Source organism: Petromyzon marinus, chromosome 60, assembly GCF_048934315.1.
Source record: "Petromyzon marinus isolate PM22_M1 ecotype Great Lakes invasive population chromosome 60, UKy_Petmar_22M1.pri1.0, whole genome shotgun sequence".
Lineage (NCBI taxonomy): Eukaryota > Metazoa > Chordata > Hyperoartia > Petromyzontiformes > Petromyzontidae > Petromyzon > Petromyzon marinus.
The window spans coordinates 2,889,289-2,961,377 of record NC_133726.1 but is presented as its reverse complement, the minus strand read 5'-3'; the positions used below and the strand labels follow the sequence as shown (position 1 = coordinate 2,961,377).

The following is a 72,089-nucleotide window of genomic DNA, read 5'->3' as shown; positions in this document are numbered from 1 at the left end:
GTAATTACGCACGGCGATGACGCCATGTAATCCGCTGCACGGGTCGATTGATTGCGAGCGATGTTCTCGTGATGAATGCGTCGTGTTTATAATGACGAATAAACTTCTTACGAGGCACACTCTGTTTATTGTAATTCTTCTCTTACACAGTCCTTAACACAGAGGGGTATGCGGTCCCCTCACCCGATACCCTAAGGGGGTACAGCCTCCGGACTTAGCGGGACCTACACACAGGTCTCTTGATACCTAAGGAGGTACAGCCTCCGGACTTAGCGTGACCTACACACAAGTCTCTTGCTAACCTAAGGAGGTACAGCCTCCTATCTTGGCGGGACTTACTCACACCTCTACCGCTATCCCAGAGTCCTCCGGCTGGGACCTAGGGGAGGCTATCTGACCCACCGCTGGCCCGGTGGATCTTGACCACTGGGTACGCCGAGCCTTAGCCCTCATAAGGGCTGGAAGGCCGGGTCCAGGGTCCTGGCGATCTTCAGCCCGGGCTTTGGTCTTCGTGTAGGGGAGAGAACTCCACGCGCTCTGCGCGCTCACCCTTCTTATACCCGTTCGTGGCCAGGTGTAACCAATCACACACTCACACGTGGAACTGTCTGATTGGTTCTTACCAAACTGTGGCTACGATCCACTTCACCTCGTCTGACCCCAACCGTTTCACACAGAGAGGTAACGCTGCACTGCCCCTTTGATACCTGGTGGCAATGCAGGTTACTGAACAGTGAGTAGTTAGCGCCTCTACACATGGATGAAGTGCCGGATTATCCTGAGTAGCAACAGGAGCTACATATCAGGGACTTACGCTCAGGGGAGGCAGGGAAGGCACGGAGATAGAAATATAAAATAAGAACTAACGACGTTTCGATCACAAATTTTTTTTTCAGATGACGCTCGCTTGTGTTGTGATCGAAACGCCGTAGTTTTTTTTTTAAATATTATTTACTTTTACTTTTTCTCTATCTACGTGACTTTACCGAAAGAACCAAAGAATATCAATTCCTGCAGTCGCGAAAGTTTGAAGTCACCAATAATAATATTATTCCTAAACGTGCCGTTAAACGTGTTGTACAAAAAAACAAACTCCCACTTTGAGTTCCCCGCCACAACGATAATGATGACGACTACGACGATGCTCGTAGCGGATGACAAATGTGCACGCGGATCGGCATGGGATGGTTGTTGTTGTTGTTTTCTCGGGGCATGATTTGTGTTTGTGGGGGGGGGGGCCCCATTGTAGCCCGGCATGGGGGGTTACGTTGTGTTATTGATGATGATCGCGTTCGGGCGAACTCGAGATAAATGAAGTGGGCGCGACTAGGGAGGGCGTGTGGTGTGTGTGTAGTGTGTGTCTGTGTGTGTGTGGTGTGGGTGTGTGTGTGTGGTAGGAATGTTCGAACACTCACTGCGGAGGAGAGGCTGCCACTCGGGAGCTGGACCAGTACCGCCTGGATCTCTGTGGCATTCAGGAGGTCCGGTGGACCGGTTCTAGCTCCTGCCACCATGAGGGGTGGACAGTCCTCTACTCGGGGCGGCAGACTGCCATACAACAGGGTGTGGCTCTTCTTTTGAACAAAAGAATGAAGGGGGCGTGGGAGCGTGGCGGTGAGGTGTGGGAAGCTGTAAGCCCCAGGCTACTTTGGGCTCGCCTTCCCATCAACCGGAGGCGAGGAGTGGTGGTCGTGGTGACTTATGCCCCCACCGAAGACGAACATCCGTAGAGGGATGCAGGCAAAGCCGATGAGTCAGATGCCTTCTATGACCTCCTGTCACAGGTGCTGGCGAAAGTGGAACCTCGGGATAGAGTCATCATGTTGGGTGACTTCAATGCCCGAGTTGGTCATTATGCTGGCACCTGGTCTGGAGTGATTGGAGGGCATGGGCCAGATCAGCTCAATAACAACGGTAGGAGGCTGCTAGATTTTTGTGCAGCCTATGGGCTTGTAATTACCAACACGCTGTTCCGGCATCAGCGCATCCACACAACATTATGGATGCATGCCAGGTCCAAGCAAGAATATCTGCTGGACTACATAGTGATGGAACAGCGGATGCGGGCCCATGTCCTTGACACCAGGACCTACCGTGGAGCTGATCTGCCCTCTGACCATCGACTAGTCATCTGTAAGATGTACCTGCCATTCTTCCACTCCGGTGGTGGGTGTACACCCAGGACCCCATTCCAACCTAAAGTGGCCTGGTCTCAGTTATCTGATGAAAGTTGCAAGCGAGAATTTCATCATCGCTTGTGGCTGGGATTGGCATCATCCCCCACTCCTCCTGATGTCGAGGGTAAATGGGCGAGTTTGAGGACTGTGACTCATGCAGCTGCAATGGCTGCTTTGGGTACGCGGTCCAGACCTCCCCAGAGACCCTGGCTGACAGAGGAGGTGTTCAGGATGGCTGAGAAAAAGCGACAGGCCCACTGTCATCGGCTACAGAATCCCACGTCAGAGAATGAGGAGGCTTACCGCAGCCTTCGCTCGGAGGTTCGGAGAGCCGTGAGGCACTGCAAGGATGGGTGGTGGTCGCGGGTTGCTGAGGAGATGGAGTTTGCCTCAGTGGCCCGCGATCACAGATCTCTATTTAACTCCATCAAAAAGTAACCTGCAGCACCACACCTATTACCATCATTAGGGGAAAAACGGTGATCCAATCTCCGACCCCCAGGAACAGGTTTGCAGATTTGCTGAGCATTTCTGTGAGGTCCTGGGGGAGGGAAAATCCCTCAGCCAGGAAAACATCGTGGCACAAAGTGAGGATGACCCTGCTGAGGCTGCAGTGCCTCAAATATTGGAAGAAGTCACCCCCTGTGAGTGGCTGGCTGAAGTACCATCTGTTTAGGAAGTACTGAAGGTGATCCGGAGTCTGAGACCAGAAAAGGCAGCGGGCAGAGATGGTCTCTAACAGCACTTGCCCCAACAGTCTGTTAACGCTATAGGGAGATCTTTGCCTTTATTTTTGGTGTGTGTGTGTCTCTGTGGTTTGTGTGTGGTGTCTGTTGGGTATGTAGTGTGTGTGTGTCTGGTGTATGTGTTGTGTGGTGTGTGTGGTGTGTGTGTGGTATGTGTGTGGTGTGGTATGTGTGTGGTGTGTGTTTGGTGTATATATGTGTGGTGTGTGTATGTGTGGTGTGTGTGTAGTATGTGGTGTGTGTGTGGTGTGGGGTATGTAGTGTATGTGTGTGTGGTGTGTGTGTGTGGTGTGTGTGTGTGTAGTGTGTGGTGTGTGTGTGGTGTGGGGTATGTAGTGTATGTGTGTTTGGTCTGTGTGTGATGTGTGTGTGGTGTGTGTGGTGTGTGTGGTGTGTGTGGTGTGTGTATGTGTGGTGTGTGTGTGGGTGGTGTGTGTGGTGTGTGTATGTGTGGTGTGTGTGTATGTGTGGTGTGTGTGTAGTGTGTAGTGTGTGGTGTGTGTGTGGGTGGGGTATGTAGTGTATGCGTGTGTGGTGTGTGTGTGTGTGATGTGTGTGTGGTGTTTTGGTAGGGCAAAAACAGCCCTTACCTCCTCGTGGTGACGGACGGCAAGGCTGTGGTGGGCAGTGCCGTTGGGGGTGGAATAGCCAACTTAGATTGGCCATTCCCCCCATGGCGTTTGAAGCCAACACAGCAGCCAAATTGGGGCTCTGGAAGGGTACGAGGGGGTGGTAACCCCTCCCCCTTCAATTAATTACCACTCAACCACGATTTAAAATTTTAATTAAGCTTGTGCCGGAGGCCCCGGGGGGACAGGCGTCTATGACGTCTCCTGGCCAAACCCCATTTGGCAGAGCCAGGAGACTGAATCCTTACCCTCAGGGCTCCTCACGAAAAAGAAAAACCACTACGGGTGGCCACATGGAATGTTCGAACGCTCAATGTGGAGAAGAGGCTGCCACTCCTCTGTCGGGAGCTGGACCGGTACCACCTGGATCGCTGTGGTATTCAGGAGGTCCGGTGGACCGGTTCTGGCTCCTGCCACCATGAGGGGTGGACAGTCCTCTACTCGGGGCAGGAAACTGCCAAACAACAGGGAGTGTCTCTTCTTCTGAACAAAATAATGAAGGGGGAGTGGGAGCGTGGCGGTGAGTTGTTGGGAGCTGTAAGCCCCAGGCTACTTTGGGCTCGCCTGCCCATCAACCAGAAGTGAGGAATGGTGGTCGTGGTTACTTCTGCTCCCACCAAAGACGAACATCCATGGAGGTATGCAGGCAAGGCCGATGAGTCAGATGCCTTATATGACCTACTGTCACAGGTGCTGGCTAAAGTGGCCCCTCGGGAAAGAGTCATGTTATTGGGTGACTTCAATGCCCGAGTTGGACATGATGCTGGCACCTGGTCTGGAGTGATTGGAAGGCATGGGCCAGATCAGCTCAATAGCAACGGTAGGAGGCTGGTAGATTTGTGTGCAGCCCATGGGCTTGTAATTACCAATATGCTGTTCCGGCATTGGCGCATCCACACAACATCATGGATGCATCAGATCCAAGCAAGAACATCTGCTGGACCACATAGTGACGTAACATTGGATGCGGGCCCATGTTCTTGACACCAGGACCAACCGTGGAGCTGATCTTCCCACTGACCATGGACTTGTGATCTAAAAGATGCGACTGCCATTCTTCCACTCCGGTGGTAGGTGTACACCCAGGACCCCATTCAAACCTCTAGTGGCATGGTCTCAGCTAGCTGATGAAAGTTGCAAGCGAGAATTTCATCATTGCTTGCGGCTGGAGTTGGAATCGTCCCCCACTCCTCCTGATGTCGAGGGAAAATGGGCGAAGTTTAGAACTGTGGCTCATGCAGCTGTAATGGCTGCTTTGGGTACATGGTCCAGACCTCCCCAGAGACCCTGGCTGACAGAGGATGTGTTTAGGCTGGCTGAGAAAAAAGCGACAGGCCCCCTCTCATCGTCGACAACATCCCACGTCAGAGAATGAGGCGGCTTACCTCAGCCTTTGCTCAGAGGTTTGGAGAGCCATGAGGTGCTGCAAGGTTGGGTGTTGGTCGTGGGTTGCTGAGGAGATGGAGTCGTCCTCAATGGCCCGCGATCACAAATCCCTATTTAACTCCATCAAAAAGTAACCTGCAGTGCCACACCTATTACCATCATTAGGGCGAAAGAACAGTGATCCAATCTCTGACCCCCAGGAACAGGTTTGCATATTTCCTGAGCATTTCTGTGAGGTCCTTGGGGATGGGAAATCCCTCAGCCTGGGAAACATCGTGGGACTAAGTAGGGATGACCCTGCTGAGGCTGTATTGGCTAAAATATTGGAAGAAGAAGTCACCCCCTGTGAGTGGCCGGCTGAGGTGCCATCTGTTGAGGAAGTACTGAATGTGATCCAGAGTCTGAGACGAGGAAAGGCACCCGGCAGAGATGATCTCCCAAGCAAAATGCTGTGGGAGGGTGGCGTTTGTGCACAGACTGCCCTACATGACACGATAGTAACAGTTTTGACCACTGGACGGGTTCCGCAGGATTAGAAGGATGCCCTGGTCGTCCCCCTCTTTAAGAAGGGTTTACGAAGGGGGACCGCACAGACTGTAACAACTAAAGGGGCATCTCACTCCTTAGTGTGCCGGGAAGGTCCTGGTAAGGATTATTCAACATCGCCTTGCCAGGCACGCTGAGGAGAGGCTTGCGGAGCCCCAATGCGGTTTCAGGAAAGTGCGGCTCTGCACAGATTCCATTTTTTCTGTCAGTCTGCTACAGCAGAGGTGTAGGAAATTCCAACAAGACCTACATATCTGCTTTATTGACCTGGTCAAGGACTATGATACCATCTGTAGGCCTGGGATCTGGGTTGTTCTTCAGGCATTCGAAGTCCCTGAGCAACTGCTCATGATCATTAAGGACCTTCATGATGGTGAGTGGGCCTGGGTAAAACTACGTGGCCGGGAGTCGGAGCCATTTCCTGATCACCTTGGGGTGCAACCGGGATGTCCTCTGGCTCCCACATTATTTAACATCTATTTCGACCACGTAGTTCTTGAAGCCTTCAAAAGCTATACTGGAGGAATTTCCATCTGGTACAGATACAATGGGAGGCTGATCGATGCCCGGGTGCAGTCAAGGGATGGCTGCCTATTGCTCAACCATGTTATATATGCCGATGATCTGGTAATTGCTGCTCACTCAGAGGAGGAGTTGGATGCGCTGCTGCTGAACCTGGAGCTTGCCACTAAGAGGTGGGGCCTTACCATCAGCCCCACCAAAACTAAGCACCTGCCTGGGTATTTTGTACCATCGGACACTCCACCCCCACAACTCCCAATTGGTGATAGGGCAGTTGTGGAGAGCTTGGAGAATTTCCCATACCTGGGCAGTGTGATCATGACCGGCTCCGGTTTGGACCCCCCTAATGGAACATCTTCGCCGGTTAGAAACATTTAGGCTGGTCTGCCGAAGATCCATGCTGGGTTTAACCAGGCTGGATTGTGTGAGCAGCTCACAAATCCTTGAAAAATCTGGACAAAGTCACATTGGTGAGCTCATCCAGCAGGCAAGGCTGCGTTGGCTGGGTCATGTAGCTCGCATGCCCAGCCACCGCATGCCGAAACAGCTTTTGTTCGGCCGGATCGAGGTGCCTAAATGGATGCGGCACGCCTCGAGAAGAGATGGAGTGATGTGGTACAGGAGGACGTGGAGCTGATTGTACTTGCCGATGACTGGTACCAGTGGTGTCAAGATCGGCCACTGTGGAGGAGGCTCGTGAAGGACGCTACTGGGCAGTTTGAGGCAGTCGACCTCCAACAACAACAGAGGGCGGAGAAGCGACACTCACAACAACGAGCGGAGCGCCGGGTGACTAAAGCACAGCAGGTTGGCACAGTAGGGGGCACAGGTGGTGCATCAGCCAGTCATCTCAGTCAGTCGACCCTTGGCATCTGAGTTTGCCCCGTGAACTCCTGCCAGCAGGAATTCAACACTTCACGTGGCCTCAACGTGCACATAGCCTGGCACAAGCGTCGTGGTGACGTCACCGTCACTTAGTGGCGAATGTTGTGTGGTGTGTATGTGGTGTGTGTGGTGTGTGTGCGGTGTGTGTGGTGTGTGTGTGCGGTGTGAGTGTGGTGTGTGGTGGGTGGTGTTTGTGTGGTTTGTGTGTGGCTTCTGGCCACCCACCCTCGCAAACAGCACTTGACACAAAGAATCTGTCAAAGACTCTGTGAATGCCACACGGGTGGCTGGTAGGGCGTTCGTGTGCCTGCTGCGACGTCTTCCCACCCTTAATTCAATTATCCTCGCTGCGGTTACCGAGCCGCGTGACTTTGCCAGACATGGCGATCCATTCATAGATACCCTATTGATTTCTGTAAAAAAAATTCGTTGTTGTTGAATAAACTTTTGTATTACTATGATGGTTTCACCCACATAGACACCGTGAGTTCAGCATTGGGATGTTGTTGTGTTTTTTCTTTTTTGGGGGCGGTGGCAATACACCACAGACTCCACACACACAGAGAACACACCACAGACTCCACATACAGAGAACACACCACACACTCCACACACACTGAGAACACACCACAGACTCCACACACACAGAGAACACACCACAGACTCCACACACACAGAGAACACACCACATACTCCACACACACAGAGAACACACCATAGACTCCACACACACAGAGAACACACCACATACTCCACACACAGAGAAGACACCACAGACTCCACACACAGAGAACACACCACAGACTCCACACACAGAGAACACACCACAGACTCCACACACAGAGAACACACCACAGACTCCACACACAGAGAGAACACACCACAGACTCCACACACACAGAGAACACACCACAGACTCCACACACACAGAGAACACACCACAGACTCCACACACAGAGAACACACCACAGACTCCACACACACAGAGAACACACCACAGACTCCACACACACAGAGAACACACCACAGACTCCACACACACAGAGAACACACCACAGACTCCACACACACAGAGAACACACCACAGACTCCACACACACAGAGAACACACCACAGACTCCACACACACAGAGAACACACCACAGACTCCACACACACAGAGAACACACCACAGACTCCACACACACAGAGAACACAGCACAGACTCCACACACACACACAGAGAACACACCACAGACTCCACACACACAAAGAACACACCACATACTCCACACACACAGAGAACACACCATAGACTCCACACACACAGAGAACACACCACATACTCCACACACAGAGAACACACCACAGACTCCACACACAGAGAACACACCACAGACTCCACACACACACAGAGAACACACCACAGACTCCACACACAGAGAACACACCACAGACTCCACACACAGAGAACACACCACAGACTCCACACACACAGAGAACACACCACATACTCCACACACACAGAGAACACACCACAGACTCCACACACAGAGAACACACCACAGACTTCACACACACAGAGAACACACCACAGACTCCACACACACAGAGAACACACCACAGACTCCACACACAGAGAGAGAGGCGACCGAGTCGGGACTCGAACCCAGCGACGTCTTGCTGCCAGGCACCGGTATTACCACAGCACCACCCAGGCCGCTCCATCCTCTCTCCATCCCCAGGGGTCGGCAACCCCGCGGCTCTCTAAAGGACTCCTTCGTGACATTATTTATGAATGACCATCGTGTCTCGTATTCGTCACAGTGCCTCGGCGGCTCTTGAAATATTGAGTGGTTTCTTATTTTTCACCCAAAACAAAACGGCTCTCCTCGTTATCCTGGATGCCGACGCCCTCCCTATCCCTCATCTCAAGCCTCCCGTCAATCACGCGGCTTCTGCGCGGCCACTCCGCCCCACGCCGAACCCCGCCCCTCTCCCCGCCCACTCTCAGAACAGACGCTGCTGCTCCTCCACCATGCAACCTCCTCCTCACCATCCTCCTCCCTCATGACCCCTCTGCTCCCGTTTCTCCGCTCATTTTCCATCCTTCTTCTTCCTATTCCCCATTCCGTCTCTTCCATTTCCCCTTCTCTCTCTCTCTCTCCGCTCTCCCCATCTCTTTCTCCCACGTGCATCACAACCCCGTGACTCGACTCCCCTTCTCGTCCTGGTGGTGACGGTGGCCTAGCCACGGGTCACAAAGTCGTCAGTCTACCCTGAGCACTCTCACACAAACGCTCACCCTCTGGTGAAATTCTCTCCGACAACTAAACTGTTAAATTTTGATTTAAAGCTTTCGTGACTGCAGTGATTCATATTCTTGGTTCTTAGATGGACTCGTCCATCCAAACTAATTGCCAAATCGCTATCCGTGGTGCTAACGTTTAAAAATAAATGAATACAAACCGCCACTTCTTTCAAATGTTCTTGCCGTTGGTTTTCACACCTGATGATGACTGCTTGTGTTGCAGTCGAAACGTCGTGAGAATTTTATTGTTATATATATTTTATAATTTTATTGTTTCCCTTCAACGTGACTTTACCGAAAGGACCAAGAATAACTAAACTGTTTACTAAACTCTATTTTTTTTTGTTTTACCAGGTAAGGGCCCCCGGATTTAGCTGCAGTATATAAGCGACCTGGCCATCGCAAATGGTAACCCAACGAAGTGGCTTATCACATGGACATTGATAGCGGCAGACAAATACCCTAAACGCGTGATGTTGATTCTTAAGGTGGAAGGGAAAAAACCCGGAGAAAAGGGGCACTACATTTTAAAATATAAATATTAAAACACAAATTTTGAACATGCAGAGTAAAGTAATTGTATTTTTTCATTTGCTATACGGCCAGATAATACGACAAATCGCTAACCTTAACACCCAGTCGTTCATACAAGTTGAAGGCGGTATAGTACTATAGTAATAGAGCAAGTGCAGAATCACTGAACCGGAATTTAAAGCTTGAAAGCATTTGGCGCGGGGCCCTTGAAAGTGCTACTACACATGTAGATACTACACATGTAGTAGATACGACACATGTAGTAGCTACTACACGTGTAGTAGCTACTACACATGTAGTAGCTACTACACATGTAGTAGCACACATGTGTAGTAGCTACTACACATGTAGTAGATACTACACGTGTAGTAGCTACTACACGTGTTGTAGCTACTACACGTGTAGCTACAACACGTGTAGCTACTACACGTGCTGTAGCTACTACACGTGTAGCTACTACACGTGTAGCTTCTTTTGCTACTGAGGATAATTCGGCACTGGGCCACGGGGTCGGTGAATTTTTCTCCGGTTCCTCCGTGGTTGCATGGTTCTTTCTCCCGGTCCTCCATGTTATTTTTTCCCTCCACATGTATGTATAATATATGTAGAATGAATGTAGAATGAATGTAGAATGTATGTAGAATGAATGTAGAATGAATGTAGAATGTACGTAGAATGTACGTAGAATATACGTAGAATGTACGTAGAATGTATGTAGAATGTATGTAGAATGTATGTAGAATGAATGTAGAATGAATGTAGAATGTATGTAGAATATATGTAGAATGTATGTAGAATGTATGTAGAATGCATGTAGAATGTATGTAGAATGTATGTAGAATGTATGTAGAATGAATGTAGAATGTATGTAGAATGTATGTAGAATGAATGTAGAATGAATGTAGAATGTATGTATGTAGAATGTATGTAGAATGTATGTAGAATGTATGTATGTAGAATGTATGTAGAATGTATGTAGAATATATGTAGAATGAATGTAGAATGTATGTAGAATGTACGTAGAATGTACGTAGAATGAATGTAGAATGTATGTAGAATATTTGTAGAATATTTGTAGAATGTATGTAGAATGTATGTAGAATGTATGTAGAATGTATGTAGAATGAATGTAGAATGTATGTAGAATGTATGTAGAATGAATGTAGAATGTATGTAGAATGTATGTAGAATGAATGTAGAATGTATGTAGAATGAATGTAGAATGTATGTAGAATGTATGTAGAATATTTGTAGAATGTATGTAGAATGTATGTAGAATGTATGTAGAATGTATGTAGAATATATGTAGAATGTATGTAGAATGAATGTAGAATGTATGTAGAATGTATGTAGAATGTATGTAGAATGTATGTAGAATATTTGTAGAATGTATGTAGAATGTATGTAGAATGTATGTAGAATGTATGTATGTAGAATGTATGTAGAATGTATGTAGAATGTATGTAGAATGAATGTAGAATGTATGTAGAATGTATGTAGAATGTATGTATGTAGAATGTATGTAGAATGTATGTATGTAGAATGTATGTAGAATGTATGTAGAATGTATGTAGAATGAATGTAGAATGTATGTAGAATGTATGTGGAATGTATGTAGAATGTATGTAGAATGTATGTAGAATGTATGTAGAATCACGCGTTTAGAGCATTCGCCTGCTGCTATGAATGCCCACGTGACGATGACGATGATGATGACGATGATGATGATAGGCCCACTTCGCCGGGCCATCATTTGTGATGGCTAGGTCGCTTCTGCAAAAAAAATAGTTATTTACTGCAGCTCAGTAGGACCCTTGCGCCTAGCAAAATAAATACATAGGTTAGTTTATTTCTGTTTGTTGTAGGTGTGCCCTGCCACCCATGCTAACCAGGCGTGCAACGACCTTCATCAACGTTGTGGGATAATTGGCAAGATCCGTCTGTTCGGTGGCCTCCTCTCTCTCCACTCACTTTTACTGAACTAGCCACGGATGCTTGTTTTTTTATCTTTTTGTTTGTTAACCCCGCATGCAATTATACGGACGTCTGTGGTTAAAGAGCGTTATACTGGTAGGAACCTCCAGGTTACACCACCAGCCCACAGGGGATTATTGTGTCCGTCCGTCCGTCGTGCATCCAAAAATGGGAGGGGTGGGGCTGGGTGGAGTGGAGAAGGTGGGGAGGGGCTGGGTGGAAGGGGTGGGGCTGGGTGGGGAGGGGCTGGTCACCCCGTGGTGCCCTTATAAAACTCAACGTTTAACCTACTCACGCCGGCTTGTGCCCGCCCTCACAGTCGGGCATATTGTGCTGAACACACCACGTGGTGGTGCCGCCGTTGACCCTGGCCATTGACCGAGCAACCCAACGTTCCTTACCAGCTCCTCACTCCGCAGGAGAATGTGTTAGAGCTCGTCGGATTCCTCCAGTGCAAATGAACATCCTAAGTTTGTTTAAGGTTTATGCACCGCGTATTGGGTTTTAAAGGGAAAGGCAGTATCACGGTAACGGTATTAATGATTATTATAATAATAATAATAAAAGATATGAAGGTAAGGATACTCGGCAAACTGCGTCTTTGCTTTCATGCCAGGTCGCATCGGTCTAGGATTATCCTCAACTAAAGGAGGTGGGGGGGGTAGGTGGTTACAGCAACTTCATTCAGCTTCTCAATTGATGTGACAGCCAGAGTCGCTTTACCTGTGGTCTACGGTAGACCGCCGGTACATTTGAAACGAGACAAAAAACAACAACAACAACAACAACGTTTAATTTGGTTATTGAATCGTTCTGTTTAAAGTTCACATTTGTTTACTTCGCAACATGGAGAGAGGTTTTTGGAAGTCGATGAACCCGCCGCCGCCACCACCACCAAGACATAGACAAAGATCCCCCGTATAGCCCTAACAGGCTCTTGGGGCAAGTGCTGTTAGCGAGCAGCACCTGCGGAGACCGGCACGGCACCACGAGAGGGGGGGGTGGGTGGCCGGCACCACGCCCGGCCTCCTTTGTCTCCCCAGTGCGCGATGGTTTACTACACACCGCACCAGATGCTCATTTAAGGCTGAGCCGCCCTAGGGGAGGCCCACGACCGGTTCACATAATCGTCACGGGTTGTTGGCCGCGAGCGGGAATCGAAACCAGGGTTTTTGCCGAGTTAGCCACAACGTCAACAACATCAACAACAACAACATCGACAACAACAACGACAACAACAACAACAACCGGCATCATCAGGTGACAGCCAGAGTTGGCGCTCACTGCAACTTTCCCCAGCGGTCTCTTGAGGGGTGCACGTGGAGGAGGCTGAGAGGGTGATGGGGTGAGGGGTTGCGGTGTGGCGTCGTTTATCTCTCAGCGTGCGTGCGCTCTGCGTACAATGCTGCCTTGGGCAAAACCACAGAGGACGCAAGGAAGAGGAGACAGAGAGAGAGGGAGGGAGGGAGGGCGAGAGCAGAAAACCGATTACGTGGGAAGATTCGCGTGTAATGAGGCATTCGTGCGTGCGTTTAGTTGGTGAAGGTTGGGTTGTTTCATGCAGAGATGGCAGCGATTTTCGACATGGTGAGTGGGAGCCCGAACCTGGCAGGCAAGGGGCCAGAGCGGACATCGTGCCCACAGTCACCCCCCCAGTCACCACAGTCACCCCCCCAGTCACCCCCCCAGTCACCACAGTCACCCCCCCAGTCACCACAGTCACCCCCCCCCTCACTCCCCCCTAGTCACCCCCCCCCTCACTCCCCCAGTCACCCCGCCTGACCCCCCCCAGGTCACCCCCCCTCACTCCCCCCCCCAGTCACCCCCCACAGTCACCCCCCCCTAACTCCCCCCCCCCAGTCACCCCCCCCCTCACACCCCCCCTCACTCCCCCTCACACCCCCCCCCCAGTCACCCCCCCCTCACACCCCCCCCCAGTCACCCCCCCCCCAGTCACCCCCCCTCACTCCCCCCCCCAGTCACCCCCCCTCACTCCCCCCCCAGTCACCCCCCCTCACACCCCCCCCAGTCACCCCCCCTCACACCCCCCCCCAGTCACCCCCCCTCACTCCCCCCCCCAGTCACCCCCCCTCACTCCCTTCCCAGTCACCCCCCCTCACACCCCCCCTCACTCCCCCTCACACCCCCCCCTCACAGCTACCGCTGTTATTTTGGACGCTAACGGGGGCTATGAGATGTTAACTACCTCGCTTGGTATACAGGAGGTCGTGGGTTTGCGTGGATTCTTCTTCAGGTCCTCCGGTTCTCCCCCCCCAACTTCACAATCAACATCACGCGTTGCGGGCATTTGGCTGCTGTAAACGTCCACACAAGCTGCTTCACTGGGCTATCCTTTTTTTTTTGCGGGCAGGTCGCTTCTGAGTAAGAGCCGTAACATCGCATTGGCCCTTGCCCGCTAGAATAAATAAACACAATAAATAAACGGCCACCGTCACGAAGCGTCCGCATCCCCCGCTGTGTTTGCCACGAGGCACATAGCCTGAAGTACAGCGGTAAAGTGGCTGCCGTGCGCTCTGGCCTGAGGGGCACCCCCATTGGCAGCTGTCTGCGCGTGGCGCAAGGCCATCGTCACGAAGGGAAGGCTCTCTTTCCGAACGCAAATTTTCGGGCGTCTGTACGTTTGCCTTCCACGAGCAGCTGCGGGGGTGGGCTGGCTGCGCCTTTACATGATTTGTTTTTCTCTTTTACACGGCGGTCCGTGGGCCGAGAAGTCTCAGCTTGAAGTGGAAGCTGCCGCGTGGCCAGAGTTGCGCACGACGTTCAATAACGCCTCGCAAATTGCCCAAGCCCGCCGGTGTGTCGCCGGGGTGGAAGATCGCCACCACGCACCGCCAAGCCAATTCACGGCTTCAGATTCCTTTAGCGCCACTCAGGAACGAAGTTCTCACGATTTTCTGATCGTCGCTTATTTGATTTTTTTTTTAGTTTTCATGATAAACTCTCTCTCTCTCCCTCCCTCTCTCTCTCGCGCGCGCGCGCGGGAGGCGCCTTGTCAGGTTCCTCTCACATCAGGGTGGGGAAGATGATGTCCCTGCCGCAGATTATAAATGTAAAAAATTATCAAGTAAGGGCCCCTCTGAGCTCTTTAAAGCGCGGCTATTAATGCAGCAGCGGCCTGGCCATCACAGATGAGGGCTCAACGAAGTGGGTCTTATCATCGTCACATTTATAGCGGTAGAAAAACCACTGTAATCGCCTGACGCCGATCCAAAATGTGAGAGGGCGAAAAAAATAAACCACCGGAGGCCAAGGAGAGAAATCTAGGCGACCAAGAAGACTCCAAATATACAGCAGCAGCAGCAGGCGTCAGGGTTGGGATCGAACCCACGACCCCCTGTATATCTTGCGAGGTAGTTAACATCTCCTAGCCACCGTGATGATGATGAGAGAGAGACATGCAAACTCCAAATATACAGCAGCAGGCGTCAGGGTTGGGATCGAACCCACGACCCCCTGTATACCAGGCGAGGTAGTTAACATCTCCTAACCACCGTGATGATGATGATGAGAGAGAGAGACACGCAAACTCCAAATATACAGCAGCAGGCGTCAGGGTCGGGATCGAACTCACGACTTCCTGTGTCCAAGGCGAGAAGTTACTCATTTGAGGCTGAGTCGACCTAGGGCAGGCCCAGGACCGATTCAGATAATCGCCACTGGTGTTTGCCATGAGCGGGAATCGAACTCTGATCGTCGGATTCGTAGCGCAGCGTAGCGCTAACCGCTGCACCACCGCTCCCCACACGCAAGACACAAGACACACTCACTCCACACTCTCACAGACGCACTCACACACATACACAGAGCATACAAACTCCACACACACACAAAACATACAAACTCCACATACAAATTACACACAAACACACAACATACAAACCCCACACACAGACACACAGAACATACAAACTCAATACAAACTCCACACACACACAGAATATACAAACTGCACACACACACAGAACATACAAACTCCACACACACAGAACATACAAACTCCACACACACACAGCACATACAAACTCCACACAGACACAACATACAAACTCCATACAAACACACACACAGAACATACAAACTCCACACACACACCATACAAACTGCACACACACGCAACATACAAACTCCACACACACACAACATACAAACTCCACACACACACACAACATACAAACTCCACACACACACAGACCATACAAACTCCACACACACACAGACCATACAAACTCCACACACACACAGAACATACAAACTCCACACACACACACAACATACAAACTCCACACACACACAGACCATACAAACTCCACACACACACAGACCATACAAACTCCACACACACACAGAACATACAAACTCCACACACACACACAACATACAAACTTCACACACACAACATACAAACTCCATACACACACAGAACATACAAACTCCACACACACAGACCATACAAACTCCACACACACACACAACATACAAACTCCACACACACACACAGACCATACAAACTCCACACACACACAACATACAAACTTCACACACACAACATACAAACTCCACACACACAACATACAAACTCCACACACACACAACATACAAACTCCACACACACAACATACAAACTCCACACACACACACATAACATGCAAACTGCACACACACACAACATACAAACTCCACACACACAACATACAAACTCCACACACACACACAGACCATACAAACTCCACACACACACAACATACAATCTCCACACACACACAACATACAAACTCCACACACACACAGACCATACAAACTCCACACACACACACCATACAAACTCCACACACACAGAACATACAAACTCCACACACACACAACATACAAACTCCACACACACACACAACATACAAACTCCACACACACACAGAACATACAAACTCCACACACACACAGACCATACAAACTCCACACACACACAACATGCAAACTACACACACACAAACCATACAAACTCCACACACAACATACAAACTCCACACACACACAACATACAAACTCCACACACACACAGACCATACAAACTCCACACACACACAACATACAAACACCACACACACACACACACAGACCATACAAACTCCACACACACACAACATACAAACACCACACACACACACAGACCATACAAACTCCACACACACACAACATGCAAACTACACACACACACAGACCATACAAACTCCACACACACACAGAACATACAAACTCCACACACACACAGACCATACTAACTCCACACACACACACCATACAAACTCCACACACACGCAACATACAAACTCCACACACACACAGACCATACAAACTCCACACACACAGACCATACAAACTCCACACACACACAACATACAAACTCCACACACACACAGACCATACAAACTCCACACACACAGACCATACAAACTCCACACACACACAACATACAAACTCCACACACACACAACATACAAACTCCACACACACACACAACATACAAACTCCACACACACAACATACAAACTCCACACAAAGACCATACAAACTCCACACACAACATACAAACTACACACACACAACATACAAACTCCACACACACACACAACATACAAACTCCACACACACAACATACAAACTCCACACACACACAGACCATACAACAACAACCGCCATTCGCCACTAAGTGGCGGTGACGTCACCACGACGCTTGTGCCAGGCTATGTGCACCCTGAGGCCACGTGAAGTGTCGAACGCCCGCTGGCAGGAGGTCACGGGGCAGACCCAGGTGCCACGGGTCGACTGACTGAGATGACTGGCTGATGCACCACCTGTGCCCCCTACTGTGCCAACCTGCTGTGCTTTAGCCACCGGGCGCTCCGCTCGTTGTTCTGAGCGTCGCTCCTCCGCCCTCCGTTGTTGTTGGAGGGCGACTGCCTCCAACTACCCAGTAGCGTCCTTCACGAGCCTCCTCCACAGAGGCCGATCTTGACACCGCTGGTACCAGTCATCGGCAAGTCCACTCAGCTCCACGTCCTCCTGTACCACATCACTCCATCTCTTCTCCAGCCCGTGCCGCGCCCGCTTAGCCCCCTCAATCCGGCCGAACAAAAGCTGTTTCGGCATGCGTTGGCTGGGCATGCGGGCTACATGACCCAGCCATCGCAGCCTTGCCCGCCACACACACACACACACAACATACAAACTCCACACACACACACACAGAGAGGCCGCCCCGGGTCGCGGAATCGAACCCAGGCGTTCCCACCGTGTGCCTACGAGCCTCAACCCACCACGGATGATCGATTTCGCGAGAGGGCTTTTCACAAATAAAGCAACTCAATCGTTCACGGGCAGAGACTCAACAACTGTCCCAGTCTTGCGGACTGTTCTCTGGGCTACTGGCCGAGACAATGCGCGCGCCCGCACGCACGCACGCACGCGCGCACGCACGCACTGCCAGATATAGATTTTGATGATTATTTTTTTTCTCTGCGAATGTGTCTATATAAAACTTTCATTTTAATCACAGTTTCGCTGAGCCCATTCTCCCAAAAGGGAGCAAAGAAAAAAGGAAATGGCCAAGCGGCCAGCGACAAACAGCACTCGTAGAAACGGCGGGTGGTACTTCGGAGTGGAAGCGACGCGGCGCGTCTTTTGATTTTAAACGAGGTTGTTGTTGTTGTTGATGATGATTATGAGATCGCAGAGAGAAGAGGCGATGGTGGTGAGGTGGTGGTGAGTGAGGAGGATGAGATTCCAGATTGGAGCGGTACGAGCGAAGAAGCAGAAAGAGAGAGAGAGAGGTGAGGTGACCTGCAGTGTGGTGAGTGAGTGGGTAGGCGGATGTGTGGGTGAGAGGGAGGGAGGGTGTGTGGGTGATTAGGTGGGTGAGAGGGTGAGTAGGTGGGTGAGAGGGTGAGTAGGTGGGTGAGAGGGAGGGTGTGTGAGTGAGTAGGTGAGTGAGAGGGTGAGTAGGTGGGTGAGTAGGTGGGTGAGAGGGAGGGTGTGTGGGTGAGTAGGTGGGTCAGAGGGTGGGTGGGTGGGTGAGTAGGTGGGTCAGAGGGTGGGTGGGTGGGTGAGTAGGTGGGTGAGAGGGTGGGTGGTTGAGTAGGTGGGTGAGTAGGTGGGTGGGTGGGTGGGTGAGTAGGTGGGTGAGAGGGTGAGTAGGTGGGTGAGAGGGTGAGTAGGTGGGTGAGAGGGAGGGTGTGTGAGTGAGTAGGTGAGTGAGAGGGTAAGTAGGTGGGTGAGTAGGTGGGTGAGAGGGAGGGTGTGTGGGTGAGTAGGTGGGTCAGAGGGTGAGTGGGTGGATGAGTAGGTGGGTGAGAGGGTGGGTGGGTGAGTAGGTGGGTGAGTAGGTGGGTGGGTGGGTGAGTAGGTGGGTGAGAGGGTGAGTAGGTGGGTGAGAGGGTGAGTAGGTGGGTGAGAGGGTGGGTGGGTGGGTGAGAGGGTGGGTGGGTGGGTGAGTAGGTGGGTGAGAGGGAGGGTGGGTGGGTGGGTGAGAGGGAGGGTGTGTGGATGAGTAGGTGGGTCAGAGGGTGGGTGGGTGAGTGGGTGAGTAGGTGGGTGAGAGCGTGGGTGGGTGAGTAGGTGGGTGAGTAGGTGGGTGGGTGGGTGAGTAGGTGGGTGAGAGGGTGAGTAGGTGGGTGAGAGGGTGAGTAGGTGGGTGAGAGGGTGGGTGGGTGAGAGGGTGGGTGGGTGGGTGAGTAGGTGGGTGAGAGGGAGGGTGGGTGAGAGGGAGGGTGGGTGAGAGGGAGGGTGGGTGAGAGGGAGGGTGGGTGAGAGGGAGGGTGGGTGGGTGGGTGAGGAGGTGGGTGAGTAGGTGGGGTGTGTGGGTGAGTAGGTGGGGTCTGTGGGTGAGTAGGTGGGTGAGAGGGAGGGTGTGTGGGTGAGTAGGTGGGTGAGAGGGAGGGTGTGTGGATGAGTAGGTGGGTGAGAGGGAGGGTGGGAGGGTGAGTAGGTGGGTGAGAGGGAGGGTGGGTGGGTGAGTAGGTGGGGAGTAGGTGGGTGAGAGGGTGGGTGGGGTGGATAAGTGAGTGGATGAGTGAGTGGGTGCGTAGGTGGTAGAATGTGTTAGAGGGTGGGTGAATGGTTGGGTGATTGGGTCGGTGAGTGAGTGAGTGGGTGGATGAATGAGTGGGTGGGTGAGTGGATGGATGAGTGAGTGAGTGAGAGGGTGGATGAGTGAGTGAGTGAGAGGGTGGGTGAGTGAGTGAGAGGGTGGGTGAGTGAGTGAGAGGGTGGGTGATTGAGTTAGTGGGTGGGTGAATGGGTGAGTGGGTGAGTGGGTGGGTGAGTGGGTGGGTGAGTGGGTGGGTGAGTGAGTGAGTGAATGATGAATGAGTGAGTGGGTGGGTGAGTGCGTGAGTGTGTGAGTGAGTGGGTGAGTGTGTGAGTGAGTGGGTGAGTGAGTGAGTGGGTAAGTGGGTGGGTAAGTGTGGTGGTGAGTGAGTGAGTGGGTAAGTGTGTGGGTGGGTGAATGGGTGAGTGGGTGAGTGGGTGGGTGAGTGGGTGAGTGGGTGGGTGAGTGGGTGGGTGAGTGAGTGAATGAGTGAGTGGGTGGGGTGAGTTGGTGTGTGTGTGAGTGAGTGGGTGAGTGTGTGAGTGAGTGGGTGAGTGAGTATTGAGTGGGTAAGTGGGTGGGTAAGTGTGTGGGTGAGTGAGTGAGTGGGTAAGTGTGTGAGTGAGTGAATGAGTGAGTGGGTGAGTGAGTGGGTGAGTTAGTGAGTGAGTGGGGTGGATGGGTGAGTGAGTGAGTGAGTGGGTGAGTGTGTGGGTGAGTGAGTGGGTGAGTGAGTGGGTGAGTGAGTGGGTGAGTGAGTGAGTCAGTGAGTAGGTGAGTGGTTGAGTGAGTGAGTGGGTGAGTGAGTGGTTGAGTGTGTGGGTGAGTGAGTGGGTGAGTGAGTGGGTGAGTGAGTCAGTGGGTGAGTGGTTGAGTGTGTGGGTGAGTGGGGTGAGTGAGCCAGTGGGTGAGTGGTTGAGTGTGTGGGTGAGTGAGTGAGTGGTTGAGTGTGTGGGTGAGTGTGTGAGTGTGTGGGTGAGGTGTGTGGATGAGTAAGTGTGTGAGTGAGTGGGTGAGTGTGTGAGTGTGTGAGTGGATGAGTGAGTGAGTGAGTGGTTGAGTGTGTGGGTGAGTGTGTGGGTGAGTGTGTGGGTGAGTGTGTGGATGAGTGGGTGAGTGAGTGGGTGAATGGTTGAGTGTGTGAGTGAGTGAGTGGTTGAGTGTGTGGGTGAGTGAGTGGCTTTGTCTGTCCTCTCGCTCTCCCTCCGCTCTGCACGGCTCTCCTTCCCCCGTAGCTGCAGTCTCAAACTCTCACCGTCATCTCTAGCGCGTCACTTCCCTCTCAAAGCAGCGAGACTCAACGCACAAGACCCCACTGGGATTCGATTTTCCACGACGCTAATGGCCCACCGCATTGACCGCCATCCGCTGCACAAGCTCAAGTCTGCATCAGACGATGCCTGATGTCACGAGTGGAAACAGGTAAAGACAAACGCCTCCACTAGTCGCGTGTGACCGTGGGTCATCCACAACGGAGACCCTACAGCGACTTGTAACGAACGACGCAATTCCCCCCCCCAGATCAACAAACACGAATGAGACATCACCAGGACGATGATGATTATGATGATGATGTTGATGATGATGTTGATGATGATGATTCACTGCTCAGCTGCTGCTGCTGCTGCTCCAGACGCTGCGGTTAGCTTGTGGCTTGACCGCCTCACTGCCCAATTGCAGCCGTTCCGTCTGCGTCGTCGACGTCCCTAGAATCCGAACGATACGCGGCAGACTTTAATCTCTCTATCTCTCTCTCTCTGCGCCCATTCCACTTCTCATCTTGAAGAGGAGATTTCGCAAAGGCGCTCGGCAGCAATTATGCAATCGTCCGAAGCATGATGATGATGATGATTTGAAATGATAAATTGGTGGGTGTCGTTGTGATGAACAGTTAAAACAAAAAACAAGAGGAGGGGTTAAGGTCGTCCCGGGTCGTAGCTGGATTTGATGGTGGGGGGAAGGGAGGGGGGGGCGATAGAAATCTGGTGGTGGGGGTTAAGAAGCAATGAGGCGTCAATGCAGAGTCGAGGTTTTTTTGGGTGAGATCGCGCATCTATCTGGAACCCCAACAGACCCCTCGATTATGGACGATCTTGGTCGCGAAAGCCTCCTGCGTGTTAAACCGGCGTCGTTGCATTGGGGAGATAAAGAGGGGGGGGGGGGCGTAGATGGGGGGGGGGGGCATGGGACGAGATCATCTCATAGGGGTCCGGCAAGCGGGGACGTCCACAGGAATGAGTTTCACGGGGGTGGGGGGTTGGGGTGGGGGGGGTGGGGTGGGTGGGATAGGTGGGTGGGGTGGGTGGGGTGGGGTGGGTGGGTGGGTGGGGTGGAGTGGGTGGGTGGGGTGGGGTGGGTGGGTGGGTGGGTGGAGTGGGTGGGTGGGGTGGGGTGGGTGGGTGGGGTGGGGTGTGTGGGTGGGGTGGGGTGGGTGGGTGGGGTGTGTGGGTGGGGTGGGGTGGGTGGGTGGGGTGGGGTGGGTGGGTTGGGTGGGGTGGGGTGGGGTTGGGTGGGTGGGGTGGGGTGGGTGGGGTGTGTGGGTGGGGTGGGGTGGGTGGGTGGGGTGGGGTGTGTGGGTGGGGTGGGGTGGGTGGGTGGGGTGTGTGGGTGGGGTGGGGTGGGTGGGTGGGTGGGGTGGGGTGGGGTGGGGTGGGGTGGGTGGGGTGGGTGTTGTGGGTGGGTGGGGTGGGTGGGGTGGGGTGTGTGTGCGTCTGTATATGGGGAGCGGTGATGCAGCGGTTAGGGCGCTGCCGCGCTCACGAACCCGGCGACCCAAGTTCGATTCTCGTTCACGGCCAACACTGGTGACGATTACCTGAACCGGTCCTGGGCCTCCCCTAGGTCGACTCAGCCTCAAATGAGTACCTGGTGCGGTGTGTAAACATTGCCACTAGGGAGACAAAGGCGGTCGGGCGTGGTGCTGGCCACCCACCCCCTCGTGTACCGTTCCGGCCTCCATAGGTGCTGCTCGCTAGCAACACTTGCCCCTACAGTCTCTGTTAAGGCTATATTGGGGATCTTTTTATCTTTGTGTGTGTGTACACGTGTGTGTGTGCGTGTGTGTGTGCGTGTGTGTGTGCGTGTGTGTGTGCGTGTGTGTGTGCGTGTGTGTGTGCGCGTGCGTGTGTGCGTGTGCGTGTGTGCGTGTGTGTGTGCGTGTGTGTGCGTGTGTGTGTGCGTGTGTGTGTGCGCGTGTGTGCGTGTGTGTGTGTGTGCGTGTGTGTGTGCGTGTGTGCGTGCGTGTGTGCGTGTGCGTGTGTGCGTGTGTGTGCACGTGTGTGTGCACGTGTGTGTGTGCGGGTGTGTGCGTGTGTGCGTGTGTGTGTGCGTGTGTGCGCGTGTGTACGTGTGTGTGTGCACGTGTGTGCGTGTGTGTGCGCACGACTGCGCTTCGAACCCCCACTCACCCGGGTTCGATTCCCGCTCACGACCGAAACGGCGGCGAGCGCTTCAACCAGTGCCGAGTTTCCCCTAGGTCGACTCAGCATCAAATGAAAACCCGGCGCGGCGAGTAAAAACAGAGCACCACGGGAGAGAGACAAAGGCGGCCGGGCGGGGCTGCATCGGTGTCACCCGCTAGCAGCACTTGCCCCAACAGCCTGCGTAGGCTTCACGGGGGACCTTTGTATTTGTGCGTGCTCGTTTTTTGTCATCGAATCTCTTCTCGTTACGGACCAATCAGAGTGCGCGCGCGGGCAACTCGCAACGCGGCGGAGATGCGGAACGCTGATTGAGGGCGCAGGCTGTCTGTGTGAACAGGGTGTGTGTGTGAATAGGGTGTGTGTGTGTGTGAACAGGGTGTGTGTGAATAGGGTGTGTGTGTGTGTGAATAGGGTGTGTGTGTGTGAATAGGGTGTGTGTGTGTGTGTGAACAGGGTGTGTGTGTGTGTGTGAATAGGGTGTGTGTGTGAACAGGGTGTGTGTGTGTGTGTGTGAATAGGGTGTGTGTGTGTGTGTGTGTGAACAGGGTGTGTGTGTGTGAACAGGGTGTGTGTGTGAATAGTGTGTGTGTGTGAATAGGGTGTGTGTGTGTGAATAGGGTGTGTGTGTGTGTGAACAGGGTGTGTGTGTGTGAACAGGGTGTGTGTGTGTGTGAATAGGGTGTGTGTTTGTGTGAATAGGGTGTGTGTGTGTGAACAGGGTGTGTGTGTGTGAACAGGGTGTGTGTGTGTGTGAAAAGGGTATGTGTGTGTGTGAACAGGGTGTGTGTGTGTGTGTGTGAACAGGGTGTGTGTGTGTGTGTGAACAGGGTGTGTGTGTGTGAATAGGATGTGTGTGTGAACAAGGTGTGTGTGTGTGAACAGGGTGTGTGTGTGGGAACAGGGTGTGTGTGTGTGAATAGGGTGTGTGTGTGTGAATAGGGTGTGTGTGTGAATAGGGTGTGTGTGTGTGAACAGGGTGTGTGTGGATAGGGTGAGTATGTGTGTGTGTGGATAGGATGTGTGTGTGTGGATAGGGTGTGTGCGTGTGTGTGTGGATAGAGTGTGTGTGTATAGGGTGTGTATGTGTGAATAGGGTGTGTGTGTGAATAGGGTGTGTGTGTGTGAATAGGGTGTGTGTGTGTGAATAGGGTGTGTGTGTGAATAGGTGTGTGAATAGTGTGTGAATAGGGTGTGTGTGCGTGTGTGTGTGTGAATAGGGTGTGTGTGTGAATAGGGTGTGTGTGTGAATAGGGGGTGTGTGAATAGGGTGTGTGTGTGAATAAATGTGTGAATTGTGTGTGTGTGAATAGGATGTGTGTGTGTGAATAGGGTGTGTGTGTGTGTGTGAATAGGGTGTCTGTGAATAGGGTGTGTGTGAATAGGGTGTGTGTGTGTGCGTGCGTGAATAGAGTGTGTGCATGTGTGAATAGGGTGTGTGTGTGAAAAGTGTGTATGTGTGTGAATAGAGAGTGTGTGTGAAAAGGGTGTGTGTGTGAATAGGGTGTGTTAATAGGGTGTGTGTGTGAATAGGGTGTGTGTGTGAATAGGGTGTGTGTGTGGATAGGGTGTGTGTGTGAATAGAGTGTGTATCTGTGAGTGAATATGGTGTGTGTTTGTGAATAGGGTGTGTATGTGTGTGTGAATAGGGTGTGTGTGTGCGAATGGGTGTGTGTGTGCGAATGGTGTGTGTGTGTGCGAATGGGGTGTGTGTGTGGATAGGGTGCGTGTGACTAGGGTGTGTGAATAGGGTGAGTGTGTTTGTGTGTGAATAGGGTGTGTGAATAGGATGTGTGAAAAGGGTGTGTGTGTGTGTGTGTGTGAAAAGGGTGTGTGTGTGAATAGGGTGTGTGTGAATAGGGCGTGTGTGTGAATAGGGTGCGTGTGAATAGGGTGTGTGTGTGAATAGGGTGTGTGTGTGAATAGGGTGTGTGTCTGTGAATAGGGTATGTGTGTGAATAGGGTGTGTGTGTGAATGGGGTGTGTGTGTGTGTGTGAATGGGGTGTGTGTGCACACATAGGTTGTGTGTGTGAATAGGGTGTGTGTAAATAGTGAGTGTCTGAATATGGTGTGTGTGAATAGGTTGTGTGTGTGAATAGGGTGTGCATGAATACTCAGTGTGAATACAGTGTGTGAGAATTGGGTGTGTGAATAGGGTGTGTGTGTGAATAGGGTGTGTGTGTGAATAGGGTGTGTGTGTGTGTGTTAATAGGGTGTGTGCGTGCGAATGGGTGTGTGTGTGTGTGTGCGAATGGGGTGTGTGTGTGGATAGGGTGCGTGTGAATAGGGTGTGTGAATAGGGTGAGTGTGTGTGAATAGGGTGTGTATGAATAGGGCGTGTGTGTGAATAGGGTGTGTGTGAATAGAGTGTGAGTGTGAATGGGGTGTGTGTGTGAATAGGGTGTGTGAATAGGGTGTGTGTGTGAATAGGGTGTGTGTGAATGGGGTGTGTGTGTGTGAATAGGGTGTGTGTGTGAATAGGGTCTGTGTAAATAGTGTGTGTCTGTTCTAGATTTGAAGCTTTTCGTGACTGCAAGGATCCATACTCAAGGTGAAGGGACCAGACTGTCTCGAGGACAGCGCTGGAGTGAACACAGCTAAGCTCAGACCGCGACCTTTAAGCTGTGTGAGAGGAATCAAGGTGCCTTGACAAAGGAATTAGCATAAAATTTAGCATTCAATTTGCGGACTTAGCATGATGAAAGTTGTAGAGGGGGTGAACAAGTGCAGGTCGGCGAGGGGGGGAGGTGTGAAAAGCGAAGAAAAAAAATATACTGTACCATTGAAAATTAGTTTAATGTTTGGTTCAATTTAGAACATCTTCCAATGGTTGCTTAATTTGAAACCATCTTCTCGGTTGAAATTGTGTCTGTGTTTATAAATCTCACTTGCCTCGTGAACAAATCTCTGATAAAAACCCGTGGGTTTGCAAAGAACCTTGGTATCGGAGAAAATTATATCGTGATCACCCACAGCGTTGTAACAGTGATCAGCTACGGCAGAAGAATTCGTTTTTGCCATGTTTCAAATATGATTTGTGCTCGCGAATTCGGTCAGAGAAATGTCGCTTCGTCTTCCCGATATAGCAATCACCGCAGGTACAACTCAATTTGTAAACCCCGGAGTACTGTAAGTCAGGAATGACATTCTTCACGGATGGGATCAGATCACGAAATGAGGGTACTCCCATGGGTTCCCCCTTGTCACCAGTGATTGCCAATATTTTCATGGAGAAATTTGAATCGGACGCCATCCAGACTTCCACCCTCAGACCTTCCCTGTGGAAGAGATATGTGGATGACACTGTCGTCATTTGGCCACATGTCCTCCCAGCTCTGAACCTTCTCCTACACCACATCAATTCCAGACATCCCGCCATCAAATTCACCATGGAAGTGGAGAAAGATGGCAAGCTACTATTCTTGGATGTTCTGTTTGAGAGGAGACCTGATGGCTCATTGGGGCATTCTGTCTACAGGAAACCCACCCACACAGATTCCTACTTGAAACCTGATTCCCACCACCACCCAGCTCAAAATAATTCTCTCATCAAAACTTTATATTATCGGGCTCATTGCATTTCGGACCAACACCACCTGACCAGTGAATTAAAACATGTACAACTGGCCCTCAAAAGGAATGGATACTCTGACCGTACCATCTGCCAAGCTGTCTCTCCTTCCATACAGACACAACCACTTGATACTCCGGTCAAAACCATCACACTACCATATATAGCAGGCGTCACTAAAAAGATTTCCAAAATTCTAAACAAACACAAGATCCAGGTCCGGTTGAATACACAAAATTCGTGATCTGATCCCATCCGTGAAGGATGTCATTCCTGACTTACAGTACCCCGGGGTTTACAAATTGAGTTGTACCTGCGGTGATTGCTATATCGGGGAGACAAAGCGACATGTCTTTGACCGAATTCGCGAGCACAAATCAGATTTGAAACACGGCAGAACAAATTCTTCTGGCGTAGCTGATCACTGTTACAACGCTGTGGGTGATCACGATATAATTTTCTCCGATACCAAGGTTCTTTGCAAACCCACGGGTTTTTATCAGAGATTTGTTCACGAGGCAATTAAGATTTACAAACGCAGACACAATTTCAACCGAGAAGATGGTTTCAAATTAAGCAACCATTGGAAAGATGTTCTAAATCGAACCAAACATTAAACTAATTTTCAATGGCACAGTATATTTTTTCAAGTAGTGGTACCCCAAACTTTCGCAGCTTCCCTTTCCTTCCCTTTTCACACCTCCGCCCCTCGCCGGCCTGCACATGTTCACCTTTCATCATGCCAAGTCCGCCAATTAAATGCTAATTTTTATGCTAATTCCTTTGTCAAGGCACCTTGATTCCTCTCACACAGCTTAAAGGTCGCGGTCTGAACTTAGCTGTGTTCACTCCAGCGCTGTCCTCGAGACGGTCTGGTCCCTTCACCTGATGAAGGCTGCTTGTGTTGTGGCCAAAACGTCGTGATTTTTGTTGTTTTATTTTTTTTACCTGCGTGACTTTACCAAATAGAACCAAAGAGTATAGTGTGTGTCTGAATATGGTGTGTGTGAATAGGGTGCGTGTGTGTGAATAGGGTGTGTGTGAATACTCAGTGTGAATAAAGTGTGTGAGAATAGGGTGTGTGAAGAGGGTGTGTGTGTGAATATAGTGTGTGTGTGTGTGAATAGTGTGTGTGTGGAGAGAGAGTGTGTATATATGAATATGGTGTGTGCGTGTGTGTAGGGTGTGTGTGTGTGGATAAGGTGTGTGTGTGTGAATAGGGGGTGTATGTGAATAGGGAGTGTATGTGTGAATATGGTGTATGTGTGTAGGGTGTGTGTGTGGATAAGGTGTGTGCATGTGTGTGGACACAATATGTGTGTACAAGGTGTGTCTGTGTGAATAGGGTGTGTGTGAAAATAATAGTGTGTGTGTGAATATGATGTGTGTGTGAATAGTGTGTATATACATAGGTTTTGTGTGTGGACAGAGTGTATGCATGTGTGTGCATATGGTGTGTGTTAGTGTATGAAAAGGGTGTGTGTGTAAATAGGGTGTGTGTGTCACTAGGGTGTGTGTGTGTCACTAGGGTGTGTGTGTGCCACTAGGGGGTGTGTGTGTCACTAGGGTGTGTGTTTCACTAGGGTGTGTGTGTGCCACTAGGGGGTGTGTGTGTCACTAGGGTGTGTGTGTCACTAGGGTGTGTGTGTGTCACTAGGGTGTGTGTGTCACTAGGGTGTGTGTTTCACTAGGGTGTGTGTGTGTCACTAGGGTGTGTGTTTCACTAGGGTGTGTGTGTGTCACTAGGGTGTGTGTGTCACTATCGTGTGTGTGTGTGTCACTAGGGTGTGTGTGTATGTCACTAGGGTGTGTGTGTCACTAGGGTATGTCTGCGTGTCACTATGGTGTGTGTGTGTGTGTCACTAGGGCGTGTGTGTCACTAGGGTGTGTGTGTGTCACTAGGGTGTGTGTGTTTGTCACTAGGGTGTGTGTGTCACTAGGGTGTGTGTGTTTGTCACTAGGGTGTGTGTGTGTCACTAGGGTGTGTGTGTGTGCCACTAGGATGTGTGTGTGTCACTAGGGTGTGTGTGTGTGTGTCACTAGGGCGTGTGTGTGTGTCACTAGGGTTCGTGTGCCACTAGGGTGTGTGTGTAACTAGGGTGTGTGTGTGTCACTAGGGTGTGTGTGTGTCACTAGGGTGTGTGTGTCACTTGGGTGTGTGTGTGTCACTAGGGTGTGTGTGTGTCACTAGAGTGTGTGTCGCTAGGGTGTGTGTCATTAGGGTGTGTGTGTGTGTCACTAGGGTGTGTGTGTGTCACTAGGGTGTGTGTGTGTGCTACTAGGGTGTGTGTGTGTGTCACTAGGGTGTGTGTGTTTGTCACTAGGGTGTGTGTGTGTGTCACTAGGGTGTGTGTGTTTGTCACTAGGGTGTGTGTGTGTGTCACTAGGGTGTGTGTGTGTGTGTCACTAGGGTGTGTGTGTTTCACTAGGGTGTGTGTCACTAGCGTGTGTGTGTGTGTGCCACTCGGGTGTGTGTGTGTCACTAGGGTGTGTGTGTGTCACTAGGGTGTGAGTGTGTCACTAGGGTGTGTGTGTGTGTCACTAGGGTGTGTGTGTCACTAGCGTGTGTGTGTAACTAGGGTGTGTGTGTGTCACTAGGGTGTGTGTGTGTCATTAGGGTGTGTGTGTGTCACTAGGGTGTGTGTGTGTCATTAGGGTGTGTGTGTCACTAGGGTGTGTGTGTGTCACTAGGGTGTGTGTGTGTCATTAGGGTGTGTGTGTGTCACTAGGGTGTGTGTGTCACTAGGGTGTGTGTGTGTGTGTGTGTCACTAGGGTGTGTGTGTTTGTCACTAGGGTGTGTGTGTGTGTCACTAGGGTGTGTGTGTGTGTGTCACTAGGGTGTGTGTGTTTCACTAGGGTGTGTGTCACTAGCGTGTGTGTGTGTGTGCCACTCGGGTGTGTGTGTGTCACTAGGGTGTGTGTGTGTCACTAGGGTGTGTGTGTGTCACTAGGGTGTGTGTGTGTCATTAGGGTGTGTGTGTGTCACTAGGGTGTGTGTGTGTCACTAGGGTGTGTGTGTGTCACTATGGTGTGTGTGTGTCACTAGGGTGTGTGTTTAACACGTAGCAGACTTTCGCGACGAGCATTATTCATAATAAAGGTTTTTGGGTTAGATCGCATTATGATGAATGCGTCACAACCCTCCACCACCCGACACGGCTAATCAATAAAAAAACTACGTCACGTTAACAAAACGCCAATGAGTCACTTCTTCAGCACCGCGGGTGTGTTTGAAGAGTGAATCCACAACATTTAGAATTTGAGTTAGTACGACGTTTCGCTGGTAAAATCACATCCGTCATCCTCGGGCCATTTGCCAGCATGGCAAAGCCACCCACGTGCTTCCGGTCTTAGATAGTGCAGGGTGACGTCATCGTTGTTGAACCCCATCAGGATTCGAGATCAGAGGCGGACGTGGTGGGGGGTTATTGTAATTATATAATAGATCAGTCATCAATTAATTCGTATGTGATTCCTCTGTAAGGAATTGTAATATGTATTGTGTATAACTTAATGATACGCTTCCAGGCTGTGCTAAGTCTGTAGCTATCAGAGTGGTCAAAATTAATTGTATATTTCTCAATTTCTATGGATTCTCGAAGTAGTCTTGGTCAGTAATAATTCGTTTTGAATAACCAAAAAGATGGTTTTAATGTACTTGATATGTCGATGACACTTTGATTGTCTGGTCACGTGGTAAAGATACACACTTAATTAATTTTTTAATCGTTTCAATGCACAAAACCCGGCCATGCAGTTCACCATGGAAATGGAGGTGAACAACACACACCCCTTCCTAGATATTTTTGCTTGGACGTGGCCTAAATGGTAAAATAACACACAGCGTTTACAGAAAGCAAACGCACACCGATTCCTATCTGAATGCAGATTCACATCATCACCCAGCTCAGAAATCCTCTCTTATCTAGACGCTCATGAATCGGGCCAACACAGTGTCGGATGGTGAAAGTCAAAGGTAGAGAGATTAAACATGTTCACGAAGCGCTCCGACTGAATGGCTACAATAACACTCAAATTAACAGCGTTGAATGCCAAATCAAGACCGAACAACAATACTGCTGAAAGTGATCAGATCATCAAAACAATTACAACACCATATATCTCGGGAGTAACTGACAAATTAGCCCGTGTGTTTTGCAAAAGCAAAACATTAAAGTGAGATTTCGTTACGGAATACAACATAAAAACTAGCGTCTTGTACGAAAGATGAAAGTCATCAACAGAAAGTGTCTATCGGATCAATTGCTTATGCGGTAAATTATTTTTTGGACAGACGGGACGTAATATCAGCGTAAGACTAAAAGAACACCGAAGGAACATTAAATTATCTCAAACACAACTGTCAGCAGTGGCAGAACATGCTTGCCAAGAAGGACACACTCTTATACAAAACTAATTATTACTGAATTATGATTTAAAGCTTTCGTGACTGCAGTAATTCATATTCTTAGTTTTTTCGGTAAAGTCACGTTGAAGGGAAACAACAAAATAATACAATATATATAAAATATATATAAAACAATAAAAAACCGTGACTTTACCGAAAAAACTAAGAATATAATTATTACTGACCAAGACTATTTAGAGAACCCATCGAAATTGAGAAATATACAATTAATTTTAACCGCTCCGATAGCTACAGATTTAGCGCAGCCTGTAAGCGTATTATTAAGTTATACACAATGCATATTACAATTCCTTATAGAGGAATCACATACTAATTAACTGATGGCTGATATATTATGATGGGGTCCAACAACGATGACGTCACCCTGCACGATCTAAGACCGGAAGCACGTGAGTGGCTTCACTATTCTGGCAAATCGCCCGATGATGCCGGATGTAATTTTAGCAGCGAAACGTCGTACCAACTCAAATTCTAAATGTTGTGGATTCACTCTTCAAAAACGACCGGTGGTGCTGAAGAAGTAAATAATTGGCGTTTTGTTAACGTGACACATTTTAGTATTGATTAGCTGTGTCGGGTGGTGGAGGGTTGTGACGCATTTATAATAACGCGATCAAACCCAAAAACCTTTATTATGAGGGTGTGTGTGTGTGGACAGGTGCGTGTTTGTGTGTGTACAATGTGTGTGTGCGTGTATGGAGTGTGTGTGGATAGGGCGTGGGTGTGTGTGGATAGTGTGTGTGGGTAGGGTGTGTGTGTATAGGGGTGTTTGTGTGTACAATGTGTGTGGATATGGTGTGTTTGTGTGTACAGTGTGTGTGTGGATAGGGTGTGTGTGTGTACACTGTGTGTGTGGATATGGTGTGTTTGTGTGTACAATGTGTGTGTGGATAGGGTGTGTGTGTGTACAATGTGTGTGTATATATAGGGTGTGTGTACAATGTGTGTGTCGATATGGTGTGTTTGTGTGTACAATGTGTGTGTGTGGATGTGGTGTGTTTGTGTGTACAATGTATGTGTGTGTGAAGTGTGTGTGTGAATAGTTGGTGTCGATATGGTGTGTTTGTGTGTACAATGTGTGTGTGGATATGGTGTGTTTGTGTGCACAATGTGTGTGTGTGAATAGTGTGTGTGAATAGTGTGTGTACAATGTGTGTGTGAATAGTGTGTGTGTGTGTGTGAATAGTGTGTGTGTGTGTGAATAGTGTGTGTCTGTGAATAGTGTGTGCGTGGGACGCGTTTACGATTTCAGACAAGGGCTCAGCGCGCCCCCTTGCCGCCACCACGTGCTAGCGCTTGGCCTCGAAGTCGTTCAAGTGAACGGTGGCGCAGTGGGTTAGCGCTACTGCAATTACTAAACAACATTGAGTTTTTGCTGTCCCTTACGAACCCGGGTAAACCTCACATTCAATTCCCTTCCACCGCTACCAATCGGGTTGGTCAGAAGCTGGTGTCCTAAGTCCATCCACCCCACACACACCCACCACTATTGCGAGGTCGACTCAGCCTTAATTACATGCCTAGTTTCTTGAGAATGTGTCTCGTGGTCACGAATGTACGTACGTTGAACCAGTGCCGGATTATCCTAAGTAGCAAAAGTAGCTACATGTGTAGTAGTAGCTACGGACCCGGCACATTCAAGGGCCCCGCGCTTAATGCTTTCAAGCTATCAACACCGGTTCAGAGATTCTGCACTTGCTCTATTACTAGAGTACTATACCGCCTTCAACTTTTACGAACGACTGGGTGTTTAAGGTGAGCGATTTGTTGTGCTCCTGTGATAAATAATTATTAAAGGCTCGTCACTCCCCCACCTCTCCCTCTCATCTCACTCCACTCCCATCCACTCACTCTCCTACCTCTCCCTTCTCATCTCACTCCACTCCCCTCCACTCACTCTCCTACCTCTCCCCTCTCATCTCACTCCACTCCCCTCCACTCACTCTCCTACCTCTCCCCTCTCATCTCACTCCCCTCCCCTTCACTCGCTCTCCGCTCCAGCGACGAACGCTGTCAAGTGGAACCCCGCAGTCAAAAGGTTCCGCTCTGGCGGGGAGGTCGCTCCTTCTCCTCTGCTGCCCCCACTGTCTAGAACTCTCTCGCCCTGAGCTCTCGTGCTGTGACGCCCGTTCGGGTTAAGTGCGAGGAGTGAAGAGGGATCAAGGGAGCGGGCTTACGATGGTCCACTGTGGCTCTACCTCCTAAACTCAACTATTGGGGGGGTTTTCTTTGTGCCAGGTAAGGCCCCACTGAGCTACGTAGGGCCTGGCCATCACAAATGATGGTTCAGCGAGGTTGGTGGCTTATCATCACGTGGACATTCATAAGCAGCCAAATACTCTGAACGCGTGTTGATTCTAAATGTGGAGGGAAACCCCGTAGAAAAGATCTACGTGGTCACGGGGAGAGACACGCACATTCCAAATATACAGCAGCGGGCGTCAGGGTCGGGATCGAACCCACGACCTCCTGTACACCAGGCGAGGTAGTTAACATCTCCTAGCCACCGTGATGATGACGAGACAGACACGCACACTCCAATATACAGCAGCGGGCGTCAGGGTCGGGATCGAACCCACGACCTCCTGTGTACCAGGCGAGGTAGTTAACATCTCCTAGCCACCGTGATGATGATGAGAGAGAGAGAGACACTCAAACTCCAAATATACAGCAGCAGGCGTCAGGGTCGGGATCGAACCCACGACCTCCTGTGCACCAGGCGAGGTAGTTAACATCTCCTAGCCACCGTGGCGCCTCGTAGTCGGTGAGGCTATCATGGGTAACTAGCACCTGCTGCGCCTAAAAGCGCACTGGAAACGATGAGCGGTTCTTGCGTTCTCGAACCGGTCATTCCATTCTGAAAACGGTTACCGGTTTTCGCGGCTAACGGTTCAAACAGCAGAGGGGTTCGACCTCGACCCTGACGACGCCTGCTGCAGTAAATTTGAAGTCTGCGCGCCTCTCACCGTGATGGTCCCGTGGGATTTTTCTTTCGGGGGGGGGAGGGAGGGGTAGGGAGGGGGGAGGGAGGGGGGGAGGGAGGAGGGAGGGGGGAGGGAGGGGGTGATGGAGGGGGGATGGAGGGGGGAGGGAGGGGGGAGGGAGGGGAAGGGAGGGGGGAGGGAGGGGAAGGGAGGGGGGGAGGGAGGAGGGGAAGGGAGGGGGGAAGGGAGGGGGGAAGGGAGGGGGGGATGGAGGGGGGGATGGAGGGGGGATGGAGGGGGGAAGGAGGGGAAGGGAGGGAGGGGGGAGGGATGGGAAGGGAGGGGGGAGGGGAGGGGAGGGAGGGGGGAGGGAGGGGAGGGAGGGGGGAGGGAGGGGGGAGGGAGGGGAGGGAGGGGAGGGAGGGGAGGGAGGGAGGGAGGGAGGGGAGGGAGGGAGGGGAGGGAGGGGGGAGGGAGGGGGGAGGGGGGGAGGGGGGGGAGGGGGGGGAGGGGGGGAGGGGGGGGAGGGGGGGGAGGGGGGGGAGGGGGGGGAGGGGGGGAGGGGGGGGAGGGGGGGGAGGGGGGGAGGGGGGGGAGTCCTCCGTTTTGTGTTCCCCTCTTGCACAGAATGAACGTCATCCCGTCTCGAGTCGTCTGACTGCCGCTTTCGCGTTTCATCACGACGGCGATGACGACGATAATCCCACTGCGTTTGCGCCATATGCAGCAGTAGCTACTAGTAGTAACTACATATGTAGTAGTAGCTAACATATGTAGTAGTAACATATGTAGTAGTATGTGGTAGTAACACATGTGTAGTAGTAGCTACTACTACACATGTGTCGTAGTAGCTACGGGCCCCGCACGTTCACTTTTAAAGTGCCCCCCGCTAAACGCTTTCAAGCTGTCAATTCCGGTTCAGTGATTCTGCACTTGCTCTATTACTATAGTACTATACCGCCTTCAACTCTTACGAACGACCGGGTGTTTAAGGTTAGCGATGTGTCGTATTATCCGGCTGTATAGCAAATGAAAACATACAATTACTTCACTATGCAAGTGAAACATTTCTGTGTTTTAATATTTGTTTTGTTTATATTCAGGGCCCCCCCCCCCCCTTCAATAACAAATGCTATAGGCCCCGCACCTAGCTTCATCCGGCAGAGCACGCGGTCCGCTGTGTGTATAGCAAACTCGATTGGGCAGCCCAACGTCTGGTCAAATAATAAACTTGCCGCGCCCGGAGATCGTAGACTCGGAGGCGATACGGTCTCTGGGTGTGTGCGATGCTGACCACACCACCACCACCACCACCGCCAACGCAGCCCTGACAGCTTACCGAGTTCCAACCTGGAGGCCCGAGTTCGATTCCCGCTCACGGCCAACACCGGTGACGATCATCTGAACCGGTCCTGGGTCTTCCTCCTAGATCGACTCAGCCTCAAATGAGTACCTGGTGCGGTGGATAAAAAAAAAACACATCGCCACTGGGGAGACAGAGGCGGTCGGGCGTGGTGCTGGCCACCCACCCCCTCGTGTGCCGTTCCGGCCTTCATAGGTGCTCGCGAACAGCACTTGCCCCTACAGTCTGTTAAGGCGAAACGGGGGATCTTCATCTTTGTATATATATATGCGTGCGGCAAACCGGTTTGAACCGGTTCGATTACCTTTTAAAACCACTCGGCACTTACCGGTTTTCCCATGCGGTTACGAGGAATGTGCAAAAATAAGAGAAATATTCACAAACCTCGAAAACACAGCAGCATGCTGAGTGAGTGGGAGCAGTGGTGTTAGTGAGAGAGTGAGTGGTGGTGTTAGTGAGAGTGTGTGAGTGTGTGGGAGCGGTAGTGTGTGTGAGAGTGAGTGGCAGTGCTGGTGAGTGTGAGAGTGAGTGAGTGGGAGTGGTGGTGTTAGTGAGAGTGTGTGAGTGGTGGTGTGTGTGAGAGTGAGTGAGTGGGAGTGGTGGTGTGTGAGAGTGAGTGGTTAGTGGGAGCAGTGGTGTTAGTGAGAGTGGGAGTGGTGGTGTGTGTGAGAGAGAGTGAGTGAGTGGGAGTGGTGGTGTGTGTGAAAGTGTGTGAGTGGGAGTGGTGGTGTGAGTGAGAGAGTGAGTGAGTGGGAGTGGTGGTGAGTGTGAGTGAGTGGGAGTGGTGGTGAGTGAGAGAGTGAGTGAGTGAGTGGGAGTGGTGGTGTGTGTGAGTGTGTGAGTGGGAGCGGCGGTGAGTGGGAGCGGTGGTGAGTGTGAGAGTGTGTGTGAGAGTGGTGGTGTGTGTGAGAGTGAGTGAGTGAGTGGGAGCGGTGGTGTGAGAGTGAGTGAGTGAGTGGGAGTGGTGGTGTGTGTGAGCGTGAGTGAGTGGGAGCAGTGGTGAGTGTGAGAGTGTGTGTGAGAGTGAGTGGTGGTGTGTGTGAGCGTGAGTGAGTGTGTGAGAGTGAGTGAGTAAGTGGGAGTGGTGGTGTGTGTGAGAGTGTGTGTGAGAGTGAGTGGTGGTGTGTGTGAGAGTGAGTGAGTGTGTGAGGGTGAGTAAGTGGGAGTGGTGGTGTGTGTGAGAGTGAGTGAGTTAGTGGGAGTGGTGGTGAGTGTGAGAGTGAGTGAGTGGGAGTGGTGGTGTGTGTGAGAGTGAGTAAGTGGGAGTGGTGGTGTGTGTGAGAGTGAGTGAGTGAGTGGGAGTGGTGGTGTGTGTGAGAGTGAGTGTGTGAGAGTGAGTGGTGGTGAGTGTGAGAGTGAGTGGGAGTGGTGGTGTGTGTGAGAGTGAGTGGGTGTGTGTGAGAGTGAGTGAGTGAGAGTGAGTGAGCGTGAGTGAGTGGGAGCGGTGATGCAGCGGTTAGCGCTACGCTGCGCTCCGAACCCCGGCGACCCGAGTTCGATTTCCGCTCAAGGTCACCATACCCAGTGACGATTCTCTGAACCGGTCCAGGGGGCCTCCCCCTAGGTCGACTCGGCCTCAAATGACTGCCCCGGCGCGGTGTTAGCTCATCGCCAACGGGGAAGACAAAGGCGGCCGGGCGTGGCGCTGGCCCTCCACTCCTTCCGCGCACCGCAGTGTGCGACCTTCATAGGCGCTGGCCGACTTCGCCGACAGCGCTTGCCCCAACGCTCTGTGAAGGCTACACCGTGGGGCGGGGGATCTTTGTCTTTGTCTGGAGCGAGTTGAGCGGAGAGCGGTGGCGCAACGGTTAGCGCGGGTTCTTCTCGACCTACACCCGCCTGGGTCGGCTCAGCCTTAAAACAAAACACCTGTTGAAGAGCGAGCGAAAACGAACGAACAGACGCAGAGGAAGAATAATAATAATAAAACCCTAGACACAATGCCAAAGGAAGAAGAATAAGAAGTCCTCCCACCAGCATTGGGGAGGCAAAGGCGGTCGTGGCCGTCTCCGTGTTCGAGGTGGCCTCGCGAAGAAGCACTTGCCCCGACAGCCCGTCAGAGGCTACACGGGGGATCTTTGTCTTCTGTAGCGCGGGGTGGTGGTGGTGCTGGTGGTGGTGATGGTGGGGGTGGTGGGGGTGGTGGTGATGGTGGTGGTGGTAGGTGGTGATGATGGTAGGTGGTGGTGCTGGTGGTGGTGCGGGTGGTGGTGGGGGTGATGGTGGGGGTGGTGGTGGGGGGTGGTGGTGGTGATGGTGGTGGTAGGTGGTGATGATGGTAGGTGGTGGTAGGTGGTGGTGCTGGTGGTGGTGGGGGTGATGGTGGGGGTGGTGGTGGTGGTGGTGGTGATGGTGGTGCTGGTGCTAGTGGTGGTGGGGGGTGCTGGTGGTGATAGTTGTGCTGGTGATGGTGGTGACGGTGGTGGTGATGATGGTGATGGTGGTGCTGGTGGTGGTGGGGGTGATGGTGATGGTGGGGGTGATGGTGGTGGTGGGGGTGATGGTGGTGGTGGGGGTGGTGATGGTGGTGGGGATGGTGATGGTGGTGGTGGTGATGGTGGTGGTGGTAGGTCGTGGTGGTGGTGCTAGTGGTGGTGATGGTGGTGATGGTGGTGGTGGTGATGGTGACGGTGGTGACGGTGGTGGAGGTGCTGGTGCTGGTGGTGGTGCTGGTGGTGATGGTGGGGTGATGGTGGTGATGGTGGTGGTGATGGTGGTGATGGTGGTGGTGGTGATGGTGGTGGTGGTGGTGGGGGTGATGGTGGTGGAGGTGCTGGTGATGGTGGTGATGGTGCTGGTGGTGCTGGTGGTGCTGGTGGTGATGGTGGTGCTGGTGGTGATGGTGGTGATGGTGGAGGTGCTGGTGCTGGTGGTGATGGTGCTGGTGGTGATGGTGCTGGTGGTGATGGTGGTGGTGATGGTGGTGGTGATGGTGGTGGTGGGGGTGATGGTGGTGGAGGTGCTGGTGATGGTGGTGATGGTGCTGGTGGTGCTGGTGGTGGTGGTGCTGGTGGTGGTGGTGGTGATGGTGGAGGTGCTGGTGCTGGTGGTGGTGGCGATGGTGCGTGTTGTCTCTGAGTGGCTACGTATTTCGAGTGGGAGCTGCGTGAGTGAGCGAGCGATTCCTGGGAGGGAACGAGGTAGGGAGGGAGGGATGGGAAGGAGAGCTGGCTGCCTTTGCTGTGGGATGGGGGTGGGTGGCTGCGTGGGGGTGGTGGTGGGGGGTGGTGGTTGGGGGTGGTGGTGGGGAGGTGGAGGTGGGGGGCGGTACCACCCACCCCCACCCACCCCCTCACCCAGCCCACCTCCCCCACCCCCTTTCATATCCAAGTGCCGCTCGAATCGCTGTCTCAGTTGAGCGCCGTGGCTCGCATCGCGACCACTCGGAGGGACGAGAAAACCCGCTCGTTGTCAGCTGCCCTGGTGGGTTCAGCAGCAGCAGCATCAGCAGCATCAGCAGCATCAGCATCAGCAGCAGCATCAGCAACAGCATCAGCAGCAGCATCATCAGCAGCAGCATCATCAGCAGCATGAGCAGCATCACTGACTCAATAATCAGGACCGCTGACTCTACACCCCATCATCATCAGCAGCATCATCAGCAGCAGCAGCATCGCCGACTCAACCATCATCAGCAGCAGCATCATCACCGACACAACCATCATCATCAGCAGCATCATCGCCGAACTCAACCATCATCAACAGCAGTACTAACTCTCCCCGTATCATTAGCATCATCATCATCAGCAGTGCAGGGACTGGCTTCTATCAGCATCACTGCCCGTACCACCACCGCCACCATCATCACTTGCAGGAGTAATATCAACGAGCAAGTTAATTGACAGCGTTTTTGCCGTTAACACAGCTATCACAGTCATAAACGGCACACACATTACTATACATCACACACACACATACATATACACACACATACACACACATTACTAAACACACACACACATAAACACACACATATATACATACACACATACACACATTACTATACATCACACACACACACATATACACACACACATTTACAGACACACACATATACACACACATACACACATACACACGCACATACACATTACTATACATCACACACACACGTACACACACACATACATACACACACACATACACACACACATACATACACACACACATACACACACATTACTATACATCACACACACAGAGGATGCCCATCGATTTGTAGCGGTGCGCGTGTTTGTAGGAACGACGGCATTGAGCAGAAGCGACGTTGTGACGACGCCGATTGTGGACGGAGTCGACGAACTCTCGCTGCTCGGCGCACCGACCGATGTTTAGTTCATCGCGTGCTCTGAAGAAGGACCGTCGCCCGGAACGTCGCCGACTCAACAAACACCACCACCAGCAGGCAGACACACACACACACACGGCGTCGTCATCATTATTGACGAAGTGTCTTCCCGATCGGCTCGGCGAGCCGTGCCGGCGCACGCGAACAACATTCGGCAAGGCAGGAATACCTCGATGGCCGTGATGGTAATTGGTAATTAGACGCGCGGTGGTGGCGGTGCTGGTGGTCCTGTGGGGGTGAGGATCGCCCCGTGGGGCTGAGCGACGCTCCTCACTCGGCTTACGCAAAGCGTTGGATGCACGCAGAGCAACAGCTGGTGACGGGAAGCTGAAGAGGGAGGAGGTGGAGGAGGAGGTGGAGGAGGTGGAGGGCGAAGCAGGAAAGGAGACGGGAAGTCTCGTGGCGAGGAGGAGGACGAGAGTCGATTGACTGCGGAGTGAGAGTCTCGCCACACCATAACACCGGGGCTATCCACACCATCACACCCGTGGCTATCCACACCATCACACCCGTAGCTATCCACACCACCACACCGTAGCTATCCACACCATCACACCGTAGCTATCCACACCATCACACAGGGGCTATCCACACGATCACACAGGGGCTATCCACACCGTCACACAGGGGCTATCCACACCATCACACAGGGGCTATCCACACCATCACACCGTAGCTGTCCACACCATCACACAGGGGCTATTCACACCATCACACCGTAGCTATCCACACCATCACACAGGGGTTATCCACACCATCACTCCGTAGCTGTCCACACCATCACACCGTAGCTATCCACATCATCACACAGAGGCTATCCACACCATCACACCGGGGCTATCCACACCATCACACAGGGGCTATCCACACCATCACACAGGGGCTATCCACACCACCACACCGTAGCTATCCACACCATCACAAAGGGGCTATCCACACCATCACAAAGGGGCTATCCACACCATCACACAAGGGCTATCCACACCACCACACCGTAGCTATCTACACCATCACACAGGGGCTATCCACACCATCACACAGGGGCTATCCACACCATCACACAGGGGCTATCCACACCATCACACAGGGGCTATCCACACCATCACACAGGGGCTATTCACACCATCACACAGGGGCTAACCACACCATAACAAAGGGGCTCTCCACACCATCACACAGGGGCTATCCACACCATCACACAGGTGCTATCTACACCATCACTCCGTAGCTGTCAACACCATCACACCATAGCTATCCACACCATCACACAGAGGCTATCCACACCATCACACCGGGGCTATCCACCCCATCACACAGGGGCTATCCACACCATCACACCGTAGCTATCCACACCGTCACACAGGGTCTATCCACACCATCACACAGCGGCTATCCACACCATCACACAGGGGCTATCCACACCATCACACAGGGGCTATCTACACCATCACTCCGTAGCTGTCAACACCATCACACCATAGCTATCCACACCATCACACAAAGGCTATCCACACCATCACACCGGGGCTATCCACACCATCACACAGGGGCTATCCACACCATCACACCGTAGCTATCCACACCATCACACCGTAGCTGTCCACACCATCACACAGAAGCTATCCACACCATCACACAAGGGCTATCCACACCATCACACCGGGGCTATCCACACCATCACACAGGTGCTATCTACACCATCACTCCGTAGCTGTCAACACCATCACACCATAGCTATCCACACCATAGCTATCCACACCATCACACAGAGGCTATCCACACCATCACACCGGGGCTATCCATCCCATCACACAGGGGCTATCCACACCATCACACCGTAGCTATCCACACCGTCACACAGGGTCTATCCACACTATCACACAGGGGCTATCCACACCATCACACAGGGGCTATCCACACCATCACACAGGGGCTATCTACACCATCACTCCGTAGCTGTCAACACCATCACACCATAGCTATCCACACCATCACACAGAGGCTATCCACACCATCACACCGGGGCTATCCACACCATCACACAGGGGCTATCCACACCATCACACCGTAGCTATCCACACCATCACACCGTAGCTATCCACACCATCACACAGAAGCTATCCACACCATCACACAAGGGCTATCCACACCATCACACCGGGGCTATCCACACCATCACACAGGGGCTATCCACACCATCACACCGGGGCTATCCACACCATCACACCGGGGCTATCCACACCATCAAACCGGGGCTATCCACACCATCACACACTGGGGCTATCCACACCATCAGCAGAACACATCGTCGCACTCCACATAACCCCCCACCCCACCACGCCCCAGCAGAGCGAGCCACACCAGCACTCCACCAATCTACACCACTCTACACCCACCACCACTCTACACCACCACCACACTACACCACCACCACCCTACACCACCACCACTCTACACCATCACCACCACACTACACCACCACCATTCCACACCACCACCGTTCTACACCACCATCACTCTACACCACCACCACCACTCTACACCACCACTGTACGCCACCACTCTACACCACCACTCTACACCACCACTCTAACACCACCATTCTACACCACCACTCTACACCACCACCACTCTACACCACCACAACCACCACTCTACACCACCACTCTACACCACCACTCTACACCACCACTCTACACCACCACTCTACACCACCACCACTCTACACCACCATTCTACACCACCATTCTACACCACCACTCTACACCACCACCACTCTACACCACCACCACCACCACTCTACACCACCACTATACACCACCATGTCTACACCACCACTCTACACCACCACCACTCTACACCACCACCACCACCACTCTACACCACCACCACCACTCTACACCACCACTCTACACCACCACTCTACACCACCACTCTACACCACCACCACCACTCTACACCACCACTCTACACCACCACTCTACACCACCACCACTCTACACCACCACCACTCTACACCACCACCACCACCACTCTACACCACCACCACCACTCTACACCACCACTCTACACCACCACTCTACACCACCACTCTACACCACCACCACACCACTCTACACCACCACTCTACACCACCACTCTACACCACCACCACTCTACACCACCACCACCACCACTCTACACCACCACGACTCTACACCACCACCACCACTCTACACCACCACCACTCTACACCACCACTCTACACCACAACCAATCTACACCACTACCACCACCACCACTCTACACCACCACCACCACCACCAACTCTACACCACCACTATACACCAACACTCTACACCACCACCCCTCTACACCATCACCACCACTCTACACCAACACCACTCTACACCAACACGACCACTCTACACCATCACCACTCTACACCACCACTCTACACCACCACCACTCTACACCACCACCACTCTACACCACCACCACTCTACACCACCACTCTACACCACCACTCTACACCACTCTCCACCACCACTCTACACCACCACCACTAGCACCACTCTACACCACCACAACTCTACATCACCACCACCACTCTACATCACCACCACCACTCTACACCACCACCACTCTACACCACCATCACTCTACACCACCACCACCACCACTCTACACCATCACCACTCTACACCATCACCACTCTACACCACCACCACCACTCTACACCACCATCACTCTACACTACCATCACACTACACCACCATCACACTACACCACCACTCTATACCATCACCACCACTCTACACCACCACTCTACACCACCACTCTACACCACCATCACCACCACTCTACATCACCACCACTCTACACCACCACCACCACTCTACACCACCATCACCACCACTCTACACCACCACTCTACACCACCACCACCACCACTCTACACCACCACCACCACCACTCTACACCAGCACCACCACCACTCTACACCAGCACCACCATCACTCTACACCACCACCACTCTACACCACCACCACTCTACACCACCACCACCATCACTCTACACCACCATCACCACTCTACACCACCACCACTCTACACCACCACCACTCTACACCACCATCACACTACACCACCTCTCTACACCACCACCACCACTCTATACCACCACCACCACTCTACACCACCATCACACTACACCACCACCATCACACTACACCACCACTCTACACCACCACCACCACTCTACACCACCACTCTACACCACCACCACCACTCTACACCACCACCATCACACTACACCACCATCACACTACACCATCACCACTCTACCACCACCACCACACTCAACACCATCACCACTCTACACACACCATCACACTACACCACCATCACACTACACCACCCTTTTTACCACCAACACCACTCTACACCACCACTCTACACCACCACTCTACACCACCATCACCACCACTCTACACCACCACCACCACTCTACACCACCACCACCACCACCACTCTACACCAGCACCACCATCACTCTACACCACCACCACCACCACTCTACACCACCATCACCACTCTACACCACCACCACCACCACTCTACACCACCACCACCACTCAACACCACCACCACCACTCTACACCACCACCACTCTACACCACCATCACACTACACCACCACTCTACACCACCACCACTCTACACCACCATCACCACTCTACACCACCATCACCACTCTACACCACCACCACCACTCTACACCACCACCACCATCACTCTACACCACCATCACCACTCTACACCACCACCACCACTCTACACCACCACCACTCTACACCACCATCACCACTCTACACCACCACCACTCTACACCACCACCACCACTCTACACCACCACCACCATCACTCTACACCACCATCACCACTCTACACCACCACCACCACTCTACACCACCACCACTCTACACCACCACCACCACTCTACACCACCACCACTCTACACCACCATCACACTACACCACCACCACCACCACCACAATACACCACCACCACTCTACACCACCATCACACTACACCACCACTCTACACCACCACCACCACTCTACACCACCACCACTCTACATCGCCGCTGGGGCTGTAGCCGCTCTCTCCGCGAGCTCTCCGAGGGAGAGGGAGACGGGGAGAGATTCGCGTGCACGAGGAGCGGCATCTGAAGGTTGTGTTCACAGCAGGGGGGCGGGTTTTGGCGGGGGAGGGGGAGGGGAGGAGGGGGAGAGAGGTGGAGGAAAAGGGGGGGAGGGAGAGGGGGTGGGGAGGGAGGGGGGAGAGGGGGTGGGGAGGGAGGGGGGAGAGTGGGGTGGGGAAGGAGGGGGAGGGGGTGGAGGGGGAGGAGGGGGAGGGGGTGGGGGTCGGGGAGAGGGGGGTGGGGGTCGGGGAGAGGGGAGAGGGGGTCGGAGGGGGGGATGAGGGGGAGAGGTGGGAGGGGTAGGGGAGGATCGGGCCCGTTGGGACCCTTTAATGAGGAGGTTGAAATATTTTGAGGAAGCAGAATCGGAATTAGTTTTTATTCTCGAGGAATCCGATGAGCTATAAAGCTCTTTTTCACAGATGTCCGGTCAGAGGAGGTGGCTGTTGAAGATTCTCGAGGGTGTCAGAAGATCTTAAGGAGGTGTCGGAAGATCTTGAGGAGGCCTCTGAGGACCTCTGAGGAGGTGTTGGGAGACCTTGAGGAGGTGTCGGAATCACCTTGAGGACCTCTGAGGACCTCTGAGGAGGTGTTGGGAGACCTTGAGGAGGTGTCGGAATCACCTTGAGGACCTCTGAGGACCTCTGAGGAGGTGTTGGGAGACCTTGAGGAGGTGTTGGAATCACCTTGAAGAGCTCTGAGGACCTCTTAGGAGGTGTTGGGAGACCTTGAGGAGGTGTCGGAATCACCTTGAGGACCTCTGAGGACCTCTGAGGAGGTGTTTGTAGATCTTGACACGAAGTATTGGATGGGCTTTGAGCGCGTTGAACGAGTAATTTGAGGAGGTCGTTCCAGGACATTGAGGAACCTTGAGGAGCCTTGAAGAACTATTTGAAGGGACCACGGGAATGACTTGGGCTCGAGAAGATGACGAGGTGAGACGCAGAAAATATCTCTCTCACCCCGGCTCAATCACTCGCTCGCTCAATGTTGCATTTCACCATCGTCACCATCGTCATCATCATCAGCAGCAGCAGCATCTTCGTCACCGCAGTCATCATCAATACTACCATCATTAGCACAAATGTCATCATTGCTATCATAATCATCACCACCATCATCATGACCATGATCACAACCATCGTCACCACCTCCACGATCATCACCATCATCACAACCATCATCACCACCTCTACGATCGTCATCACCACCACCATCATCACCACCTCCACGATCATCACCATCATCACCACCTCCACGATCATCACCATCATCACCACCATCTCCACGATCATCACCACCATCATCACCACCTCCACGATCATCACCATCATCACCACCATCATCACCACCTCCACGATCATCACCATCATCACCACCATCAGCACTACCTCCACGATCATCATCACCATCATCACCACCATCATCACCACCATCACCACCTGCACGATCATCACCATCATCACCACCATCATCACCACCTCCACGATCATCACCATCATCACCACCATCATCACCACCTCCACGATCATCACCACCTCCACGATCATCACCACCATCATCGCCACCTCCACGATCATCACCACCATCATCACTACCTCCAGGATCATCATCACCACCTCCACGATCATCGACACCATCATCACCACCTCCACGATCATCACCACCAGCATCACTACCTCCACGATCATCATCATCACCATCATCATAACAACCACAATCATCACCACCTCCACGACCATCTCTATCATCACCACCTCCACGATCATCACCATCATCACCACCATCATCACTACCTCCACGATCATCATCACCATCATCACCACCATCATCACCACCTCCACGATCATCACCATCACCATCATCACTACCTCCAGGATCATCATCATCACCACCATCATCACCACCTCCACGATCATCACCATCATCACCACCATCATCCCCACCATCATCACTACCTCCACGATCATCATCATAACAACCACCATCATCACCTCCACGATCATCACCATCATCACCACCATCATCACCACCATCATCACCACCTCCACGATCATCACCATCATCACCACCTCCACGATCATCATCACCATCATCACCACCATCATCACCACCTCCACGATCATCACCACCATCATCACTACCTCCACGATCATCATCATCACCATCATCATAACAACCACAATCATCACCACCTCCACGACCATCTCAATCATCACCACCTCCACGACCATCTCTGTCATCACCACCTCCACGATCATTATCACCATCATCATAACAACCACAATCATCACCACCTCCACGACCATCTCTATCATCACCACCTCCACGATCATCATCATCACCATCATCATAACAACCACAATCATCACCACCTCCACGACAATCTATATCATTATTATCAACACCACGATCACCTCCTCAACCTCCTCCACCACCGCCATCGTCTATGGGGAGCGGTTAACGCCCCATCGCTTCACGTGACATCAACATTCTCGGACGCAACAGAACCTGAAAATAACGTTGTGCGGACGTCCGCCAACGAGACGGATCGACAATACCAGTCAAAAACGATCACCCTGGTGTGGCGTGTGAAACATCGCCACTGGGAGAGACAAAGACGGCCGGGCGTGGTATTTGCCCGCACACTCCACACCCCCCCCCCGCCTCGTTCGCAGCACTTGCCCCAAAAGCCCGTCGGAGGCTATACGGAGGCGAAGGTTCTTTGTCTTTCCCTTTGCCGCAGCGCGCAGCCGTGAGATATGTCGACGCCTTTGACGAGAGGCGATCGTCCAGCAGTGGACCGACCGCGCGATGACACCGCTCCACCCGCTCCACCTGCTGCACTCTCTCCACCCGCTCCACTCTCTCCACCCGCTCCCCCCACTCCACCCACTCCACCCGCTCCACCCGCTCCACCCGCTCCACCCGCTCCACTCTCTCCACCCGCTCTGCCCCGCTCCCCCCGCTCCACCCGTTCCACTCTCTCCCCTCTCTCCCCTCGCTCCCCTCGCTCCCCCCACTCCCCCCGCTCCACTCTCTCCACTCTCTCCACTCGCTCCACTCACTCCCGCCCTCACGTCCGTGTTGACCCTCACGTCCGACACGTGGCAATCGCCTCTCGTGGATTTCCCATTGTAAACGAAGACAAAGAACTCGCACCACCCCCCTCCTCCTCCTCCTCCCTCCTACTCCTCCCTCCCCCTCCCTCCTCCTCCTGCCTCCTCCTCCCTCCTCCGCTACCTCCTATTCACTCCTCCTCCCTCCTCTTCACTCCTCCCTCCTCCTCCTCCCTCCTCCTGCCTCCTCCTCCCCTCCTCCTCCTCTTCACTCCTCCTCCCTCCTCCTCCCTCCCTCCCCATCCTCCTCCTCCTGCCTCCTCCCCTCCTCCTCCTCCTCCTCTTCACTCCTCCTCCCTCCCTCCCCATCCTCCTCCTGCTCCCTCCTCTGATAGACTTCAGCAAACTGAGTGCCTGCCAGGTGCTGCGAGCGAGCAGCAGCACCACCACCACCACGAAGCAGGTGAACAGTTCACGCGGAGTTTCCCTGTGACCGAAGAAAGCTCTTGAATCGGGTTTCATCAACAGATCAACAACAACAACAGCAGCGGCAAATGTAACAAAAACAATCACAAAACACAACGCTTGCAACAGGTCGCAATAAAAAAACTATGAATGCGATGAATACGGCGATGAAGAAAAGTGAACATGTTAACAATGTACAATATAAACAGGAGCATTAAGATCGGAAGGTCGACGCGGGCACGCACGACACCACGCCCGGCCGCCTTTGTCTCCCCACCCCGCCCCCAGAGTGGCGATGTTGCCGCTCGAGACGTTGAGTCGACCTCGGTGTGGCACGTGGGTGGACGTGAAACAGCGGGGCTCCGCTTAGCCGTGTGTGTCGCGCGCCACGAGCCTCGAGCAGGCATCGCGGTACCTGTCTCGAGACGCTAAACAGACTTGACGAGAAGAGGTTTCAACCTTGCTGGCAATGTAACGGGACGTGAGCTGAGATGCGAACGCACAACCAGAATGGCAACTTTTGCAAGGAATCCAAAGACAGTATTTGTTCGTGATACGTAAGAATTATTATACTGGTAGGAACGAAGTTGTAAATTGAGTGTACCAGCCTGCAATAGATTAATGTGTCCGTCCGTCCGTCCCCTTTCAATACTTTAACGAAGTGAAATCTCGTACTGTTGGGGTGTAAAATCAGCAATAGACAGCGCAGAGACTTGTCCTACCAGCCCACCCTGCAGGGACCTGTTAAATGATAATGACGTGCCCTTCTTTTTCATCGAAGCACATATCTAGATTGAAAGTTATTCTGATTTGAAGCTTTCGTGACTGCGGGGATTCATATTCTTGGTTCTTTCGGTAAAGTCACGTAGAAGGGAAACAATAAGATAATAAAAAATATAAAACAATAAAATGCTCACGAAGTTTCGACTGCAACACAAGCAATCATCATCAGGTGTGATGATCAGGTGTGATGATGATTGCTTGTGTTGCAGTCGAAACGTCGTGAGAATTGTATTGTTTTATATTTTTATTATTGTATTGTTTCCCTTCTACGTGTGGTTGTCACACCTGATGATGATGATGATGATTGCTTGTGTTGCAGTCGAAACGTCGTGAGAATTTTATTGTTTTATATTTTTATTACTTTATTGTTTCCCTTCTACGTGGTGACTTTACCGAAAGGACCAAGAATGCACAGTACTTGTGGTGGTGAGCTTGCAGACAAACAACATTTCTCTGCTAGTATATGATGCATTGTTTATTTTATTTTTAAACGGATTGGTCCACACCAGAGACGGCTTTCTTTAGAGCAGGGGGTGGGGGAACGTCCGGCTCGCGGGGCCGTGTGAGGCCCGCGAAATAATTTGGGTCTCTGGCCCTGCCACGGCAACCGTAGGCGGGACTCGACATTCAACAAATCTAGGTAGAGCAAACGTGGAAAAGCAGTTTTTTGCGAGTAGCAACAGCATCGTCAGTACCGGCTAACATCATCACACGCCTCGGCAAAGAGAAGCAGTTCCAGCCATCGCATTAGGTGCGAGTTAATTTAAATGTTTGACCAAATATAACGGGCTAACCTTGAAGTTGATAACTTTTTTTTATGGCCCGCGAATGATGTTATATCAATATCCAAATGGCAGATCGGCAGAAAAAGAGGTTCCTCCACCCCTGCCTTAGAGCCTCTCGTCTCAAACGGTGTTAAGACCAGAGGACGCCAAAAGGCGAAACGGCACTACAACGGCGCATCATATCCTCATCGGAGCATGTTGGGTTTGCCTTCGCATGTTTCACCAACAGTATATGCGCTTAATGCAGACTGGACTCCCGTGCAAAAGGTTTCGGTCTGGTGTGTTAGCATCTTAAGGCATATTCTTGGTTCTTTCGGTAAAGTCACGTTGAAGGGAAACAATAAAATAATAAAATACATATAAAACAATAAAATTCTCACGACGTTTCGACTGCAACACCTGATGATGACTGTTCGTGTTATAGTCGAAACGTCGTGAGAATTTTATTGTTTTATATATTTTTTATTATTTTATTGTTTCCCTTCTACGTGACTCTACCGAAAGAACCAAGAATATGAATCACTGCAGTCACGAAAGCTTTCAATCAAAATCTTAACGCATCTCAGAATGTTTCATTGCCCGAAACGGTTCAACCTCCTCTTGTACCGTAAGCAGACTGCAGGGGCAAGTGCTGTTAGCGAGCAGCACCTATGTAGGCCGCCACTGTGCCACACGAAGGGGGTGGGTGGCCAGCACCACGCCCGGCCGCCTTTGTCTCTCCCAGTGGCGATGTTTTTACGCACGGCACCAGGTACTCTTTTTTTGAGGCTGAGTCGACCTTGGGGAGGCCCAGGACCGGTTCAGATAATCGTCACTGGGTGTTGGCGGCCGTGAGCGGGAATCGAACTCGGGTCGACGGGGTTTCGTAGCGCAGCGTAGCGCTAACCGAAGCGCCACCGTTCCCCACGCACAAGACCAAGACAAATATCCCCCAAATAGCCTTAGCAGGCTGTTGGGGCAAGTGCAGGTAGGAACGGCACACGAGGCAGTGGTCGGGTCCAGCATCAAGCCCGACCGTCCACAAAGACAAAGATCGCCCGTATAGCCTTGACGGACTGTTGGGGCAAGTGCTGTTAGCGAGCGCCGATGAAGGCCGGCACGGCACACGAGGGGGTGGGTGGCCAGCACCACGCCCGTACACACGCACACAGACACACAGACAAAGACACACGCACACAGACACACACATTAGTAACAACTCAACGGGGAGTTTGTATTTTTCAGCTCTATGCCGCTACAGTTCAAATTGCAGAGCGAGAGGGAGAATATTAACGCATTCTACGGATGATAAGACGAACCAGTTGGTACTGCGTCTTATAATTCGGTGTGCGTGTGCGTGCATAGGTGTGCGTGTGTGTGTGTTCATAGGCGTGGGGAGCGGTGGAGCAGTGGTTAGCGCTACGCCGCGCTACGAACCCGGCCACCCGAGTTCGATTCCCGCTCACGGCCAACATCAGTGACGATTTTCTGAATCGGTCCTGGGCCTCCCCCTATGTCGACTCAGCCTCAAATGAGTACCTGGTGCGGTGTGTAGTAAATATTGTCACTGGGGAGACAAAGGCGGCCGGGCGTGGTGTTGGCCACCCACCCCATCGTGTGCCGTGCCGGCCATTTCTAGGTGCTCGCTAACAGCACTTGCCCCAACAGTCTGTTAAGGCTATACGGGGATATTTGTCTGTTGTGTCTGTGTGTGTGTCTGTGTGTGTGTCTGTGTGTGTGTCTGTGTGTGTGTCTGTGTGTGTGTGTACACCGTATATCGGTGTGTGCGTGTACACCGTATATCGGTGTGCGTGTGTCTGTGTGTGTACACCGTATATCGGTGTGTGTGTCTGTGTGTGTCCAAGGTTGTGCAGTTGGTGAGCACCTATAAGGCTATACGGGGGATCTTTATCTTTGTAGACAGTGTGTGTATATACACACTGTGAGGCTACACGGGGGATCTTTGTCTTTGTGTTCGTGGTGCTAGCCACCCCACCCCCTCTTGTGTCACAGCGCCGACCTTCATAGGCGCCGCTCCTCGCTAGCAGCACTTGCCCCAGCAGTCTGGTGAGGCTACACGGGGGATCTTTGTCTTTGTAGACACTCTGTGTGTATAAAAACTAACCACTGCTCCACTTGCCCCAGCAGTGTGGTGAGGCTACACGGGGGATCTTTGTCTTTGTAGACACTGTGTGTGTGTGTATATACACACTGTGAGGCTACACGGGGGATCTTTGTCTTTGTAGACACTGTGTGTGTGTACACACTAACCACTGCTCCACTTGCCCCAGCAGTGTGGTGAGGCTACACGGGGGATCTTTGTCTTTGTAGACACTGTGTGTGTGTGAGGCTACACGGGGGATCTTTGTCTCTGTAGACACTGTATGTGTGTGTATACACACTGTGAGGCTACACGGGGGATCTTTGTCTTTGTAGACACTGTGTATAAAAACTAACCACTGCTCCACTTGCCCCAGCAGTGTGATGAGGCTACACGGGGGATCTTTGTCTTTGTAGACACTGTGTGTGTATACACACTGTGAGGCTACACGGGGGATCTTTGTCTTTGTAGACACTGTGTGTGTGTGTACACACTAACCACTGCTCCACTTGCCCCAGCAGTGTGGTGAGGCTACACGGGGAATCTTTGTCTTTGTAGACACTGTGTGTGTGTGTGTGAGGCTACACGATCGGGCTCTTTGTGTCTGCGTGTGGCCGGGTTCTGTGTGGATTTGATTGACGCACATATTTGGGGCGCGTCTGACTTTCCCGAGCGTCTCGCGATCCTGAGATTACGGCTAAGCCCGTTTCATGTTCTGCATGAAATATAAATACATATGGATATCGCGGCGTAGCAAACACCGCACCTTTGGCATTCATACCGAAAACTGTGGGCACAATGCGACTTAAGAGTGCAGCGAGAAGCCACGGCGAAACGTACCCTGGGAATTGCAATGAGACGTTTAATGAAACAAGGAACGATTGTAAACTGTTTTTTTTATTTTAGCAGGTGATTAGTAAGGGGCCCGCTGAGCTACGTAGCGACCTCCTGGCTATCACAAATAGCGAAGTGGCTCATCGTCGTCCTCATCATCGTCGTCTAGCGGCAGCCAAACCGCTCCAAACGCCGCCACGTCGATTCTAAACGTGGTGCGGAAAAAAGCGGAGGACCCGGAGAGAAATCCACGCGACCACGGGGAGAGAGAGAGAGAGACACGCAGACTCCAAATATACAGCAGCAGGCGTCAGGGTCGGGATCGAACCCACGACCTCCTGTACACCAGGCGAGGTAGTTAACATCTCCTAGCCACCGTGATGATGATGAGAGAGAGAGACGCAAACTCCAAATATACAGCAGCAGGCGTCAGGGTCTGGATCGAACCCACGACCTCCTGTATACCAGGCGAGGTAGTTAACATCTCCTAGCCACCGTGATGATGATGATGAGAGAGACACGCAGACTCCAAATATACAGCAGCAGGCGTCAGGGTCGGGATCGAACCCACGACCTCCTGTACACCATGCGAGGTAGTTAACATCTCCTAGCCACATTGAACTTCATCCAACAGTGAATGGATCATGGTTGATTGATGATGATGACGACAGAAAGATGACTCGTGACGCGACACATTCCCGCGACGACGATGATGACGACAGAAAGATGACTCGTGACGCGACACATTCCCGCGATGACGATGATGACGATGGTTCTAACGGACAATAACGCGTGCGTCGTTCTGTTGTTGTTCTTGTTGTTGTTGTTGCTGCTCGCAAGACCGTGACGTCGCACGCCGCACGTGGACACCCACGGCGATGATTGAACTCCTCGCCACCGCTCGGGGTTGAACTCGGACTTGAGCCCCGCGCGCTCCAAGAGCGCGCACCGCCCACGTCGCTAGCGGTGCCAGGCTAGGTGCACCCTCAAGGCCGTGAGGCCGTGCGAAGGCTCTGCTGCTGCTGCTGCCGCTGCCGCTGTTGGCAGGGGAGAGGATCACGGCACAACCCAACCCAAGATGCGGGAGACGTCACCGCAGCGCTAGCGGTGCCAGGCTAGGTGCACTCTCAAGGCCGCGAAGCGTGCGAAGGCTCTCTGCTGCTACTGGGAGGAGGAGGAGGAGGAGGAGGGGGGGTCGCGCGAGACAGACACCGCAGGTGAAATGGGTTGAGTGGCCGAGTCGAGCGGCAGATGCACCAACACCTGTGGAGTGCTACACCCCATCCCCGCCCGCCCCTCGACTGTGCCAACTCACCTGCGTTTTATGCGCCCGCGGGCTTCCGGCTCGTTGTTGTGAGCGCCGCAGCTCCACCACCCCTCGCTGTTTGCCGGAGGGCGACTTCCCTGCAACTGCCCACACAAGACAAAGATCCCCCGCATAGCCTGCAAGGGGCTGTCGGGGCAAGTGCTGTGACGCTCACAACACACAACACAAAGACCCCCCGCATAGCCCGCAAGGGGCTGTCGGGGCAAGTGCTGTGACGCTCACAACACACACCACAAAGATCCCCCGCATAGCCCGCAAGGGGCTGTCGGGGCAAGTGCTGTGACGCCCACAACACACAAGACAAAGATCCCCCGCATAGCCTGCAAGGGGCTGTCGGGGCAAGTGCCGTGACGCCCACAACACACAGCACAAAGATCCCCCGTATAGCCTGCAAGGGGCTGTCGGGGCAAGTGTACACAAAGACAAACGCGCACACACACACACACACCCACGATGTTTTACAACTGCTCGGACGTCGACTGCAGCGCTGCCGTCGGCATCGGCGGTGTCGGAGGAGGAGACAGTGTCGGAGGTGGTGGTGGTGGTGGCTACACTCCATCGGTGCGGCAGGAGGTCGAGCAACAGGGGCAGGAGCAGCACCCCTCGGGCTCGCTGGCCACGCAGGTGTCGCTGTCCATCGTGCTCGCCCTCGTCACGCTGGCGACGGCGCTCGCGAACGCCTTCGTCATCGCCACCATCTGGCTGAGCCGCAAGCTCCACTCGCCCGCCAACTACCTCATCGGCTCGCTCGCGCTCACCGACCTCCTCGTCTCCGTGCTCGTCATGCCCCTGTGCATCCTGTACACGGTGAGCGGACGCTGGACCCTGGGGCCGGTGTTGTGCGACGTGTGGCTCTCGTCGGACATCACCTTCTGCACGGCCTCCATCCTCCACCTGTGCGTCATCGCCCTCGACCGCTACTGGGCCATCACCGACGCGGTGAACTACGCGGCGCGGCGCACGTGGAGGCGCGCCGGCGCAATGATCGCCGTCGTGTGGGTCATCTCGGTCTCCATCTCGCTGCCGCCCTTCTTCTGGCGCCAGGCGAAGGCCGAGGAGGTGTTCGAGTGCGTCGTGAACACCGACAAGATCCTCTACACGGTCTACTCGGTGTGCGGCGCCTTCTACCTGCCCACACTGGTGCTCATCCTCCTCTACGGGAAGATCTACCACGCGGCGCGGTCGCGCATCCTCCTGCAGCACCACCAGCACCACCACCAGCACCACCCGCAGGACCACAACACGCCAGGGCAGCGGCAGCAGCAGCAGCAGCAGCGGCGGCAGCGGCGGCGGCAGTGGTACGATGGGCCGCGCGGCAAAGGCAAGAAGGTGGCGTGGATCGGCAGCTCCCTCGGCAAGAGGCTCGCGTCGGCAAGGTTGCTGGACGTGACGACGTCGCGGCTGTCCGTGCGCTCGCAGGACGTGCGACAGCAGCAGGAACAGCACCAGCAGCAGACGCAGGAGGTCCTCAATCATCATGATAACCATCAGCACCACCAGCAGCAGACGCAGCAGACGCAGGAGGTCCTCAATCATCATGATAACCATCAGCACCACCAGCAGGAGACGCAGCAGACGCAGGAGGTCCTCAATCATCATGATAACCATCAGCACCACCAGCAGCAGACGCAGGAGGTCCTCAATCATCATGATAACCATCAGCACCACCAGCAGCAGATGCAGCAGATGCAGGAGGTCCTCAATCATCATGATAACCATCAGCACCACCAGCAGCAGATGCAGCAGATGCAGGAGGTCCTCAATCATCATGATAACCATCAGCACCACCAGCAGCAGACGCAGGAGGTCCTCAATAATCATGATAACCATCAGCACCACCAGCAGCAGACGCAGGAGGTCCTCAATAATCATGATAACCATCAGCACCACCAGCAGTTGATGCAGGAGGTCCTCAATCATCATAGCCATCAGCACCACCAGCAGTTGATGCAGGAGGTCCTCAATCATCATAGCCATCAGCACCACCAGCAGCAGACGCAGGAGGTCCTCAATAATCATGATAACCATCAGCACCACCAGCAGCAGACGCAGGAGGTCTTCAATCATCATGATAACCATCACCACCACCAGCAGCAGACGCAGGAGGTCCTCAATAATTATGGCCATCAGCACCACCAGGAGCTGATGCAGGAGGTCCTCAATCATCATAGCCATCAGCACCACCAGCAGCTGATGCAGGAGGTTCTCAATCATCATGGCTATCAGCAGCAGCAGATGGAGGAGAAGGTCTTCAATCGCCATAAGCACCACCACCAGCAGCAGCAGATGGAAGAGGTCTTCAATCACCATGGCCATCACCAGCAGCAGCAGCAGCAACTTGACGATGATGGCGACTACATCCACAGTGGTCAAACATCAGCAGCATTAGTGGCAGCATCGGCATCATCAGCAGCAGCAGCATTAGCAGCAGCAGCATTAGCAGCAGCATCGGCGTCATCAGCAGCATCGGCGTCATCAGCAGCATCGGCGTCATCAGCAGCATCGGCACCGTCAGCAGCAGCAGCATTAGCGGCAGCATCAGCACCACCAGCAGCATCGGCATTCGCCGCAGCATCGGCACCATCACCAGCAGCAGCATTAGCGGCGGCAGCGGCGGCATTAGCAGAATCATCATTAGCAGGAGCATCATCGTCATCATCATCATCAGCAGCAGCATCATCAGCAGCAGTGGCATCATCAACAGCAGCATCAGCATTAGCAGAATCATCACTAGCAGCTACAGCAACATCAGCAGCGGCATCATCATCAGCATCACCAGCAGCATCAGCGGCATCATCATCATCAGCAGCATCAGCATCGCCGGCTTTGACACGGGACAGCGGCATTGAGGGTTCCCCGGGGGGCCGCAGCCTCGCCTCCTCCTCGTCCGCCTCCTCCTCGTCCGCCTCCTCCTCCTCTTCGTCCCTGCTGCTGCTGCGGTGGTCGTCGTCGTCACCGAGACGGAAGGGCACCTCCATGGCCCGCTACCTCCTGGGCCACGGGCACGGCAAGTTGGGAAGACCTCGCTTTGTCGTCGGCGCTGGCGGCGGCGGCGGCGGCGGCGTTGATGGTGAGGGCATCTCCGTTGGTGGTGGTGGTGGTCGTGGTGGTGGTGGTGGTGGTGACATTGACGGTGACGGCAGCTCCCTTGGTGGTGGTGGTGGTGGTGGTGGTCGTGGTGGTGTTGGCGGCGGCGGACGACGCGTCGGCACCAACTCGCGCTTCTCGCCCCTGGCGAGGCCCAAGAGGGCCACGTGGGTGACTCGAGACGCGACCGGGGCCACCAGCACCGCCGCCGCCGCCGCCGCGAGGCCCGGCAGCGGCGACAGCGTCCGCGTGAACGTGGCCGACTCGCTCTGCGAACGCCGGCGGATCGCCGCGGCTCGCGAGCGCAAGGCCACGACGACCCTGGGGGTCATCCTGGGCGCGTTCATCGTCTGCTGGCTGCCCTTCTTCCTCGCCAGCCTCATCCTGCCCATCTGCCAGCCCCGCTGCTGGTTCGCGCCGGCCCTCTTCGACTTCTTCACGTGGCTCGGTTACCTCAACTCGCTCGTCAATCCCGTCATCTACACGTGGTTCAACGAGGACTTCAAGCAGGCCTTCCAGAAGCTGGTGCGGTGCAAGCAGATCTACTGAGAATGAGGTGCGCCCTGCGGGGGGAGGGGGTGGAGGTGGGGGAGGAGTGGCGTGGGGCCGGGATTGGTCAGGGGTCCGGGTTAGGTCCGGCCGAGAGTTGAAACTATTCAGCTGCGAACGCCGATTGCGTCTCTTGCATCTGAGGCCGGGCAAAGGCTACGTAGCGATCTCTGGACATCGCAAATTGACGGCGGTGGATTCTCGTCACCACGTGTGAAATGTGTTACGGGGAGAGAAAGAGAGAGAGAGAGAGACTCAAACTCCAAATATACAGCAGAGGGCATCGTCAGGGTCGGGATCGAACCCACGACCTCCTGTACATCAGGCGAGGTAGTTAACATCTCCTAGCCACCGTGATGATGATGAGAGAGAGACACGCAAACTACAACAATACAGCAGGCGTCAGGATCGGGATCGAACCCACGACCTCCTGCATACCAGGCGAGGTAGTTAACATCTCTTAGCTACCGTGATGATGATGATGAGAGAGAGAGAGAGACGCAAACTCCAAATATACAGCAGGCGTCAGGATCGGGATCGAACCCACGACCTCCTGTACATCAGGCGAGGCAGTTAACATATCTTAGCCACCGTGATGATGATGATGAGAGAGAGAGAGACGCAAACTCCAAATATACAGCAGCAGGCGTCAGGATCGGGATCGAACCCACGACCTCCTCCATACCAGGCGAGGCAGTTAACATCTCCTGGCCACCGTGATGATGATGATGATGAGAGAGAGAGAAACCACGCAAACTCCAAATATACAGCAGGCGTCAGGATCGGGATAGAACCCACGACCTCCTGTATATCCGGCGAGGCAGTTAACATCTCCTGGCCACCGCGTGGATGACCCGGGCGTTGTGAGACCTCCTGCCGCTGGCGTCCATGGGGCTCGCGCGGATCGTCTCGGCCGCGGGGGACGCGGCGATGGGAGTCGAGGGCCGAGGAGCAGTCGAGAAGGGAGCGGAGGGCCTCTGGCTGCTGGCCACGGCCAGGGAGGCCAAGTCCACTGGTGCGGCGTCTTCAGAACCTCGTCGCTGACGTCCGGCGTCGACTACCCGCGGCGCTTGGGGCTACTCTGGGCAACCCCCCCACCCCCCACCCCCCACCCCCCACCCCCCTCCGGTTGACCTCCCTCCCCTACGTGTAAACAACAACAACACAACAAGAGCACAACAACAACCACCACACTCGTTATGAATGGAGTTGGCCATACGTCTCAATATAGGAACGCAGAACTTGGGCAACTGTTGTTGTTAACGCCGGTTCTGACTGCTGCCTATCACCTGCTCGTTATAACAGCAGCAACAACAACAACAACAACACAAAAACAACAATACTCGTTATGAATGGAGTTGGCCATACGTCTCAATATCGGATCGCAGAACTTGGGCAACTGTTGTTGTTAACGCCGGTTCTGACCGCTGTCTATAAACCTGCTCGTTATAAAAACAGCAACAACACAAGAACAACAACAATACTCGTTATGAATGGAGTTGGCCATACGTCTCAATATCGGATCGCAGAACTTGGGCAACTGTTGTTGTTAAACGCCGGTCTGTGAATCGTCCTCTGACGCTCTCTCTCTCTCTCTGAAGCTCTTTCTCCCTCTCTTCCTCTCTCTCCGAATCACTCTCTCACTCTGAAAGCAGTGAAGGGCATCGTGTCCCCGTCACACGTGCGCGTGTGTCTGATAATCATGACAATAATCAATTGTTCTCGTAATCATTTACCGACACGGTGATCTCGATGCAATCTCGCACCTGTTCGCCAGCGACAAAAAAAAAACGCCGAGCGTTTCACCGTGCGAGTTGTTACGGTACTGTGTTACTTCCCGTAACCCTAATGCACTGATTATTGTTGATGATTATGGTGGTGGTGGTGGTGATTCTCACCATCTCACCTATCCGTGATTGTAATCATGATGTTGACGATAGCTGATGATGATGGATCGATCGTCGTCGTCATCGTCATCGTCGTCGTTCATCATTCCTCGCCGTTGATCGCAATCAATATTGACAATCAGTGTCGGATCAATCATTGATCACTGATCATGCCCCGATGAGAACGATCCTCGTACACTCAAGCGAGCACCGAGCCATCGAGTGCTCGCCTCCTGTTTACAGCCGAGAGACGGCGGTGGACATTCGACGTTCCTATGGCAGGGGACGAGTCGTCTAATCCATTGGACAACCGCCCTCGATCTTCCTCGCCGAAAGCGGTGCTCGTTTTATCGACCCCGGAGGGAGAGAGGGACGACGACGATGATGATGATGAGCTCAGCCAATCCTCTCCACCTCCTCCCCCATAAATCGGGAGTTGAACTCGTCGCTTTCACAGCTGAGCAGCAGCTGCGTGACCGGCTGCGACCTTTTAATCAATTTTCATAATCCCTGCAAATGTACCTGCCATTAATACAAACCCCATCCCCATCATCATCATCAGCATCATCATCAGCAGCAGCAGCAGCGGCAGCGGCGAGGGCTGCTTCTGCGGCATATTCCCCTTCCATCATCGCTCGACAACGGCGTTAATGGCTAATCGATGAGATCGATGTTTTGCCATTATCCGCCCATTGTGCTCGTCACGCTCTTGTATCGATCATGGGCGCCGCGTCGCCATGCGTCGAAGGTGGATTTTGTGGGGGGGGGGGGGGGGGGGGGGGTTGGGGTTCCTTAAATAGGGGGCGGTCGCCAATCGACTATTCATGTAATGGGTTTGGAGTCGCTTTAAACGTCGCCAAGCGTAGGATCGCAGAGCTCGGGAAATTCTGAAGGGGTTTTGAGTCTTTAGCTCGTCCTGGCACACGCACGCTGGGGAGATTCCCTGCCCAGGTGCTTCGCTTTTCCGTTGTTGTTTTTTTAAAGTTTGTTCATTTATATGACAAGGGGCCGTCCATAAATGACGTCACGCACCTAGGAGGGGGTCAGACATTTGTGACGAGGGGGGGGGGGGAGGTTGAGAAATGTGACGTCACGTGCAAATGCGCAATTTTATAAATAAATATAGGCAACACGTTCTACTTAATTAAATAGACTTCATAATAAATGTTTTCTCCTACAACATCAGAGTGCAGCGCCACATTAAATACGCACTACAATGACGATAGTTTAAAGCGATATATTTTTTTTGGGGGGGGAGGGGGGCAGAGCTTTGTGACGTCATATTTGAGGGGGGGTCTGACTTTTTGTGACGCCGTGTGACGAGGGGGGGGTGGTGGTCAAAAATCGTCCAAAACCGCGTGACGTCATTTATGGACGCTCCCTCCTACTGAGTCGACATTGGCGGCTCTTTAGCAGAGTCGACCCCAAGGCGATCGACAATAATAGCCCGAGAGAGCAAGTGGGGGGAGTGTTGTTGTCACGTGGTCACGGACATGGCGGCAGTCAAATAACTCTGAACGGGTGACGTTGATTCTTAAATGGGAGAGAGAGAGACACACACACACACTCCAAATATACAGCAGCAGGCGTTAGGGTAGGGATCGAACCCACGACCTCCTGTACACCAGGCGAGGTAGTTAACATCTCCTAGACACCGTGATGATGGTGAGAGAGAGAGAGACACGCAAACTCCAGATATACAGCAGCAGGCGTCAGGGTCGTGATCGAACCCACGACGTCCTGTATACCAGGCGTGGTAGTTAACATCTCCTAGACACCGTGATGATGATGATGATGAGAGAGAGACACGCAAACTCCAAATATACAGCAGCGGGCGTCAGGGTCGGGATCGAACCCACGACCTCCTGTGTACCAGGCGAGGTAGTTAACATCTCCCAGCCACCGAATTGGCCAAAACGTCCAAATATAGGATCACGGAGCGTAGGTAAGTGTGGGTTTCGGTTCTGTGGCTTCCTGAGTCAATGAATCATTCACTCTCTCTGAATCATTATCAATCTCTCTCTGAATCATTCCCTCTCAGTGAGAGAGAATGACATCTGTGCGCACTACATTTTCCAGCGCGTGAGATGCAATTCCCATGAATAATGCCTCTATATGTAAATGCATTGTGATTAACACCACTCATTATAATTACGATCCTCATCATTCTCTGTCTTGTTATTGTCATCACGCTAATAGTTTTCACGGAACATCTAAATCATCATCAGCAGTAGGGTCATTACAGCCATCATCACCACCACCACCACCATTGCCATCATCGCTATCATCAGCACCACCACTGTCATCAGCACCAAAGACAAAAATGCCCCGTATAGCCTGAACAGACCTTTGAGACAAATGCTGTTAGCGAGCACCTATCAGCGGCCGCCACGGCACACGAGGTGGGGCGGGTGACCAGCGCCACGCCCGGCCGCCTTTGTCTCCCCAGCCTCGACGTTCGCGCGCCACACTCGTTACTCAATTTGAGGCTGAGTCGATCAAGTGGAGTCCCAGGCACCGGTTAAAATAATCTTCGCTACGGATGTTGGTGGCCGCGGGCGCGGATTCGAATCCCGGGGTCACCGTGGTTCAGAATCGCAGCGGCGCAGCGGCGCTAACCGCTGCGCCACCGCTCCCCCCCCCCCGGCTCAAGATGTGTCGACAGCGCCCTCTGCTGCTCAATAGGGAAATAAAAACAAAGGCAAAGGGAGGGGTGCGATCGCCCCACGTAGCTCAAGGGGAGTCCAAGGATGAATGGAGAGCATCAGCTCGCGTTGAAATCAGAACTCTTTGGTTCTTTCGGTAAAGAACCACACAGAATGGATCCCTGCAGTCACGAAAGCTTCAGGTCGAGATTAAAATCCGAACTGAGACGTCACGTGCGTGCGTGTTTGCCGGGCACCCGCACGTTGACACACCGTGCTAATCGGAGGGTCAGCGGGGGGGGGGGGGGGGGGGGGGGGGTGAGACAATAAACTAACACGCGAAAAGTAGTTTATAAAGAAACGAGTTCGTCAATCTAGATTCCAGATGGTGATTATTTAAAATCGCCGGAGCTCCCAGTGGCTTTGCAATATCGGTAAGGAAGGAGCGTTCCAGACGGCCGCAGAAGCGCGTCTCAAAACGACGATGACGACGATGATGACGACGTTGATGATGATGACAACGATGATGACGACGATGATGATGACGACGACGATCATGACAATGACGACGATGACGACGACGACGATGATGACGACGATAATGACAATGACGACGAAGACGGCGATAATGACGACGACGATGATGAGGATGACGACGATGACGACGACCATGATGACGATTACGACGATGATGATGACGACGATGATGACGCCGACGATGATGATGACGACGACGACGGCGACGACGACGATGACGACGATGATGACGATGACGACGACGACAACGACGATGATGATGACGACGACGATGATGATGATACGGTGACCGCCATTGTCTGTGTCCGATGGCCCAGCCAAAAGTCGCCGCTGCCGCGAGGATAGACGGCGAGAAGGAATTTGCATTCAGCAGCCAATCGATGTCGCCGGTACCCGTGACGCCTGCATCTCCATTCTCTCATCTCGCGCCATGGGGTCGGCTACGTACGGTGCGAAAGTAGTTCGGCGTACACGAACACGTCCATATCCACATCTCGTGCGTCGAGGTGCCGGGGACGAGCGGAGAAAATGAGTTCTGTTTTGGGGACGCCAGTGGGATGAGATAAGAGAGGTAAACGCCAAGGCAGAGGCTGGCGCTGAGTTTGGCGAGATGTTAACTACCTCGCCAGGTATACAGGAGGTCGTGGGTTCGATTCCGACCCTGACGCCTGCTGCTGTATATTTGGAGTTTGTGTGTGTCTCTCTCTCTCTCTCTCATCATCATCACGGTGGCTAGGAGATGTTAACTACCTCGCCTGGTGTACAGGAGGTCGTGGGTTCGATTTTGACCCTGACGCCTGCTGCTGTATATTTGGAGTTTGCGTGTCTCTCTCTCTCTCTCATCATCATCACGGTGGCTATGAGATGTTAACTACCTCGCCTGGTATACAGGAGGTCGTGGGTTCGATTCCGACCCTGACGCCTGCTGCTGTATATTTGGAGTTTGCGTGTCTCTCTCTCATAATCATCATCATGGTGGCTAGGAGATGTTAACTTCCTCGCCTGGTATACAGGAGGTCGTGGGTTCGATTTCGACCCTGACGCCTGCCGCTGTATATTTGGAGTTTGCGTGTCTCTCTCTCTCATCATCATCACGGTGGCTAGGAGATGTTAACTGTACAGGACGTCGTGGGTTCTATCCAGACCCTGACGCCTGCTGCTGTATATTTGGAGTTTGCGTGTCTCTCTCTCCCTGTGGTCGCGTGGATTTTACTCCAGGGTCCTCCGGCTCTTCTCTCCACATTTAGAATCAACGTCACGCGCTTAGAGTTATTTGGATGCTGCTGCTGCTGCTATACATTGCCACGCGACAATGATGAGCCACGGTGTCGAGCTTTCATTTCTGCTAACCAGGTCGCTTCTCGAAAGAGAGCGAGATAGCTCAGTCGGCCTTAACCGCTTTAAATTAGTAAAAAAAATATTCCCGAGTTTCAGTTTAGTTTTGAGTTAGACGATTTGGCCGTGCTACATGTCCACCGTCTCGTGATGTTAATTAGGAATTACACCTTAAGCCATCAACGAATGATTCGCCCGTATTTTGCATGAACCCGAGGCCCCTTGAGCTACATGGAGCTCTACGCATTGACTTAGTTTGCTGATGCCCAGCGCCAGCACTATGTGGGGATGGAGTTGGTGATTGCTCAGCAAATCTGTACATGTAATGCATCGTGAGCTGAGGGTCCGCCTCTGTCCGGTAAGAGGATTTGTCGCATCACGAATCATCTTTCTGTCATCATCAGCATTCTATTCTATTTAATATTCATAGAGCGCTCTTTCCAGCTTCATCACCATCATCAGCAGCAGCAGCAACAGTGACCATGGTCAAGTTCACTGCTGGATGAAGACCTCCTGCCCAAGCATCCTCCACCTCCATCATCAATCAACCAGCGTCAACCCACTGCTGGATGAAGACCTCTCTAAGCATTATCTTTACCGCATCATCAGCCACGGTCAATCCACTGCTGGATGAAGGCCTCCTCCCTAATCCGCCGCCACTAACGATCCCTGTGATTTATCCATCGATCCACCCAGCCAACCCAGCTCGATCTTAAATACCGAGCTGATCAAAATCTTTATTTGTACCGGGAGGAATACGATGAGCTATAAAGCTCTTTTTCACACATGTACATTAGCACGATGGAGAACTTGCTCTCCGACCTGCTCATGTTGCTGTATATATCTTAAAAAACATACAGAGAGACAAAGACACACGCACGCGCGTGGGTGTACGATTACGAATTCGTGGGCAATTATTTTCAACATGAACCCTATATAGAGCTATCCCACGTCATGTTCAAAGCAAACGAAAAAAAATTGCTTGAATTGTGAATTCTAATAATAGCAGACGAAACTAAAGCTGTGAATTTTTTTTGTTTCGTCACGCAAGAGAAGATATTTGAAGATAAAAAAAATATATATATGACCAGGATTTGACCTAGAAGTTTGCTGACGGATGTAACCTAGGCAAGCACCGCCGATGACAAAGGGTGAACAATCAATCAATGCGGCAATCGATCAATTCATTCAATTTATTCGACTAAACATTGCACGGGGGGCCATTCCACCCCTCGCGCGGTTTGGGGGATGCAGTGGAGAGGCAACATCTGGGCAACCAGAGAGTCCCTCTGCCGCGAAAACACCTTCCAGTCAGCCGGTCAAGCTGGCTTCCCACCCTGAGACGTTCCCAAGCGTGGCCCCTTTGCCGGACAGGTTCGGGACACCGGGGACTCTGTGCCGCTGTGCAGCCAACAACCTCCACCGTTGGAATTGTTCGTGACAGGTCAACACTGCGGGCTGTGGCCCTGCATTGCAGACAATGTCGCGCGTCTTGTCGATGACTCGTCCGGTGGCGTTTGTCGAAGCGCCTGCGACTAAGTGTTCTTTATTTTTGCAAGGAGCCGCGTGGGATAAGGGCGGGGGGGGGGGTGGTCACTGGCCGTGGCCCCTGACGTGTGTCCCCTCCCTCCTCCCCACTGACAATATACACAAAAAAGTGAACACACCCCACCGCCATCATCATCATAATCGTCGTGCTGTCAAACTACCAATGGTTTCAAATAATGTGTGGCGGCACTCACTCACACTTCTGACGATGTAGTCGTATCGGCGAAAGTGCCACCCCCTCCCCCTTCTCGGAAAATTATTGAAGAACACTGGTGGAGAGTACTTGGCTACTACTATACATTAGTGAAGAACACTGATGGAGAGTGTGCAGCTACTATTTTACATTAGTGAAGAACACTGGTTGAGTTTTTGGCTACAACTAAACATTAGTGAAAAACACTGGTGGAGAGTATTTGGCGACTACTATTCATTAGTGAAGAATACTGGTGGAGAGTATGTGGTTACGACTATACATGAGTGAAGAACACTAGTTGAGAGTATTTGGCTAGAACTATACATTAGTGAAGAACACTGGTGGAGAGTATTTGGCGACTACTATTCATTCGTGAAGAATACTGGTGGAGAGTATGTGGTTACGACTATACATGAGTGAAGAACACGAGTTGAGAGTATTTGGCTAGAACTATACATTAGTGAAGAACACTGGTGGAGAGTATTTGGCGACTACTATTCATTCGTGAAGAATACTGGTGGAGAGTATGTTGTTACGACTATACATGAGTGAAGAACATGAGTTGAGAGTATTTGGCTAGAACTATACATTAGTGAAGAACACTGGTGGAGAGTATTTGGCGACTACTATTCATTAGTGAAGAATACTGGTGGAGAGTATGTGATTACGACTATACATGAGTGAAGAACACTAGTTGAGAGTATTTGGCTAGAATTATACGTTAGTGAAGAACACTGGTGGAGAGTATTTGGCGACTACAATTCATTAGTGAAGAATACTTGCGGAGAGCATGTGGCTACTGCCATACATTAGTGAAGAACACCGGTGTAAAGTATTGGGCCACTACTATATAATAGTGAAGAACACTGGTGGAGAGAAATTGGGCTACAACTGTACATTAACGAAGAACACTGATGGAGAACATTTGGTTACTACTATATATGAGTGAAGGACACTGGTGGAGAGTATTTAGCTACTACTATGCATTAGTGAAGAACACTGGTGGAGAGTATGTGGTTACTATTATACATTAGTAAAGAACACTGATGGAGAGTATTTGGCTACATCTATACATTCGTGTAGAACACTGGTGGAGAGTATTTGGCTACATCTATACATTCGTGTAGAACACTGGTGGAGAGTATTTGGCTACATCTATACATTTGTGTAGAACACTGGTGGAGAGTATTTGGCTACATCTATACATTCGTGTAGAACACTGGTGGAGAGTATTTGGCTACATCTATACATTCGTGTAGAACACTGATGGAGAGTATTTGGCTACATCTATACATTCGTTTAGAACACTGCTGGAGAGTATTTGGCTACTACTATATATTAGTGAATAACACTGGCGGAAAGTATTTAGCTACTATATTCTTAGCTCTTCAACGTGACTCTACCGAAAGAGCTAAGAGCTAAGAATATGAATTACTGCAGTCACGAAAGCTTTAAATCAAAATTTACTTAGCTACTACTTTAAATTAGTGAAGAACACTGATGGAGAGTAGGTGGCTACTACTATACATTAGTGAAGAACACTGCGCTACAAGAACGCGTGGCCTCGCCGAATAAATTGACACTGCCAACAACAAGAACCAAACAGGACTACACTCGGAAGCACTGTTGTCGAGTGGTGACGATGTTGTTACGTATGTATGTACATTATGTTGAACTTCTTTCGCACCATACATAGCCAATCGTGCTTATCGGAGGCGCGCGAGGAGAAGAACAGCAAAACGGCTGTTGTTGAATGGTGACGCTGTTTGTATAAAGTGCGTGCATCGATCATTTGGAGCTGATAAAAAAAAAACGCATCAAGCCATTAAGACCGACAATATTTCAGGTCTCGGGGGTGTGGGGGGGGGAGGTGGGCGGGAACAACAAATATTAATATGTGTGTGTGTGTATATGTGGGGGAGCGGTGGTGCAATGGTTAGCGCGCTGTGCTACGAACCCCGACGACCCAAGTTCGAGTCCCCGCTCACGGTCACCAGCACGATTATCCACACCGGTCACGGGCCTCCCCTAGGTCGACTCAAATCAGTACCTGGTGCCGTGCATTAATTAAAAAACAAAACCATCGCTACCAGGGACACAAAGGTAGCCGGGCTTGGTGCTGGCCACCCGTCCGCTCGTACGCCGTACTGGCCTGCATCGGTTCTGCTCGCTTGCAGCGCTTTCCCCAACAGTTTGTTGAAGGCTACCCATTGTATTTGTGCCAAGAGATGTAGCCAATCAGTTGAGAACAGGTCCCTGCAGGGCGGGCCGGTAGGAACATTGGAATTTTGCGCAATTTTATGACATTGTTACTTCCAAACGTTGGGTGCAATAAGACGTAGCAAGTCTCTGCGCCGTCTGTTGCTGATTTTACACCCCAACAGCACGAGATTTCACTTCGTTAAAGTATTGAAAGGGGACGGACGGACGGACACATTAATCTATTGCAGGCTGGTACACTCAGTTTACATATTCGTTCCTAACAGTATAAACCAATGCGTCTACTCCTCCTCCACCTCCACCTCCTCCAACCTCGTCATTGTCGCCTTCAAGCCTCGCGTCCACCGCGAAATGGACGCTCACCCCCCCCCCCCCCCCCTTTTGTACTCAACGCGATCCCAGTTATGAGACGCCTCCGGAAAGTAAGATGACACGTACCTCCAGAAAGTAAGACGCACTAGCCTCCGGACAGTAAGACACGCGCACGTCTCTGGAAAGTAAGACGCACGTGTGCCTGCGGAAAGTAAAATGCACGTGCGCCTCCGGAACTAGTTGTGGTTGTTGTTGTTGTGAAACACGTCGAGGAAAGCCACATGGATCTGATGCCACTCGCACACACACGCGTGCGCTGTGGCAGTGCAGTGGTAATGCTCGCGCCTCGCAGCAAGAAGGGTCTGGGTTCGATTCCAGACTCGGGCGCTTCTCCGTTTTAGTTTGTATGTTCTGCAGAGCATGCGAGTGAGTGAGTGAGCGAGTGTGAGTGAGTGAGCGAGTGTGAGTGAGCGTGAATGAGTGAGTGTGAGTTAGCGTGTACGGGTGTGAGAGTGAAAGAGTGTGAGTGTCTATGCGTGAGCGAATGAGTGTGAGTGATTTACAATAATTGAGTGTTAATGAGCGAGTGTGAGTGAGTATGAATGAGTGTGAGTGAGCGTGCATGAGTGTGAGTGAGTATGAATGAGTATGAATGAGTGTGAGTGAGTGTGAATGTGAATGTGTGAGTGAGCCTGTATGAGTGTGAGTGAGCGTGAATGAGTGAGTGTGAGTGAGTGAGTATGAATGAGTGTGAGTGAGTGTGAATGTGTGAGTGAGCGTGTATGAGTGTGAGTGAGCGTGAATGAGTGAGTGTGAGTGAGTGTGAATGTGTAAGTGAGCGTGTATGAGTGTGAGTGAGTGTGAGAGCGACTGCGATTGTGAGTGAGTGAGCGAGTCGAGTTTGTGCATTCTCGCTCCCCCTGGTCTGCAATGGGTTTCCTCCGGCTTCCACCGGTCTCTTCCTCCAATAGCTAAACCCACACGCACCCAGTGGGACTGCCATTGGCCATGAAACATCATCCCAATACTGGGGGGGGGGGGGGGGGGGGGGGGGGGAGAATCCCTGGCCGAGTAGCGCGTCACAAAGGCACGTGGCAGGGCCCTCCTGAGCTGCGAGCCACGTGACTCGGCAGAGGCCTCCCTGGGCAAACGTTGTACAACAACAATAATAATGACAATGATTGTTTTAATAAATGTTACGAATATAATGTAATTATTATGTTTTGATTTAAAGCTTTCGTGACTGCAAGGATTCATATTCTTGGTTCTTTTGGTAAAGTCACGTAGAAGGGAAACAATAAAATAATAAAAATATAAAACAATAAAATGCTCACGAAGTTTCGACTGCAACACAAGCAATCATCATCAGGTGTGAAAACCACGGCAAGAAAAAAAACCGCCACTTTTTTCAAATTTTCTTGCTGTGGTTTTCACACCTGATGATGATTGCTTGTGTTGCAGTCGAAACGTCGTGAGAATGTTATTGTTTTATATTTTTATTATTTTATTGTTTCCCTTCTACGTGACTTTACCGAAAGAACCAATAATATGTAATTATTATGGTTGTCACAATTAGATGTGATTAATTATAGTTCGTAAAATTTATTAATCAGAATTATAATAACCATACTACTTATGATAATCGCATTAATTGCCGATTCATTATAATCAAACAATACAATATAATTAATCAATACAGCCACTGCGTTGAGATGCGGCAACAGAGACTCCTATCCAAGGCAGTAGCCATTGAGTCGACATTGGGGGGGACCAAATCTTCCAGGAGGTCTGGGGGTTCCCCCCTTCAGAAAAAAATCTAAATTATAAAATAATTTCCTGCCTAAAATATTTTAAAAAATTCACTAACACATAGGATGAACTTTTTATTTATTTTTAACAACAATGTCTAATAGTGTTATTGTATTTATTACATGGCTCTGTTTTTTCTTTTTTTACATTTTCTTGTTTCATTGTATGTAATGAGATTAGGGATTAATAAAGTACAACCATAACCACAATCATATACACAGAAATACATTTTATAGCAATATTGGGGGGGGGGCATTTTGAGCATATTTGAATATTGGGGGGATGTGCCCCCCCCAATATAAATTATAATTACGGCCTCCTGGTTTCGCGTGGGGAGGGCCTCTGGGCTTCAAGTGCAGGGCTGCGTCTTGCTTCCTCCCCCCCCCTACCCACCATCACCAAAAGCCAAAGACTAACAACTCCCTCATATAGCCTCAACAGACCGTTGGGGCAAGTGTTGTTAGCGAGTAGCAGCAGCACCTATGAAGGCTACCGGCACTGTGGCATCACGAGGGGGTGGGTGGCCAGCGCCACGTCCGACCACCCCTTGCCTCTCCAGTGGCGATGTTTACTCCACACCACGGCACCAGGTACTCATTTGAGACCGAGTCGACCTAGGGGAGACCCAGGACCGGTTCCGATCATCTCCACCGGCGTTGGCCGTGAGCGGGAATCGAACTCGGCTCGCCGGGTTCGTAGCGCGGCGCGGCCATCGCCACCGGGGGAACCACTCAGCCATCGTTGGTCGCCGGGACGAGTTTCGTGGGGGATGTCTGTGACGTTCCCGGCACGTGGCCACGTGACGGCAACGTCACGTGGCCACGTGACGGCAACGTCAGAGTTGAGAGGCGTCCGTCGAGCAACCACGCCCGAGCGATTGGGTCGCACGCGGCTGAATCTCCTGTTGTTTGTCGTTATTGTGAACCAAGTTATGTTGTTGTTGTTGTTGCTGCTGCTGCTGCTGCGTTGCCAGTGATGCCGAGACAACAAATTGTGTGGCCTTCATCGAGAATATATATGTAATAGGCGACGTTTCGGGCAATTACCCTTCTTTATGTATGTTAAACCTCCTTCGCACCGTACGTAGCCAACCGTGATGATCGGAAGTGCGGCGGGGGGGGGGGGGGGGGCGGACAACAAGCTAACACAACAACGACGAGCAGTTCTAAAGAAATAAGTTTCATATTCTTGGTTCTTTCGGTAAAGTCAAGTAGAAGGGAAACAATAAAATAATAAAAATACGAAACAATAAAATTCTCACGACGTTTCGACTGCAACACAAGCAATCATCATCAGGTGTGAAAACCACACGTAGAAGGGAAACAATAAAATAATTTAAAAAAATAAAACAATTAAATTCTCACGGCGTTTCGACTGCAACACATGCAATCATCATCAGGTGTGAAAACTGCGCGTAGAAGGGAAACAATAAAATAACAAAAACAATAAAATTCTCACGACGTTTCGACTGCATCACAAGCAATCATCATCAGGTGTGAAAACCACAGCAAGAAAATTTGAAAAAAATTGCGTTTTTTTCTCTTGCCGTGGTTTTCACACCTGATGATGATTGCTTGTGTTGCAGTCGAAACGTCGTGATAATTG

The 72,089-nt window shown here is 52.0% G+C and overlaps 1 protein-coding gene across 2 annotated transcripts; it reads left to right on the top strand.

Moving 5' to 3' along the window:
* Positions 1-38,830: 38,830 nt before the first annotated feature.
* On the top strand, positions 38,831-60,656 carry LOC116955605 (uncharacterized). 2 transcript variants are annotated; one of them, XM_076053264.1, is made up of 3 exons: positions 38,831-38,921; positions 39,739-40,282; positions 53,877-60,656. In XM_076053264.1, the coding sequence occupies exon 3, from the start codon at positions 54,817-54,819 to the stop codon at positions 57,997-57,999; it is 3,183 nt and encodes a 1,060-aa protein (XP_075909379.1). In that variant the 5' UTR covers positions 38,831-38,921; positions 39,739-40,282; positions 53,877-54,816; the 3' UTR covers positions 58,000-60,656. The 2 variants fall into 2 exon arrangements, with proteins under 2 accessions (XP_075909379.1, XP_075909378.1); XM_076053263.1 differs by lacking the exons at positions 38,831-38,921; positions 39,739-40,282 and adding an exon at positions 45,829-45,965.
* Positions 60,657-72,089: the final 11,433 nt, after the last annotated feature.

What these genes read in the sequence shown, in the direction of transcription:
- LOC116955605 (XM_076053264.1), top strand. Translation starts at nt 54,817, where the DNA reads ATGTTTTACAACTGCTCGGACGTCGACTGCAGCGCTGCCGTCGGCATC.